Genomic DNA, 72,089 nt, shown 5'->3' with positions numbered 1-72,089 from the left:
TTCCTCTAAAGCAACCCTCTTATATTCACAAAATTCTTCTCATTTGAAAGGGATCCCATAGCATTAAAGAGACAATGGTAGTTGGAGTCCAAAACTGGCTAAGGGGTAGAAATCAGAAACAAAATACCTGAAAAAACTCAGCAGGTCTGACAACATCTGTGGAGAGGAATACAGTTGATGTTTTGAGTCCGTATGACTCTTCATCAGAACTAAGTAGATAGAGAAATGAGGTGAAATATAAGCTGGTAGAGGGGGGTGGGACAGGTAGAGCTGAGTAGGGGGCTAGTGATAGTTAGAGGCAAAGAAGAGATTGCCAAAGATGTCATAGACAAAAGGACAAAGGGGTGTTGACGGTGGTGATATTATCTAAGGGATGTGCTAATGGGGACATTAAGGGTAACAAGCAGGCCAAGCTAGTGGCAGATGGCCCTAGTGGTGGTGGGGTGGAGTGGGGGGAAGGGATCAAAATGGGCTAAAAGGTGGAGATAAAACAATAGATCGAAATAAATTTAAAAATAGGTGGGAAAAGAAAAATATATATTTTTAAAAATTATTGGAAAACTGGGGGATCGGAAAGGGGGTGGGGATGGAGGAGAGTTCATGATCTGAAATTGTTGAACTCTATTAAGTCCAGAAGGCTGTAAAGTGCATAGTCGGAAGATGAGGTGCTGTTCCATCTTCTGACTAGGCACTTTACAGCCTTCCGGACTGAATATTGAGTTCAACAATTTCAGATCATGAACTCTCTCCTCCATCCCCACCCTTTTTCTGATCCCCCTTTTTCCAATAATTTATAATTTTAAAAAAAAATATTTTTCTTTTCCCACCTATTTTTAAATTTATTTCGATCTATTGTTTTATCTCCACCTTTTAGCCCATTTTGATCCCTTCCCCCCACCCCACCCCCACTAGGGCCATGTGCCACTAGCTTGTCCTGCTTGCTACCCTTAATGTCCCCATTAGCACATCCCTAAGATAATATCACCACTGTCAACACCCGTTTGTCCTTTTGTCTATGACATCTTTGGCAATCTCTTCTTTGCCTCTACCTATCACTGGCCCCCTACTCAGCTCTACCTGTCCCATCCCCCTCTACCAGCTTATATTTCACCTCATTTCTCTTTCTTCTTAGTTCTGATGAAGAGTCATATGGGCTCGAAATGTCAACTGTATTCCACTCCGCAGATGTTGTCAGACCTGCTGAATTTTTCCAGGTATTTTTGTTTTTGTTTCAGATTTCCAGCATCTGCAGTATTTTGCTTTTATCTTAGTATTTGCAACAGTACTGCCATAGACTAATTTTCCTCATTCAAAAGCTAATGCAATCACAAAGCAAAAGCCAGGACATTTTTTTTGCTGTCATTCAAAGTAATCAGGATGCAGACTGGGCTATAGCCCAAAAGGTGGAGACTTCACTATTGTTATGATCCTATAATGTATGGCAAAAGGAGAAATGTTTGATAAAGCTTTCATTGTTAAAGGTTAAATAACCTGTGACTCGAGGCAGACTGCTGGTCCAGGAGACAGGTGACCCTTGGTTTTCTTTTAATTTAACTCAATATTTATGTATAAAGTTGGGATTATTAGAGGAAAGCAGAACAACTTCTTATTGAGCTCGGCTGCACAAAAAGCACTGTTGAAAACTAATTGAAGAAATTGGAAAATGCAGTTTATTCTGTACTGTGAATGTATTGTAAAGATCTTACAAATGGAAATGGAATACCATACCAGTCTCAGTGTGATACCATGTACCATACAAAGAACAAAAGTATGAACAGATTTCCTGTAGTTGAGTTGACTAAATGTTAAATAATCCTGTAACTCATGTTGTTTTCTGACTATAAAATGGTAGACTAAATTTGGCCATAAAATCTTCAAAAAATGCTGGTAAAAAACCCAAAGAGGTTTATTTTATATTTATTTGGTCTTTCACTAAAGGAATATCGCAGCCATACACAGTGAATTGGTCTATGTAGCCAACTCATGGTTCACAAGATGTGTGGATGTGGCAGTGGTTGTGGAGTAGAACAAGTCTGGTTTCCAAAGTACTTCTTTGTTTTGGGTGGTTCCTTTGGTGTGATGAGGTTTCTTTAGTTGATCAGAGGAAAGTGACATTAACAGCATGGACCTAGTCATAGTGTTTAGCTCATGGTACTCAAGAAGTCCAGGTCATTATTAAACAAACTGATACTTTGCTTCCATTATTACACAGACAATTAAACTAATAAGGGCCAATAGTAATGGATGGAAGATAATGGGAAACATGCCTGTGATCTCTCCATATGCGGTCCATTGGGAAAGCTGAAATTAGAATTGAACTTGGAACTTTTCAAGCCTGGATTAGTTCAGTACCACACCACATAATTCATTCATTCACCAAACCACCCAGGTGGCTACTTTCTCATTTCTATAATTGGCAGAAGAATTGTCCTTGGTGCTGATAATATTTTGATTGAATAGTTCCAGTGAGCAGTAAAAAATTGTGCAAATGCACTCTTATTCATGATGGAGTCCTTCAAAGAGTCTTTCTAATTATTTTACATAAAATACATTTTAATAACTCATTTCACATTCGAGCAAATGAAGGTTTGAAGCACTGATAATAGCAGAACCACAATTGTTTTTTTAAATAAAGACTGTTGGAAAATTGGGATGGAAGATATGAGTCTCTAGTAGAGAGCACATGATCCAAATGTCTCCACTTCAGGTCAACAATATCAGAAATAGTAAGTCAAGAGAAGTGTGATTATTTATAACCTGCACCAGATTTAAGACAGGCAGACCGCTATATCTAGAGAAGAGCAAAATGTTTTCTGGCAATATAATGGGGAGAATAAATTTACATGCACATGTATAATAAGCCTCATGCAAAGTATTACTTCTATCTGTGCTGTAGAATTCAAATACACGGTAGACAACAGCGGAATATTACAAAACAATCATAACTCATGAAGAAGTCCAACAAGTGTAATCAATACTTTTTCCCCTCACTGTTGGAATATTCTACTATTCTCTACTCCTTGACCTATGTTAATGAATTGTTAATGCCAATAGTCGCTTGGTAGTACTGAACTTAAGTAGTGATGAAAAAAAAGAGACATGTTGACAAAGCTTCCTTCTTACATTCATCAGGACAGATGCAAAAATGCCAAATTTCAAAGGGAGCAACAATTTATACCGCATGAGCAAAATTGATTTGGCAAGTTGACTCTGGTTCATACATTGCCGTGAAGAATGCACCAAGGAACTGTTGTCCGCCATGCTTCTGTTTAATTAAAAAAAGATGCATTGCCTGGACATGTTCTTTCTGCTTGCAGAGGACAGATCCCTGCATATAAATATATGTAGCTTCTAGCATGCGTAAGTGAGCCACATTGTGAGCCCAACTGATTCTTAAATTGGTTGTTCGTGTAATTCTTAGCATACTCTGGGTTATTCAGCAAGTGCTGTCCAATTGTGGAATCACATCTAATGTTAGATATGTCTCGAGTTTTTCGAGCACAGGCTGGTCAAGTACAGTCAGTACTCTGCCTATTGCAAACAGCTGAAGGGACATGCTGTCTGATATGATCTGCTTATCATTAAGATGTACCTGGTATTGCATCAACAACAAAATTTATCTACCACATTACTCATTTGTGTGGTAGGCAGAAAATCCTTTTGGCATGATGCAGATTCCTGTTAATGAAAAAGTCCACTCGCGTTGCTAGTGCATAGTTGCAGAGTGAAATGGCTAGCTTCACCTGTTACTCAAAATTGTTACCTCACCCTTCTGGGGTGATTTGAGGTAGATTGGGCACTTTTCAGGTTGGGAAATGGCGGCCTTAGGCCCATTCTTGAGTTTGTGTGAAACATAGAGATAACAGGATAGCTTTAATGCCCCATTTCAGCAATTAGACTGTTATTTGTAAAGGAAGGATGTGCAGGATCACAGGGAGAAGTGGCACCAAATGAATTGCTCATTTGGAAAACTGGCGCATATATGGTGGGCCAAATGGCCTCCTTCTGCACTGTTAACAATTTTGTTATGTTGTCGATATAATCATGCTTGTTGAGGATGACTATTCCAGTCCCTTTGTCAGGCTTGCAAATATGTATGTCTGAGTTGGCCTTGAGGCTTCACAATGCCATCAGGCATTGGTGCTGCATACAAAAGTCAGACAAGTCATTGGATATCCTGCAATATGCATGCACTAGATCAGTTAACAACATTTTGTTGTTAACGCATTTATTCAGAAGCACTATTGATTAACCTAATAAAATAAAAACATGGAATGAAAAAAACAAATTTCTTTCCAACAGGTAGAGCCAATTTGTTTAATTTCCTGGAAGAGGTGACTAACAACAAGTAAAATATCAAAGAAACCTCTGGCATTTCCACTTTAGATAACAAAGTGAAATTCCAAGCTGTAATCTACCATTGTAACCGGTATTATTTAATCCTGGTGAGTTACGTTCAATAAGTGGCATTGCCAACGATACAGGAAGCTTTGGAAGTCATATTTAATAAGTAGAGAGATTCCTAAAATTTATATGCTCAAACAGAAGCCACTTGTTTCCATGCCAATGCCCATTGGATTTCAGTACAAGAAAATACCATTAAAAAAACTTCAATTTGCTACTTGTATTTTTTTAATCCCCTTCTTGTAATTGTTTTAATTAAACATAAAATTGTGATTAGCTTTGAAAAGTATTCCAATAGTAGCTGTGGGAAAATAATTGTAAAGTGAAGAGGCAAAATCATAAATTAAGCTTGGAATTCAGCTGGAGCTTTCTGGGAAGAATCAAATGAGGAATGGGGTGTTGAGGAGGAAACGAGGGAGGGAAAAGTCAGTACAGTATATAGAGACAAATTTATGGCCATCTTAGTGCATTGAAACAATAATGTTTTTCATAATATTATTGTAGGCTTATGGGTATGAGTGTGGATGGTTCTGTCTGTGTGACTGATTTAATTGAATAAGAGTCAGAAAGACTGCAAGATTGAAATTACCAAAAGAAAAGTGAATGTTTTTCACATGATATTCGTCTTTAAGATAAGGGGAGCTATCATTTTCTGGAATTTTAGTTAAATGAGCTGCTGAAGTCAATAGTACTTCCTAATGCACTCATCTCTTCTAAATGAGTGTATCTAGCATCTTCATCAGAAAATGCTCTGTCCTATGAAACCCAATTTTCCCATTGAACTGAAAAGGAGATGAATGGCAGTCTACGTGATGAGGCCTAATTTATCACTTGTGCTACTATTCTTTTGTATGGTCTTGGTCTCCACACATTTTGGGCTATCATTTCAGGCAGAGAAGGGGTTTCTATGTGAGGATGCTGAACTGGGTTACCTCTTTGGCTTCAGATTGTTGGAATTTCAAAAAAGAAAGCACTTCAAAAGTAAGATTTCTACAATCCACTTGCACTGCTGCATTTTCTCTAAATTCTTGCAATCACTATCAATCCACAGGGCGAGACCTTGAGAAAATAAAAGAAAAATGCTTGAATCCAAAACAAAATTCAAATATTCCAATATTAAATTAAATATGCACAGGAAAGCACGATTTTGCTTTACTTCTGTAAAATTGTTTATAGCCAAAGTCAAATCAGAAAGATATTGTCTTAAGTGCTCACAGAAAACAATTTTTCTTGGCGATGGGGGCAGAGAAGTTTTGCATCACTTATGTTATACACATCCCAGTTACTGCAAGTTAATTCATGCATCAGATGGCTCTGCAATGATAAAAAGTTTGTTGAAATGACAATTACAATTAGAAATGGTAATGACCTAGAATTTGTATGAGGGTGGTGGAAGCAAAGACAATAATTTCAAAAGGAAATTGGATGGAATTGGATTGAAGGAAATAAACTTGCAGGGCTGTAGGGACAGAGCAGGGGAATGGGACAGATTGGGTTGTTCTACAGAGAGCTGACATGGTTTGATGGACTGAATGGCCGCCTCCTGTGCTTTAATGACTCCATGAAATGTTTCCTAAATTGAAACAGTGCCTCTTTTAAATGCACTCTTTTGATGCCAGTTTAGATACAATTGCCAATGTCCTGATGCAATTCGAGTTCTCTAAATCATGGTATTGTTAACAAGTCTAATATAATGGACTACAACATCCTGAAATAATTGTTCTTTGACAACACTGAAAACCAAATCTTGGAATCATGGACTAATGTAAAGAAAATCCTTTTATGCTAATATGAGCAACTTATGGAACTAGAGAACAAAATCCTAATTGGCAGTATTATCTGAATAAATTACATTTGTCTGATTTTTTTCTTGGGTAATATTACTCAGTCCTCAAATAGTTACAACTCTTCTATTTTACTTCCTAATTTCAACTATATTTTTAGATTGATTTATCTATGGTCACGTGATCATTTTCTAAAGCAACCACATCAACACATTAGAATGTGCACGTGAACCATCGCAGCACAAAAGGGACAGTCTATAGATTTACTGCTTAGTTTTAAATCCCATTATTTTCAGTGGAAAATACTATTGCTGTGTGTATAAGCAATCTCATCACCTGGACTGCAGTCGACTGCAGATAAATGCACACTTGATCCAAACGTAACCCTGATTCAAGCACTGAATTCCAATGTTCGACTTACATTCAATATTATAATGAAACCCAGAAGCACTGGCTTTAATGAAGCATAATGTTTTATTGGCAAATTAAGTATGCATTTTATTAAGCTTCAATTGTACTTGGCTCAGCATTGCGAAGGAGCTTGATTCTTAAATATACACATCACCTTTCAATCTTCGAAATGCTCATATATGTTTAATACATCTCTTGTAAAGAAAGGATTTTGTGACGGTATTCTTTCAACATTTTTAACAGCTCACACCATGTCAGTTTGCTTTATTTCTCTCAGTGAAACGTTCTAATCTCATTAATAGGAAAAGTGAAATGAATGACAGCAGTTGAATGAACCTTATCCCTTGGTCCATATTTCGGATATTATGGCAGCCTTATTAATCTACAGTCATTCAGAATGCTCTGCTTTCCTGGAACTCTGAGTGAACTGTATAAATCATTGTCGATTACCACTAGGTTTTCTAATGCTCCAAAGCTCCAATAACTTTCAAAGTAATAAGGATTGACTCCAGAGCCTGGCAGGAACATTATAAAAAGTTTTTAAAAATGTCTACAGGATGGTTTGTGTCCTTGCAAGTTAAAAAAAAAAATGTATTGTAAAGAGGACCGGATTCCTAAAGTTGGACCACTGGCTGGGATTTTCCATGCCTTATTAGGATGGGCGTGTTCAGTGACGGGATCAGAAAATCTCATGAGAAGGCCCTAGGCATGCTTCCCGGCAAAGTAAATCCAGGGAGCGATTGTCCCTTTCCTCGTCAATGACAGGCCGTGTTTCCCACTGTCAGACATTGGGAACTTAATTTGAACACATTTACATATAATTATTGTGGCTACTCGCTGGAATCAACCCCCCACCGCCCATGTCAAAGTTAAATCCCACGTCGGCATCATTTTAGAATGGTGTAATTTACAACTGCCTTTAAAAAAACATGCACCTCGTGACCTGAACTTCGATGGAAACTCAGAATTGAGTGCACACAGTTTAGCACAGCACTCGCAACGATCTCAATGCAAGGAAGCAGCTCCGCAGTTTCGGGGGCGGGGGGTCACAGGCAAGACTCCACAGCAGCTTCTTCATGGCTGTCTTGTGGTGCCGGGGCTAGGGCAACAATGCTGGAGTGAAGGGCACCTTGGGGCAGGGGCTAGAGTGCAAGTGCTCGGGGGGGTGGGTGTGGTCATGGCAGCGCAGACTGAAGGGTGTGCACAAACACATGCCCGGGGGTGGGGGTGGGGTGGGGGGAAGAAAACGGCTACACAAATGGAAAAACACATCAAAGATGAGCACTCATCCACAGCCAAGACCGTTTAGCTTGAGTTCAATTGACATGCTTGGAGTCAGGCTAATCAAGCAATTGTGACCATTCAAGCAGTGCTAATTCCTGAGAGAGTACCAATGATTGCTCCTCTACTTTTTAACCCCTCATGCGTAGACTTCAAAATTGAAGGAGTGCTATGGTGCTTCAGAACCATTAGGCGACTGGGCAAGCTGGAGGATCTCATTGGGAAAGGTGGACATGAAACACGGATGGAGGGGTGCACTCCTAGTCCCTTACATTTTGTTTAAGTAAACATTGAAAATTCACCCTCGTGGTCCAAGATAACTGCAAAGCCTTGGAGTACAGGTTAGGACAATGCCTGCACCTGAGGTGAGAGTTCAGGATGCAGTCAAATGGCCAAAGCTGTTGCCACTCAGTCATGTGGTGTGAGGTGGTGGTGGGTGGGGTTTTGGTCAACCACCATGCACACTAAACACTGGGCATCCATGTGGTGGCCAGGACTCTCCGGCTTGTGTGAAGGGGCCTGGAGAGGCAGCCACAGGCAATGACTTGACCAAGAGTGATCCTTAGGAGACAATTGCTTTGCTTCGCATCTCTTTTTGATACTGCAGTGAGGACACCATCAGGAAGGTGGAGCCTGGTGATGTCGCTGTCTGCCTCATTGCTTATAGGCAGGAGAGAAGATGGAGAAGAATGCGACAGAGATGCCTGGCTCACCAAAGGGAGGAGTGGAACCATCAAGACCAAGGGGTTGCAAGGCCTCTTCCACATGCAGAGGATAAAGCCCAGAGAGCCATCATTCGTAGGCCCCTCACTAGACCAAGGGTCTCTAGAAGGCGCATGTGCTACCTGCAGGTGAGCAAAAACCAGAGTCACCGACAATTGTGCATTTCAAGGGAACTGGTGGCTCACATATGCCACCTTCTGCAGTATTTGGCATCACAGTGACTTGGAGGGCATCCACTGCCAGTGGCCGTGAAGGTGACCACCACGCTCAATTTCTATGACAATGGCTCCTTCCAGGGCTCCACTGGGGACTTTTGTGGGATCTTACAAGCCTCCACCCACAAATGTATCCAGGAGGTCACAGACACCACTTTTGCCAAGGCACACACCTTTATCAACTTCCACAGAGATCAGGTGAGGCAGGAAGCAAGAGTGCTGGGATTTGCTGTGATTTCTGGATTGTCACAGGTGCAGGGTGCCATCGACTGCACTCACATTTTTTTTCATTTGTTCATGGGATGTGGGTGTCGCTGGCTAGCCAGCATTTATTGCCCATCCCTAATTGCCCTTGAAAACTGAGTGGCTTGCTAGGACATTTAAGAGTCAACCACATTGCTGTGGGTCTGGAGCCACATGTAGGTCAGACCAAGTAAAGACAGCAGATTTCCTTCCCTAAAGGAACCAGATGGGTTTTTACGACAACCGACAATGGTTTCATGATCAATCCAGATTTCTTTTTTTTTGAATTCAAATTTCACCATCTGCTGTGATGGGATTCGGGGTGGGTCCCCAAAGCAGTACCCTGGGTCTCTGGGATACTAGTCCAGTGACAATACCACTACGTCATCACCTCCCCTCTGGTTCTTAAATCTCCCTGGCAACAAGCAGACCAGTATGTGATCCACAAAGGCTTCAGTGACCATAACAAATGGATCATGCAGGTTTGTGTAAGGTACCCCAGAAGCATCCACGACTCATCATCAGCAGGTCTCAGATCCCAGGCATCTTCAATGGACAACACAGCCTGCAGGGTTGGCGCCTCAGGAAAAAGGGCTATCTGCAAAGGACATGGCTGATGATGCCCGTGCGGCGGCCTTAGACTATTGTTGAGAGAAGTTACAAAGAGGCTTGTGCTGCAACCCAGAGTTTGGTGGAGCACACCATAGGAATCCTGAAAATGAGATTCTGGTACCTTGGCAGATCTGGCGGAGCACTGCAGTACTCTCCCCACAGGGTGTCACGCATCATCATGGCTTGCTGCTCTACACAGCCTGGCGATGCAAAGAGGGGAGGACCAGGATGATGAGGAGATGCAAGAGCTGCACATCTCCTCCAATGAGGAGGGAATCGAAGGGGATGAGGGTGATGAGGAAGGGAAGGGGAGGACACAGGCGATGAGATCATTACACTGGCCAGACGAGGCAGGCAAGCTCGTGAGACCCTCATTGCCACAAGATTCCAGGAGGATGATGACGAGAGGCAGTGAGGACACTCCTGAGATATTCACATTACAATTGGGAACGTCTGACACCCGTCTGGCTTAGGGCAGCACATATACGCTCTGTGAATAGGGTCATATCATGGAGATGGTGCTGAGGTACAGCGGGCACATGCCCTTTATTATCACTTGATCTTTTGGCAGGCGTCATCACCTGTTCCTTTCAGCAGCACACCTTCATCTGTCAGGAATGCTGATGAGATTGGGGGCCAGCCCTGCCTCTAAAGTACTGAGAGCAAACAGAGTACAGAACTTGGGCATTGCTGAGATAAAAAAGAGATATATCGAAGCTTTTCATCTTGCACTCATCAGGACACTTCGCAAGAATACTAATATGAAGGGAAAACAACAACTTATACTGTATGAGCTTGGTGCATTCTCCATTGATACACCTCTACCAATCGGATTCAACTTGCCAACCAACTAGCGCTCTCGCACAGTCTAAATTGTTATTTTCCCCTTATGTTGGTATTTTTGCAAAGTGTCCTGCTGAGTACAAGATGAAAAGCTTCGACATGTCTCTTTTTTCAGCAAAACACAGAGAACATCACAGAACCCTGTGACACATGGGTACAAGATTCTTGTCACAAACACAAGCCACAGAGGTGCAGGCATCACTGATCTGGAGTGACTTTGAAGCCAGACAATCACTGTGCTCAGAAGGTTACACTGCACTGAGGAGATGCCCTGCACTGAGACACTTGCCTTAATTTTGCACAGGAACCAAGGTTTCATATCTGATGGACAAACACTGCTCATCATAACAAGGAGACACAGACAAGGAGACATTCTTGGGAGTGTATTTACACTGGTCAACATTATGTATGAGTGATTAACACCCATGCTTATGTTGATCAACTATATATTCTTGACCTTTCTAACCCTGCCGCTGTGTTGATGCATCCCTGACATCCACAGAGGAGGTGGAGGCTGTCTGCTGACTGCTACGCCCTGTCTGTGATGATCTTGGTGGGCGTCCTCTGGAGGGCCAAGGCCTACAGGTTTCCAGCAAGCTTTTGTTATGCCACTGTTATGTGGCAGTGGTACCCTCTTCGGCCTGCAGAGCTGGAGCTGCTGAGGTAATAGGAAGTGGGGATTTGGATGGGCCGGACACTCCCGGAGTCACCTGAGTGGATGGCCCCAGGGTGTGCGCCTGCTGATCTCCCTATGGGTGTTCGAGGACTCCTGACTGATTCCTTGAGACGAAGGGAAGCTGGAGTGAGCTCCAGATGCCTCCACGCCCCCCACCCTTGCGTTGACACTGATATATGCCAGCAAATACCGAAGGGATGGATTTCAGCTCTTGCAGCAGTGCAGGACCAATGCCCTGGACCAAGGTCTCCATGGCGGCTGCCATCCTACCAGTGTTGACCTCGGTGCATTGGCATCCAGGTGCTATCACCTCGGACTGAGAGTGAACGGAATTTTCCATTGTGCCTTGTAATCTGAGGAGTGCAGTAGACATCCTTTCCCGATTTTCCTGAGCTTGTCTTTGCAACTCCAGCAACTGATACATGACAAAGGCCAGAGGTTCCTCATCTGATTTGGATTCAGCAGATTCCAGGCCTCCAGCAGTCCTCCAAGTGCCGGCACTGTGGGATGTCCCTGTTGCTGCCTGCTGTGGAACAGATGGTGCAATGTGTTCACCGGATTGTGACCTTGAGGCTACTCTAGAACCAGGTCCCACCGAGGTGCGTGGCTCTGCGTTGGTGGAGGGCATGGGTGAGTGCTGTGATGGGTCTTTAATGTCGTCGTCTGTGGATTCCTCTTCTGAGGCATTCTTGGGGCTGGAGTTGAGGACCTGGCTCATGGGAAGCAGCTGAGCGAGTCCACATGTGCCTGCGAAAGCAAGGAGAGATAATTAGTTCATGACAGGGGCCTGTGAAACAAGAGACATCACTCAAGGCATGGTTGTCTGATGGATGTTGTAGTGCTGGATCCTCACTTGGTAGAGCGCCGCCAACCTCACCATCGGAAAACAAACGGTCCACTTCCTTGATGGCCAGCTGAATTGCTCTATTTGCAAAGTCTGTAGGACCTTGAGGTCATGCATTCCTCCACCAGTCTGTAACTTCTCCCTTTTGTTGTGTGCCAGCTTGTCTGGCATGAAAACAGGTGGAGAGAATGTAAGCAGAACGCCTATCAGGACAGATGTGAAGGATGCCTGGCATTTGTGCGTGGTGACTGGAGCCATGGACGAGATGAGGACGTGATCCACAGGGCAGATTCAGGTGTGTGTGGAAGAGTGAATGGTGATATCCCTTGAACTGGCAGTGAGTGAGATCCCTGTGGATGTGTGATGGGTTTCTGAGTATGTGAATTCAGAGTGATGAAAAGAGTGACTTACCCTGGCAGAACGGAGGAGATAATTCATCCTCTTTCGGCACTGGGTGGCTGCCCTCTTTTGCAGGGCGTAGGCAATGACCACCGCTGCCACCACCTCCCATGCTGGATTGGTGACCTGTTTGCTGGCCTTCACCCAGGGTGGGGGTAGAGGATATTGCAGCGGGCCTCCACTGTGTCCAGTAGGTGCTCGAAGGAGGTGTTGCTAAATTTAGGACAACATGTTTCCTAGCTTTGGCAGCCATCAGTTCCCAGCAGCCCCTTCTGCCTTGGAGAGTGCTAGCTCTATGCAGGGGCAGCCTTTAAATATGGCGCCTGGATTACTGAAGCTGAGGTCACATCGGGGTGGGCGCATCTGAGGCCACTCTGCCAGTGATCCAATGTAAAACCCGTGCCTCTGATTTGTTTTAAACAATGCTCCATACAATACGGGGTGAAATTCCGTCAGTGGGTGAAACACTGATTTCCCTACCCTCTATCGGACTTTGCCGATTTCAGGGAAAATCCCAGTCATTGTTTTGAAAGGATGATGAACAGTTTACTTTTGATGATGTCTTGCTCTCCCTCTCCAATAAGTAACCTTACTTTAACCTGTGTGGTCAATAAAATAATGAAATAAACTCATAATATTTCTTGTAACCAGACATAAAATAATGAAATAATCTAGTAATATTTCTTGTAACCAGATATAAAATAATAAAATAAACTAGTAATATTCCTTGTAACTAGATATAAAATAATGAAATAAACTAATAATATTTCTCATAATCAAATATTTATTGTAACCAGATATAAAATACTATGTGCAGCTCCGAAAAATTGTCAGTGAACTATTTATAAACATTGCCAATTAGTAACACTGGAACTTTTCAGTGCAACTCAGCTGCCATCTTAAAAACTTTGCAACAACGAAGGTATTTCACAGTGCATCATCATCACTGCAGGAGTGGGTAGTGTCTTAGGCCCAACCATCTTCAACTGCTTCATCAATGACCTCCTCCCCAACATAGTCAGAAGTGGGGATGTTTGCAGTGTTTAGTACTATTCACCACTCCTCAAATGCTGAAGCAGCCTGTGCCCACATGCAGCAAGACCTGGACAATGTTCATGCTTGGGCTATTAAGTTACAAGTGACTCGCACCACACAAGTGCCAGGCAATGATCATCTCCAGCAGGAGAGAATCTAATCATTGCCTCTTGTCATTCAAAGCCATTACCGACACTGAATCCTCCACCATCAACATCCTGGGGGTTACCATTGACCAGAAACTGAACCGTGGCTACAAGAGCAGGTCAGACGCTGGGAATACTGCAGTGAGAAACTCACATCCGGACTCCCCAAAGCCTGTCCACCATCTACAAGGCACAAGTCAGGATTGTGATGGTATACTCTCCACTTGCCTGGATGAGTGCAGCTCTAGCAAAACTAAAAGAAGCTTGACATCATCCAGGACCATTTGATTGGCACCCTATCCATCACATTAAACATTCATTCCCTCCACCACCAGTACATAGTAGCAGCAGTGTGTACCATCTACAAGATGCACTGCAACAACTTATGTAGTCGAAGGAGTCTTGACCTTTCAAACCTGCAACCTCTACCACTTAGAAGGGGCAACAGATGCATGGGAACACTGCCAGGGAGGCAGTGGCATAGTGGTATTGTTGCTGGACTAATATTCCAGAGACCCAGGGTAATGCTCTGAGGACCCAGGTTCGAATCCCACCATGGTGGATGGTGAAATTTGAATTCCAGCAGTTGAAGTCAACCATGATGACCAATAAACCATTGCTGATTGTTGTAAAAACCCATTTGGTTCACTAATGCCCCTTTAGGGAAGGAAATCTGCTCTCCTTACAGGAATGTGGGTGACTCTTAAAAATGCCCTCTGAACAAGGGATGGGCAATAAATGCTGGTCTAGCCAGCCCACATTCCATGAATGAATAAAAAAAACCTGCAAGTTCCCCTGATTTGGGACTATATTGCTGTTCCTTCACCACTGCTGGGTCAAAATCCTGGAACTCCCTCCCTCCCTAACACCAACCCCACATAGCAGCAGTTCAAGAATGTGGCTCACCACCACCTTCTCAAGGGCAATTAGGGATAGACAATAAAATGCTGACCTTGCCAATGATGGTCAAATCACATAAATAAATATAGTAAGGACGAAAAGAAAGGTGAAGATCGAACCAGAGAAAGAAATAATGGAGGGGCCTGGTTGTAACATTCTGTGCCATAGGAATGAAAAGTGCCCAGTATAATATTCATTCTCAAAAAGGTAGCAGAGCCAACCCAGGCAATTACAATTGTTAATTGGTAGGAAGAATTTGGAATTTAACAAATTAAGTTATTAAATATTCAACTGAAGACAAAATAATTAGTAGTCAACATGGATTTCAGAAAAGATTACGCTGCTTGACAAAAACTGATAAATGTTTTGTGTTATAGATGTGGTGGAATGGGAAATGCAGTGGATGCAGTATACAGGGACTTTCAGAAAGCTTTTGATAAGATATCAGAAGGAAGAGCTTTGGAGAATATTAATAGGTATAGGATTCGCGAAGGGTAGGAGATATGACTAAAACCCAATTAGAAATGAGGAAACAGATTGTATTAGGTACATGTTAACACTACCCACCTAGCAGGTCAGCAGTTAAAATCTATTGGACGACTTACCAGCCAATGTCCTTCATGATTCTAGCTGCTTCTATTTTCCCAACACTTCTCAACAGGCAGCTAACTCACTTACCCTAAACGAGAGGGGTGTTTCTTTAATGTGTCCTATTCACCTGCTCTTTTATATTTTATTTTTCCTTTCATTTTTCAAATATTTATCATGTCCATTGTAAAAATTATCATGGATTCTCTTTCCACTGCTATTCTGAATGAAGAAAATCTCCTCAACCAGAATTTTTCCATCGGCGTGCAGGGGGCAGGACCCACACACCGACACGTAAAATGATGCGCGGTGACATCAGGCGCATGTCCCGACATCACCGCACGCCATCGCGATATTTCACTGGATAGGCGTGCGACGATGTCCATTGCGCGTGCGCCAGTAATTACCCGGCCAATTAAGGTAGTTGAGGCTCCAATTGTCGTGGATTTTAAGGCGCCCGTGTGATATTCGACTCGTCACATGGGCGCAACGGGCAGGCAACTATCTGAAACTTTAATGAAGCTCATCCATGGGCGGGAAAGAGGGATCAGTAGTTTTGCAAATCCAAACATTTAATAGTTAGTGCTCAGAAGTTATTGAAACTTGTGAGGTGAAGAAGTGTCAAATGCATAGCAGCTGCTTGGACTTCACTCATAACCTTCAGGTCAACACTTTTCGGTGAGGATTTGTTTTGGGGCCTGTAAGTTTCAGCAAGCCTCCCTGAGCCTGGGAATGGGAGGTGATCCCTCCACTGAGGAGGAAGGGAGGGCTAGAAAGGGGAGGAGGCCAGGAGTGCACATTCAGCCTCCAGGGGAGCCACCTTTGGGAGGGCAGGCGCAGGTACAAGGGATGCAGGGCCAAGAGGTTGTCCAAGGCGCAAGGGGGTGCAGAAGACGCCACTATCCTGCTGTCAGGTATACAGGCAGTGAAGCAGCTACCTCAATATGTCTGAGGTGCAGTGCCGAAAGAGGCTCCGTCTGTCAAGGGAGACAGTCAACACTATCTGTCAGATGATTGGTCCAGAGATCTCAGCTAACTGTGTGGGTGGACACCCCATGCCCGTGTCTCTAAAGGTCACAGCTGCCCTCAACTTCTATGCCTCCGGCTCTTTCCAGGGCTCGGTGGGTGATCTTTGCAGTGTCTCCCAATCAGCTGTACATACTTGTGTCAAGCAGGTTACAGACGCTCTGTTCAGGCGTGCATTGACTTTCATCCACTTCTGCTGGGACAGAGCGAGCCAGAGGCTTTACAGCCATCGCTGGCTTCCCCCGCGTCCAGGGTGCTATTGACTGCACACATGTAGCCATCAAGGCGCCAGCAGGTGAGCCCGGTGCCTTCGTCAACAGGAAGGGCTTCCACTCCATGAATGTGCAGATAGTGTGTGACCACAGGATGCTGATTCTACAAGTCTGTGCAAGGTACCCAGGCAGCTCCCACGACGCCTACATCCTCAGACACTCCCAGGTGCCGGGGCTTTTCAGTGCTTCAGCCCAGCTTGATGGGTGGCTTCTGGGTGACAAGGGCTATACCCTCAGAAGGTGGCTCATGACCCCTCTCCACCATCCAAGAACAGAAGCTGAGCAGCGGTATAATAGAAGTCACACCCCCACAAGGCTTGTGGTGGAGAGAGCCATCAGTCTTCTCAAAATGCGCTTCGGATGCCTGGACTGTTCCGGGGATGCACTCCAGATCCCCCAGATCGTGTGTCGCTTGTAGTGGTTTCATGCTGCGCTCTGCACAATCCAACTCTGCGAAGGGGGGACGCTGTGGACAAAGAAGATGTAGACGGAGTGGCTGGGGCTGAGCACGATGAGTCTGGCAGTGAGTCCGAGGATGAGCATGCACAGGGAAATGCTGAGGGGACACAGGCTGACCCGGGCATACTGCAGGGAGACATGGATACCTGGGAACGCTCTAATCCAAGGAACCTTTAGCTAACACAGCACATATAGATCTCCAACACAAGCCTGGCATGTATTCTCCATCCTGGAGTCCTCACCTGTCTGGATGGGAGGATTGGCGATAAATCTAAAAGACACACAAATCACTCATCAAACCTCAGGAATCCATGCACCTTCCCAAAAAAAGAGGCACCCACAGCCATTTGAGACGACATAAATTTAACACTGTAACCAAAGTGACTTTACATAACAGAAATAAAATGGTGTTGCAGTTCACACAAAGCTCGATACAACTCATGGCTGGAGGGGGGAGGCTGGGGGATAACAGAAAAGCACCAGTGATGAAACCGGGGTGTGCCTAAGGTGCCTTCATTTTCACTTGTGGGTGCTACGTCTTTGTGGTGCCCCATCGCTGGCACTGGCATTTGAGACAGCCTGCTCTCTTTGCTGTCCTGTTGACCTCGATGACCTTCGCAGACGTCCTCTGGCCCATCGAGCCTGTGATGGACCCGCCTGGGAGGGAGCTGCCAGCTCCACAGCTGGCATCTCCCCAGTCGTCGCAGCCTCATTGGGTACTGCAGTCACTGGCAGAGGGGCGGAGGAGCTGCCGGCCTCATCCGCAGCTCCCTGAGAGGTACCAGCAGAGATGACAGGCAGCTGCTCCGCCGACATGAGGTCCATTTGGCCCTCCCTGCTTACCGTAGATGGATGGGCACCGAGGTGGGATACCTGGTGGCCAAACCACCGCCCACACGGGCACTGACCCGATGAGGTCAATGCCCCTGTGAGGTGTGTAGGTCTGAGTGCAACCCCAGGGAACCCTGATCCTGCCCCTGGAGCTGCATCTCCATGAGAGTCACCAATCTCACCATGTAGGGAGCTTGGCACTCAGCCATGATGCTCAATATGTCGACCATGGCCCGCGTAGACTCCTCCACCACTGACACCAAGCCAAACAGAGCCTCATGTATCTCCACCAGATGTTCCTGAACACCCGGCCGCATGTCAGCACTTGGCTGCATGGCCCACGACTCCAGAGGCTCATCATCTGCCACGGACTGAGCATGTGCCTGGGCCTCTTCAGTCCTCCAACTGCTGGCACCATCAGCACTCTCTGTCTCAGCCAGCTGTTCCAGCAACAGTGAAGTGCCCTCACCGCTGTGACCTGGGGCACTAGCCGAAGATATAATGCCCACCGAGGTGCCAGTATCTGTGCTGGTGCCTGCCTGGCAGAGATGGTGTTACACTTCTAATGGTGAAACTTCATACCCCTCAGGTGTCAGAGGGGCCTCTGCTGCTCAGGCTCCCGGCCGTGCGCCGCTGGTGCTGAAAGGAAGAGTAAGGAAATTCACTCAGTTAGCCTGCGGGCAATGTCAATGTACATGCCTGTCCCCCGGATTATCACGCACTCATCATTCCACACGCACTGGGCAAGCCATGTTGGTAATGCCACTCACTGAACAATCAGCAATAGCATGGATGTTGGGAGACTACTGGTGACGTGAGTGCTGGCCATACATACCTGCCCGTGGCCCAACCTCAGCGGCTCCAATGGACCTGGGCGCATGCTGCCTTTCCAGGTCAAGGGCATCCTGCTCAAAGCGGCTCAGCATCAAAATCTGGCCTGGCCCATCGCCAGTCCTCAGCCGCTCGGCGTTGTTATGAGAATTCTTCTCCAATGAAAAAATTGCATTGATAAATGATACTTGTACCATCAATCTCCCGGCAGCCGGCCCACCCCAAGCCCAGTTGCCCATTGCAAGGCTGCAGTGCACCCTTCCCAGCTGGTGGCTGGCACTCACACTAATATGCCAGTGTGTCCTTTCCCCCACCCCCTCCTGCCCACATGCTGCCTTCATCACAGTTGGGAGCACACAACTGTACCAGCTGTTGCAAGGAGGCACAATGACATGGAACACAGAGGGCAGCACATCCATATGTGCCACAGGACCTTGAAGATCCCCTCACACCATGTCATCACCCTGACTTCCACATATCTTGGAGTTCGACCAGTGCGCCTGGGTGTAACTCCTCCAGGTTGACCCCACCACAGTCATGTGGGTGTCAGTCCACCACATGCTGCGGGTGCAGAACCCATCTCATCACCACCCTCTCAGGCTGACGAATGCATAGGCAATATCTGCTGGGCCACCCAGCTAAGGACACATGCCGTCAATGACTCATTGCACTCAGACATAGGTGGTCCACCAGCGGGGGAGAAGGTTACATGATGGGTGCAATGAACGATGCCAACATGCTACTCACCCTTCCCGTGTGCAGCAGATCTGAAGCGCTTGCGGTACTGGATCCGTGTGCACCGCATCACGTCGTGGGATGTCATGACCTCAGCAACCTCCTCCCACGCACACTTGGTCAAATGGGGTGGCCTCCTCCTCCTGTCCTCAGGGACAAGCACATCCCACCGTGCTGCAACGGAGGAGGGCAGCAAGGCACTCATCAGAAAACCTGGGTGAACACTGGCCTCCTGCATGGCTGTTTCAGGTTTGCATTGCCCCCACCTCTGGCCATGGACAGCAGTCTTGGTGCGGCTGCAGCTTGGCCTTTAAACAGGCCGCCGGGTCGGTATTGGACCCGGCAGCGATTGCCGTTCCGCCTGCGCCCGCCCACTCCCACCATCCCCGGGAGTCGCCAAACATGCTGAGTGGGCCTTAATTAGCCCGACTGCGCAAAATGGTGTCGCAGTCTCAATCGCCAGTGGCGATTGTGTCCGTAACCACCAGCACCCGCTCCCGCACGCCCCGCCCGATATGGGGAAAATTCTCCCCCTCAGCTTCATTTGGTGATAACTTTAAATTGATATCCTCCAGTTATAGACTCAATGCAAATAATTTATCTTGATTTATTAAATCATAATCAGTCATCAGTTTGGTGTACGAAGGACTGACAGAGCTTCACATTTTAAGGGGAACACCACAAATGGTTATAGCAACTTTAAATGGATAAAGCAGGGAAATCCATACCGAGTAGAATAGCAAAATGTAACAAGTTTAAAATATAGCTACTCACACGTGTGGTAAATGCAAATTAGATGTAGTTATTTCAGGAAACAACATTATGGGATGTCTCATATGAGTACTTTGAAACATGACATGTTGTATGTGCAGCATGTTTAGGAGGAGAAGGTTGACTTTAGACCTCCCAAAACTCTCATCGCTTTGGTATACCGTGTGTCATTTCTGAGTCTGTTGTAGACTAATTGATCGAGATCAAATGCTATGATCAGTCAGCGACTCCATTATTGTTTCATGCAACACCAGGATGTTAGAATGTGAACGAGATGGACCTTGGTCTTTTTGAGACTAGCAATTTCTAAGTTTCTATGAATCAATGCTCCAGTTTTAACATTAAACTCTACACAATTGTAATTCAATCTTCAAAGTCTGAAGTGTTTTTCCATATGTGCTGTATGAATCACAAAAGGTTAGTATGCAAGTACAGCAGGTAATTAGGAAAGCTAATAGAATGTTATCGTTTATTGTGAGGTGAATTGAATCCAAAAGTAGGGAGGTTATGCTTCAGTTGTACAGGACACTCGTGAGACCACATTTGGAATACTGTGTACAGTATTGGTCACCTTATTTAAGGAAGGATGTAAATGCGTTGGAAGCAGTTCAGAGAAGGCTTACCAGACTAATACCTGGAATGGGTGGGTTGTCTTATGAGGAAAGGTTGGACAGACTAGACTTGTACTGCTGGAGTTTAGAAGATTAAGAGGTGACTTGATTGAAACATATAAGATCCTGAGGGGTCTTGACAGGGTGAATGTGGAGAGGATTTTTCCTCGTGTGAAAGAATCTAGAGCTAGGGGTCACTGTTTAAAAATAAGGGGTCGCCCATTTAAAACAGAGATGAGGTGAAATTTTTCCACTCAGAGGGTTGTGAGTCTTTGGAACTCTCTTCCTGAAAAGATGGTGGAAGCCGAGTATTTGAGTATTTTTAAGGCAGAGGTGGATAGATTCTTGGTAAGCAAAGGGGTGATAGGTCATTGACAGTAGGAGGGATGCAGATTTCAGGTCACTATTGGATCAGCCATGATCTTATTAAATGGCAGAGCAGGCTTGAGGGGCTGAATGGCCTACTCCTGCCCCTTGTTCATATGCCAGAATGTTAACCATTTGAATGCTTTGCGACAGCTTCAGCAGTAGACTTCCAGGAATGAGCAGTTGACTTTCTGATAACCACGAGCATGAAGCATCTTGGCCATCACATGATTGCAATAGTATTCCAAGTCAGGGTGTACCTTCAACTGCAAAACAGGGTCTCGTGGGTAATCAGGCAACACTGATTCCCGATGGTGAAACTATCCTGTTTGTACTGAATTGGCAGAAGGTGGCAGCAGAAGAAATTAGAAAAAATCATAGAAAGTGAATAAAGATCTTGTTTCTATGAGGCCCATGTGCCAGAGCAGTAAAAAAAGAGCAGAGCTATTGTAATCGGTGCACTGCTGTGCCTATAAGCAGCTTACTCATATAAAAAGAGCAAAGTCAGGAATATTACAGAGGAAAACTAACAAAACATATTATAAAATCCTCTTTTAAAACACTATAAACATTTTGTTATAATCTGAAAGTCATGTGCCACACGCACTTGAATGTCTGATATGCACAGCTGACATGCAAGGTCCCTCACCGCCTGTTGGTTTCCCTTTGTTACAGAAGATTGGCGTTTCTTGCATGTATACTTTAACATGACTGTGGAGCTCGATTGCAGACCTGCATGGCTTTCCACAGTGCAGGCTGGGATGAATTGTCCGATTTGGCTGGGACCGCCCGGTCTTCCCAGCTTGTCTTTAGTCCTTAACTGCCTGTATTCTTCGCTGTTTGAAAGAAACAGCACCACTACTTGAGATTGCTCCCCAAGTAGTTCTTTACTGTGCATTTTTCTCCCAGTTTGTGGTGGACATGACACATTTCCTGAAGTTTTCCTTCAAGGAATCCTTGAACCTTAATCTCAGTCTACCCCTGCAGGCAATGGCCAAGTTTAAGTTGCAAATACAAAACCACCTTAGTGATCTTATAGTCAGTCATATATACTACATAGCCACTCCATCTGTGCTGGGCTCTGAATATAAGTGCTTCAATTCCAGACATTGCTGCTCTAAGTACCTCAGTGTTGGGCATTTTGTCCTTCCATTTGATGTCCATGATGTTCCAAATGCATCTCATGTGGAACTTTTCCACTGTTTAATATGTTTGGAGTAGGTGGTCCATGTCACGCAGGCATTTAGGATGGTAGCTTTATACAAAGCAAGTTTTGTTGGAAGTTTGATACTTTGTTTTCTCCACAGCTTCTTGTGTAAAAAATGAAAATGCTGAGCTTGCTCTGGAATTCTAGTGGCCACCTCACTGTCAATGCAGACATTTCTGGAGATTGTGCTTCCGAAACAGGTGAAGTTATTTGCAGCTTTCAGGTTTGTGTCATTGATAGTTACAGTAGATGGGGTATAGTCAGAGTTTGGTAGTGGTTGGTGGAGTATCTCTGTTTTCCTTAAGCTGATGGTTAGCCCATCGTCATCAGCCACTTTTGAAAAACAGTCCATGATCCTTTGAAGGCCATGCTCACAGTGTGACATGAGGGCACAGTCATCAGCAAACAGCAATTCCTGTATCATCATCTCTGATACCTTAGTCGAGGATGTCAATCATCTCAGGTTGAAGAGATTGCCATCTGTTCTGAATTGGATGCATATTCCACCAGCATTTCCATCAAATGCCCAGAAAACATAGCAGAAAAGAATATACTGAAGAGCAGGGCTAGGGGCTATGAAACACTCCTACTTCACACCACTCGTTATGTCAAAGAGGTCAGTGTATTCACCATAGTCAGCAACCCTGGCCGTCATTCCATCGTGAAACTGCTGTATCAGATTTACAGCTCTATCAGTACATGCAAGTTTGGCTAAGATTTTCCAGAAGGCATTTCTATTTAATATGCCAATGGCCTTCATCAGGTCAAAGGTATAGTTGTGTCCCATTTATTGTTCGCAGCATTTCGCTTATATTTTCAGAAGGATGAAGATCATGTCGCAAGTGCCTCTGCCTTTGCTGAACCCACTTTGACTCTCTGGCAGTACACATTCTGCTATGAAGCTTAGCAGTCCATTGAGTAGAATGGTTGCTTGAATATTACCAGTTATCAAAAGCCGCAAGATTCCTTTGTGGTTACCCCACAGATTTTTGTCCTTTTCCATTGTACAAGTGAATAATCCTTGAACCCCCGAGGAATGGTTTGTTGACTCCACATTCTGTGATATAACTGTGCGAGTTTGATGGCTAGCTGGAATTCCCCAGATTTTCAAATTTCTCCTGGGACCCTGTCTGAGCGTGGAGCTTTCCTTGAGGGTAGAGATCTGATAGCTTTGTCACCCTCCACAACGTGGGCTGCAGAGGTTTATACATTTGTGCCAGTCTGCAAACTTGTCTACAGCTGTGCCATTTACGGTAGATGGGCGGTTAAACATGCCCCTAAAGTTCTCAGTCTAGCACTCTTTGACAGCTATAAGATAAAAGCAAAAAACTGTGGAGGCTGGAAATCTGAAATAAAAACAGAAAATGCTGGTAACAGTCAGCAGATCTGGCAGCATCTGTGGAAACAGAAACAGGGTTAGAGTTCAGAGAGCTCTGAAGAAGTCATACGGACTCGAAACGTTAACTCTGTTTCTCTCTCCACAGGTGCTGCCAGACCTGCTGAGTTTTTTCAGCATTTTCTGTTTATATTTACTCTTTGATAATTGCCCTGTTGTCAGAACAGATTCCCCATCAACGTATCTTCTGTTGCAGGTACCTTTTGCACGACTGGAGTGTTTTTTTTTAAAGCAGTGGATGCATCTTTGGTGTCCCAGCCATTCTGCATATGCTGCATTTTATTCCTGTAGCTCTTCCTTAATTTGCTCATCATTTTCATCAAACCAGTCTCGTTGGTTTCTTTCCTGTGTTCCCAGGACATCATTGGCAGCTTCCAGCGCTGTTATTTGGAGGGTGACCATGCCACTTCATCATCATCACTTGGGTTTTCTTTGGACAATAGCCGTTGCTCAAGTCTGTGCCTGAATTGTCGCAGCATTCTGCGGATGCCAGTTTCTGCACACCTAGCTTTCTTGGGGGTCGAGTGCATGTTGGCCTTCTTTTCAGTGAGAGTGTAAATTTCATCTTGGAACAAAGCATCCTGTGGTCTATAGAGTACTCTGCTCCTCATTACCCTGGTGATCATCTTTTACTTTGCTCTGCTGGGTAGTGATAAAGTAAATCTGATGCCAGTGTTTAGATCTTTGGTGCATCCAAATTTTTTTGTACTTTGCCTTCTGCCTAAAGATGGTGCTGGTGACTGACATATTCTGGGAGCTGCAAAGACTCATTTGCCCATAGCTCGATTCCCCAGGACACCATCTCAAGTCTGATATGGCTAGTTCCTACCCTTGCATTAAAGTCCCCATTACAATGAGCTTGTCCTCCTGTGGAGTATATGTAATAGCTCAGTCCAAGTCCTCATAGAATTTGTCCTTGATAATCTTAGAACTAGTAATTGTTGGAGTGTATGCACAGATGATTGCCGTTTACTTGTTGTTCACAAGTATAAAGTCAGGAGGCAATCATTTTTCCCCTAGGTAGAGTATTCAGGCCTTTTGCGATGTCAGACTTGATAGCAAAGCCAACACCTGTCTCACATCTCTCATTCTTTGGCTTGTCTATCCAGAAGAATGTGTAGCCAGCTGATAGCCCTGTTAGCTGGCCCTCCTATGCTAGGCAGGTTTTGTTTAAAGCAATATTATATCGATATTGTATCGCGATAGCTCCCTGCCAACCAGAGCAATTCTGCAGTGGGGTTGGGAGCTGCTGTCTTTATTAAGTACAGTCCATATGTTCCTAGAGGTTAAATAGAGTTCCTGTTTTTTCTTTTCGCCTCACCAACAATATATTGTAGTGTGGGGGATGAATAATAAAGGAGTGCATTTTGGGAAATAACGGCATGTGTATGAAAGGGTCAATAAGTTGAAGTAACACAATCACATGAGTAGATTACAGTGGAGATGGATTGCGCTTGGCCAGCCCTGCTCTCTGGATTTTGCACATCTGTTCCTGATGACTTGACAAGTCAAGATGACTGGAGATGTGGTTGACTGCAATGATGATCTGCAGCACCTCCTGTACCCGTGGTAATGAACTTCACAGCTGTCCACACAGCTGTGCTGCAATGCATTCAGTACCAGTAAGGGAACATCATTTCCTCTGCTACATCCATCAAGGCAACATTTTTTTGTGCACTTGAAAAACAATGGTTGGAGATAAGAATACTCCCTCACACATAGACACCAGCCCACATGCTACCCTCACCTGGTTTGGCTTGCGAACCAATGCAGCTTACAGGGTGTGGCAGCTGCTGTGCATAAGCATAGGTAAGAGCTGTGCATTTGCGAAGGACCAGATGCAGTTATCCATCTAGCTATGAAGTAGGATGCAGCTTGCTCCTGCAGAATGGACTACCTCTGATTCACACTGCACATGCCCCACCTCCTCACTGCCTGTAAGAACTTGAAAAAATATTTGTCCAAAGTCAATTCAAGGCTAAAAGTGTGGCAGATACCCTCAATTTTCTACCATTTGCTCTCAACCCCCAGTATAACTTCTCTGACAGGATTTTAAAAGTAGAGAGAAGCCTGTTCCATTCTTACACATTGCTCAGTGGCTGGTAATAGATTACCATTAATACAGGAATGGTGTCAAGTAATCAATCCCCTCAGCTAAGTGATAGTTCATGACACATTAAGAACTTAAACTCAGTGGTGGGTGGAGGGCAGGGGTGGTGGATAAATCAGGGATTCAAGGTGGCCAGCATTAGAGTTAAATTACTTGTATTTCTCCATAAGATCCCTTTGGTATAGAAAAGGAGAAAAGGTATGAGATAAAAAAATGAATTAGGTTTAGAAGGATATGCTGATAGGATGAGATGAAGTTATCTGGGAGGAGGCTCATGTGGAGAATAAAGACTATCAAGCCTATTGGGCTAAATGCCATCTGTGTGCTGTAAACACTATGTAAGCTGCTCGTCCTTAAGTCATATAGAAGGATGTCAGATCAGAGTCAAAGAGGACCAAAGATGGACAACAATCATCTAACAAATGGTCATGGACTTGATCTTCTTTGACTGGGATTTTATTCACAATGTCACTGACTAACAGAATTCTGTTCTTAGTATATAATAAGCAGGAAGGAGACCAGAGGCATTGGATCGATACATTTTAAAATAGTTTACAATGCTCTCCTGGCCTGTCTCCCACCTTTTTTCCCCATAAAATTGAGGTAATCCAAAACTCTGCTGCCCATATCCCAATTCACACCAAATTTTGTTCACCCGTAACCCCTGTGCTCACTGACCTATATTGGCTCTCAGTTTGACAGTGCCTTGGTCTCACCTTGGTTTTCAGATCCCTACATGGCTTTGCCCTTTCCCATCTCTGTAACCCTCTCAAGTCCTGAAACTTTCCTAGATTACAATACACCTCAATTCTGGCTTGGCCTTCAGGTGCCTAGGCCTCATTTCCTCTATAAATCATTCGCCTCACTTCTCTCCCTCTTCCCTTTAAGACACTACTTAAAACCTAGCTTTTAGTCTTACACTAATTTATGAATGAATAAAATTCCTTATTCCTTGAATGCAATGTTGTTATAATAATAAAGACAGATTCAGATGCCAGTCTTACCAACATATGCTATGCACATGGTCTTAAGATCACATGAATTATAAGCAAATCAAAATTGGTTAAACAGTGAAGTATAAAGTTATTGCCAAGCACTCAAATCAAGACTTAGGGTAAAGGTATGTACAAAACATTAATCTCTGATCAATCTCCATTTCACGAGCAAGATTAAAACCGTTTCGGAAAAACTGAAAACCAGACAATTAGCATCAGTAAACCAATAAACCCCAGAGAGAAATATGGGGGCATTAAATATTGGGGCACCAACTTTGGAGACAGCAATTAGTATGGCAGTACCCTGGTATATGAATGAGATAACTCTGATGTGTTATAAGTCAAAGTAAGTCTTTACAATAACAAAGATATAGCTATATGATTAGTTACCCACAAAGTTATTGGAGCACCAGAACAAGAGTTACTAACGTGTAAACCACAACTCTGTATCCTCAAGGACAGCTCAACATTCTACGTCAATCAAGAACATTAGCACAGAAAAAAATTGAGAGAGAGAGAGAGAGTTTGAGCAGCTGGAGGCTGAAAGAGCCTATGGCTCACCATGCCGGAGTACAGGTAGAAGCTCGCATTTGGATTGAAAAGACTAAATTCATGAGGAGTTAAAATGAGGCTGGAAGATTTGTCTAGCTTGCACTAGAGAGAAGATCTCCAGTAATACTCTCACCATGAAGGACAGTTCTGGAGTTAGAAGTTCCCAGGCTGAGAAAGGACAAAAACAGAAATAAATTCTCGGGAGCTAAGAAACATTTTGGATCGATTCAGGAGAATTGAATGTCTACTTTAGCGGAGGAAAGCTTTCATCCTTACCTGGTCTGACGTACATGTGAATGCAGACCCACAACAACGTAGCTCACTTTTAACCGCCTTCCGAAATGGCCTGGCAAGCCATTCCATTCAAGGGCAATTAGGGATGGGCAACAAATGCTTGCGTTGCTAGCGACACTCACATCCCATGAAAGAATAAAAACTTAAAGGACTATGTAAAGTATACTTGCAAAGTGTGTTTTTTCAGTTGTGCTGAAAATAAAAAAAGGGTATTCTGATCTGTGATTTAAAGTAGTGCCTACAAAGATAATATTTAGTTATTGGAACATTTAAGGGCAGAATATTATTGAGGCGTCGGAGGTCTGGACTGCCAGCTGGAGAGCCAGCGTGAGATCTGTGCTGCCCCTTTTCAGGTAGGCCTGCCAAACCACACACCAATCAGGCAGTGGTGAGGCCAGTGGCAGACCTTCCCCTTGAATCAAGACCCTGGAGGCAGGGTAAGAGATGCCTTACCTACCAAGAGCTGCCAGCTACTCAGAGCCTGGCAACTCTTGGGCTCAGTAGCGCCACTGGAGAGACCATGGCTGTCCAGAAGGACAGCTTTAGAGATTGCAGAGCAACCCAAGCCTCAGGTAGGTAAGGTGGGGGGTGGTGCAGGGGCTTCACAGTGGGGTGGGGGGGAGGTGTCATTGGGAGAGAGGTGTAGAGAGGTCAGCAAGCACAGGGTAATGTATGAATAAGACTCATTGTGAGTTAGGATATGAGCAGCAAAGTTTTGGATGAGCTCACTTTTAAGGAGCGTGTAAGTTGGAAGGCCAGTCAGAAGAGCACTGGAATGGTTGAGTCTGTAGGTACCAAAAGTGTGGATGAGGGTTTTGGTAGCACATAGGCTGAGGAGGGGATAGAGACATGCAATATTATGAAAGGAGAAGTTGTCTTATTAATGGAGTGTGTGTGGGGTTGGAACACCAGCCCAGAGTCAAACAGCTAGATGCTGCCTGATTAGATTTACAATTCAGACTGCTTATAGATAGATGGCTGGCTTCTACTGCAGATCCCCTGTTTCTAAAAAGTTATTCCAAGTCTAAGGTGAATATTTATTTGAGTTGTTCATCATGAGTTTACCATGAATTTATGAATAAGTAGTTCCATATTAAATAGAATCTCATGGCCCTCATTACAATAGGTAATCTAACCTGAACTCTATCAAGTCGCCAAATTCACAAAATAATAAAAGTAGCCAGCTGAGCTAGCTGGTCATGATTTTGATCATTTGCTATCACCCATCTAAGCCTTACCTTAAGTGGCTAGTCCTTTCATGTAATATAAAATAAGCAAATCCAATATTAGATAAACAAGACACTGCAACTGTACAAGATGAATATTTGTTAGCCAAGATAGAGGGGGAAAAAGCGGGCTCTATAGAACTAGAACTTTTATAGAGTGTGTTGGGTGTTGTAAGATGTTGTGTGTAGTTCACTAGGTCTCATGAAGAGATGCTGAGTCTTGTATAGTTTAGTAAGGGCGGAATCATCCCAGATTTGGACTAAGTGCAATAGGGAGCATGAAAAAAGACGTTTCACCCATCAGCCGCAATGGCAGGTTTTCGCACCATACTGTCCCTTTCCAGCCTCATTAGATTGTGCAGCCACAGGAAACACACTATCTTGCTAGCGGGCGGCATCCGAAATGCCCGCTATAGGATCGAAATCCCCTCCAACTGGGAAATTTATGGAACATAGTTTCAAACCCACGGATATATTTTGACCTCATGACTGGAATCGTAAATTTCAAAAAGATAAGCTGCAGCCAGCAGTACAGGGCTGGGCAGCAAGAGGTTATTTTAGACATTTAGTGAAAACACAGTGACTCATCAAAAGAGTTTGGACATTGACTGCTATCACGGAACAATGGTACCAGGGAAATGCCATTACCTGCCATCAACTAATGCAATCAAGAAATCTGGTTACCCAATACAGTGGCACAAAGGACATATCATCAATACAATACACTCAAGGAATTATTCACAGACAATAGTACTTCAAACCCTCATTAACTTTGGAACCAGGAGTGTTTACTGTGCTGTTACTGTGCTACCTCAAACAGCAGGAGAGTTGTTCATACAATAAGAACTGATCATATTCGGCTGGATACATCTTCCATGGAAACCCTGTATCATTTCAACCAGCAGGAGCTGATGACATTTGTCTGGACTTTACATGGAATCAACTAAATAGATATTGGAACAACAGGAAATATGTTTTGACATGACTGAGTTAAATTATTATAAATTCAAAGCAGATCTGAGCAACTCGGCTGCAGTTGGAAGAAAGACCGAGTCTGGTCACCTCGACTCAGGCCTACAGTCATCACCGGACAGACCAGCTGTGTTGGGGATTGCAAGTGTTTTCAGCCATATCATGGTGATACTGACCTGAAGGTTTTGGGCTGCAGTCAAAAAGGAGGGTCAGGAAGGGTCAACCTGGCTCATGGACCTACAGTTCTCACTGGAAGGACCAACTGTGTGGAGGATTGTAACGTTCAGCCAAATTGTAGTAATATTGGTCTGAGGGTTTTGCGAAGGTTTGGGGCAAAAACTTGACTTTTTTTTCAGTATCTTGTAACTTGTTTCAGTCATATCTTGGTGATATTGGTCTGAGGGGTTTTTCTATCTTAAGGTTTAGGACAGGACATGGTGTTTTGCCTGTGTTTTTGTAAGTTTAACCAAGTCGTGGTGACTTTGTGTCAGGTACTGGGAATAGCCTGTTTTAAATTTTGGGTTTTGTACTATGGGGTTGTGGGTGATTCAATAAAGCAATTGTGAATTATCAGAAGAAACTTGTCTTGCTGGTCATTCTGTTCAAGTCCTACACTTGTGAATCTAACATCACAAACTTGAGTGTGGGTAGGGTCTCTGAGGGAAAAGAGGAACCCCTACACCGCCATGCATTAACTCACCTATTCCTCCCACTGGGTGCCATATGTAAACTGCAGCCACGCACACATTTCTCAATGCTTGCAGCCCAGTACTGCTCCGGTGAAGACATGGCCCCAAAAGCCAGGAAGAGTGCAGCCCCGCCACCACCCTCCCCCAACCCCGATTAAGTGACACATCCCTGGGACATCTTCTGAATACTGTTGAGGCCTGCCATGATGTCCTCTACCCCTGCTCTGGCCACCGGAGGCCCATCAGTCTCACCAATCCAGTTTGGGAGGCAGTGGCAGAGGTGGTCAGGCCAACGCTGCACACAAGAGGTCAGCCATTCAGTGCAAAAAGAGGATGAATGATCATTTCCGCCAGGGTAAGGCAATCATCTCATCAGTCTAAACTCACATACTCACAAGCCCATCAAATTCACACATTCACTGACATCTCACACACTGCCAGCACAAGGGACATCACCACTCACTCTCTCACACATACCCCCACATCTCCACCTGGGCTCATCTTCTCTGGTGGCTGCCTCCTCAGCCCTCACCATCTTGAGGCCACTGGCACAGGTCAATGTGCCCCCACACACACCCTGGGATGCCCCCTTCCTCAGTAGAGCCCAGTCTGTAGCCTCTTCCCTTGCCTGAGGCCACTTTTTCCCCTTCCCCGAGCAAGCCCCGCCCCTGCCTTATGGCCAGCCTGGTTGGTAGAGACCTGTCTCTGAGCCCTCCTTAAAGTGATGTGGTGCCACCTGCGAAGCCTGGCGCTGATGAGCAGGAGTGCTGCCCAAAGCAAAGTAGGCAAACAAACCTTGAAACCCTGAGCGAAGTGTAGCTTGCCAGGCCTACGTCCCTTATGTACAGTTGTGAAACATGTCAGCATGCAATCATGCCAACGTACCCAGATGATCCAGCATGGTGGGATGATTCTGGTGAGCAGGGCTAAAGTATTGAAATTCGGTTCCCGACATGCTGCGGCGGGAAACACGGCCTGCTATTGACCAGTGGAGCGGACGATTGCAAACTGGTTCCACAATGGCGTAAATACGCTTTTTGGCCTTCACCATATTATCAGCTCATGCCCACCATGATGTCCACCATCAAGGGGGCCAGACAATTCTGCCTTAAGTGTTTATTAACTACTTGTAACCATATACACACATATAGTATAAGGTCTAAGCTTGGAGCGGTCCTCATGCTTGTCTCTACTCATTCCTCTGTCTAGTGCAAGACTGTCCTCTAGACTTGGGTCATGTGTTCCTTTAAATCATACTGTGGGTGGACATTACTGCACCCTATCTCACGTTAACACTCTGTATGCAAGACCCTTATACTACATGTTATTTAAAAAAAAACATTTTATTCTAAAATTCACTGTAAACTCAATGATGAATGACTTAAACAGAATTTTAAATGTAAAGTGACCTTTAGCATAAAAGGAACTGCAGTAGAAGCAGCCATCTGACAGCTGTCCGAATAGTAGGCCAAACTGGGCAGAGTTGGCTACTTCAGTAAACAGAGGTCCCCTGAGTGTGGCCAAAATTAAAAGTCTCGATAGCTACACCTGTTGAAGTTGCCTTAATCTTGTCCTAATTGTGTTTAACATAAATAATTGCATAGCTCAAACAGCATAAATAAGCAGCACCTTCTGTCGTGCAATGTAAAAACAAAAAAGTACATCCAAAAATCTGGACGCAATTGAATGCAAAATCTTAGTTCTGAAGGCTTTAGGCAGTCAGATAGAGGTAACTGAAATTCTAATCTCAGTGATGCCTGTTAAAATAAATCCATGCTCTGATGGAACAATTCTAAACCTAGCATAGATTTTGATTGCTTTGGTGTCCAAACACCAATTATTAAACGTGACAAAAGTCCTTCCGTTGTCCAATCAGTTGACATATGCACTGACTTGAGATGGGACTGGGAAGAAGCCACCACAAGGGACCTGAAAGAATGGATTCCAGCACAAGACAACTATACTGAAGAGCGCTGGGGAGAAAAATTCCCATCAAGGAAGAGGGAGAGGATGCCCAGAGAAAGCTTAGCTCAGCGTTTTCTTGTGGGCCTAAGGAATAATTATTATGGTGTCTGCCAGGCAGGGGAGGAGTGTTAAAATTAAGGTCAATGATTCTTGAGTTCTATAGAGTAAGGGTTTGAAAGCTATCCTTATTCTTCAATATTGTTTATTGCAGCTGTCTCACTTTGGGAAAGCAATTTAAGTCAGCTGGTTTCACTTTCAAATTTGATTTCTCTCACTTTTTTGGGCAATAGGAATTAGATAATCCAACGCACTCAAACTTACAAAAACAAATTCAGGAAAGTGTCACATTCAGAAGCCATAGATTAGTCTGCTCTATAAAACAAACATGCCGAGCAGGCTAACGCTAATTAAGCAAAGAAGGCTTCACTGGTTTGAGCATGAGCACAGGATGGGAGATGGCCGCATCCCCAAAGATATGCTATATGGGGATGTAGCCCATGCCAAGAGACCAGCAATTAAAAAGAATAAGTGATAATTAGAATGGCCATGAATTTGTCAGAAACAACAAATTATAATTCTATAGTGCCTTTAATGGAATGAAACATCCCAAGGTTCTTCACAGGAGCATTGTAAAGCAAAGTATTACACCATGCCACATGAGGTGATATCAGGTCAGATGACTGAAATCTTGGTCAAAGAGGTAGGTTTTAAGGAGAGTTTTTGGAGTGTGATGGGTTCATTGAATAATTATGGTGGTGATGAGTGATGCAGACCATGATGTAACAGTGGCATCAGCAGTCATGTGCTAGAGACTCTGTACAGCAGATAGAACAGGCAGTACTCAGGAGAGATGTGCCTACTTATTAGCTGAACATTTATATAGTGTAAATAAACCAGTTTGAAGTAACTACCTGAGTCAAGCTACAGTCTCTCTAGGTAAGAAACACCTCACCGCAAGTATATGAAATATGCATTAAAGGATGAAAGAGAGGAAGAGAGTTGGAGAGGTATAGCGAAGAAATTCCAGAGCTTGGGGCCTAAGCAACTAAAAGCATGGCCACCAATGGTGAAGCAATAATAATTAGGGATGCATAAGGGGCCAGAGTTAGAGAAGCCCATATTTCAGCGAGCTGTGGGGCTGGAGAAGACTACTGAGATAGCAAAGGGAAAGGTCATGGAGGGATTTGAAAACAAGGGCCAGAAGTTTAAAGTCAAGATGTTACTTGGCCAGAAACCAAATGTAAGACAGCAAGCTCAGAGGTGATAGGGGAATAGAACTTTATGCGAGTTAAGACATGATAAGCAAAGTTTTGGATAACCTGAAATTGACAGAGTAAAACGAGGAGTGCATTGGAATAGTTGAGTCTAGAGATATCAACAGCATGAATGAGGGTTTCAGTAGATGAGCTGAGATAGGGGTGAAGTCACACAACGTCATGGAGGTGGAAATAGAGGGTCTTAATGATGGCATGAATGTGAGATTGGAAGCTCATCTCAAGGTCAAACATGACACCAATGTTGCAAATAGACTGGCTTAATCACAGATTGTTGCCAAGGAGAGGGATGGAGTCAGTAGCTAGGGAATTAAGTTTAGAATGGGGACCAAAAACAATGGCTTCAGCCTTTTCAATATTTAATTGAAAGAAATTTATGCTCATCTAGTACTGGATGTTGGATAAACAGTCTGAGAATTTAGCAACAGTAGAGGAGTCAAGAGCAATGATGGTGAGGTATAGCTGGATGTCGTCAGTGTACATGTGAAAATTAATGCTGTGCAACAGATTGTGTCACCGAGTGGCAACACATAGATCGGGGGGGGGGGGGCAAGAATAGATTCTTGGGGGGCACCAGAGGTAAAGGTGTGGAAGCTGGATGAGAAGCCATTGCATGTGAGCTTCTCTGGCTATGAGTAGATAGATGGAATGGAACAGTGGGAGCATCCACCAAACTGGATGATAGTGGAGAGGTTTTGGGGGAGGATGATGTGGTCAACTGTGTCAACGGCTGCAGACAGGTCAAGGACGAGGAAGGAATGTTGACCTTTGACTCAGTCACATAGGATGTCGTTTGTGACTTTGATAAGAGCTGCTTCAGTACCGTAGCAGGGGTGGAAATCTGATTGGAGGGTTTCAAATATGCAGTTCTGGGAAAGGTAGGCATGAATTTGGGAGCCAACAACATGTTCAAGGAGTTTGGAGAGGAAAGGGAGGTTGAAGGTGAAACTGTAGTTTGCAATGACAGTGGGGTCAAGAGTTGCTTTTTTGAGGAGGGGAGTGATGACAGTATATTTAAAGTTCAGAGGGACAACAGCTGAAGATAGACAGCTATTTACAATACTGGCAATATCAAGATTGTTGTCAAGACCCGAGAGATTTACTAATGCTCTTTAGGAAAGGAGGTCTATTTTCTTTACCTCTTGTGACTCCAGGCCAAGACCAACATGATTGACTCTTCAACTGCCACTCTGAAGTGGATTGGCAAAAAACTCCAATTGATCTCCATACCTCAGGAAGACAGCCACTGCTACTTTCTCACAGCAGTTTGGGATGGGCAATAAATGCTAACCCTGCCAGTGAAGCTCAAAAAATATTGCACTACCATCTATATTTGCCAGGTTTTTGCAACAAAGAACATTTGCAGCACAAATCAAAACAAAATAGGGGGATGAGTATGGGGATTAGTTGCTGCCTGAACTTTTGCTTTCACAACTCATGCGCTGAGCTCAAAATGCAGTAAATCTGGTATCACAATTAAATCATGTGTTCAATGAATCACAACATTTCATTCCATAGATCAATTCTACTTCTTGTGGCAAATAGTCTAAATGGCCCAAGTTGAAATCAGCTAGCTATTTTTCAAGCTTGAAAATTTCAACACAGGAATGCTGAACAGTACTTCTTTTCACAAATGAATACAGGTTCATGATTTGAATTTAACAAACATTTTGGGGTAAAGAAGGTTACTTCCTCTTGAAGCTGAAGGTATAATTCTTATACTGTGGCTCACTCTTAACCCTTACCCTACAATGTGTACTCTGTGAAAACCTCATGTGAATAGATACGACTGTAAGATTTCCATAATTTCCAAGATGTGTGGGCTCATGAAAATGGCCCAATGAATTTAAAAAGGTTCCTGCAGTCTTAAATCAGAAAGGCTAATGGGTCATAATGCCCGATTTGTATAATAATGAAACTACACCAGGTTGTAGCGTTTATTCAACTACTTAAGATTATTTGCAATTCTAAAAGATTTATGTGCTGTAGTTCATATGCATATAAATGAGCTGTTTTTAAAGGAGCAGAGCATTTTTATGATTATGCTCCAAAGCCCTGTAAACTAGAAGTTTCCACTCTTAATTCTTCTTAAAAGTATTATACAAAATCTGTACATGCCCAATGCAAATTAGCAGCAATGTTAAACACTGTTAAATGGGAATTAGGACAAAATTTATTTAGAAATAAAAATGCAGACAACGCAAATACAATTTTATAAGCCTAATTTCTCTGAAGAGTTAAAATTTCATTTTTCTTTTTTTTTTAAAAGGTGAATGCCTACTCTGTAATTTTTATACAAAATTGTATTTGTGCTGTGTATGCTGTTGGAAATGTAATTTATGCACTTAAACATACAAACACATGATGCATTGGCATAAAAACAGAAATGCAGAAACATACAGTACATTTTTCAGAAAAGTAGGTTAACTTTTTAAATCTCTACTTAAAATGCTTTACAACTGAACCCTACAGAGGATGCTATACAATTATTGATCTGATCTCAATTCACAAAGCAATGCTCCAACTTGGAAAGCTCATTTTGTGGTACTGAATGTAACTGCCTTAATCAAAATCAGAGGATGGCCAAGGATGTAACAGTCCACACAAGGATTTCAATATTTCATCATAATGAATAGAGCAAGGTAACTACAAACTAGTTTAATAAAGGCAGTTAATTCAATTTTAGTTTTCTGTTTTTATGTCCCATTTTGTCATGTCCTTTACTGATATATTTCTTATTGACAAGGTGACCCATATATAGTTGGATTAAGAAAGTGCCTTCTCTGAAAAGCCTCAGAATTGAATTTGTTAGTTTATTTAGAATTTATCAATCTGTCAAATTTGTCAAGTCGATCTATTGTAAGATATATAAAAAGACATGTGTCTTGCAACCTCAAGCTGACAAAATATCCAATTAAAAGGCTTCGCAATGGTAGAGTGCTATCAACAACAAAGGCAGTGTCACTCTGAAAGTTCAGCCTGTCATTTTTAGCAGGCAACCACTGTGTATTGTGGATCACAAATTTCACAATGTATGCATCAACAGAGCAATGACTGAGTCAAATAAATTATTTGCGTTGTCCTGATTTTAGCAGTCATGTCACAATTACATAAATGGAGCCTTGGGGCCCCAAGGAAACACAACAGATGGGACTAATCAAACCAAAAAAAAGCAAATGTACTGAACCTGTTCACAATCTCACTTTTTAACAGCAATTTGTTGCATCTTTTTTCCAATCTATTCCTCACACCCTTTTCGATGAATAGCTATTAAATAAACGGTTTCATTATGCAAGGAAATTGCCTGTGGGAGAGTAATTAAAGGCAGAATACCAAGATTATTGCATCTCAGTCTTACACATTGATGAAAACTCTTTCATGTAGTGTTAAGGTGTCAACTTTAATAACAGGATAATTACAACATTTTACAACATCCTGTAGATATGGATGGAAGCGATCTTTTCTCTGGCCTTCAATTCTAGGAACCAATTTTACATCACTTGAGGTCAGGCTGCAAGATTCTCTCATTGCTTCCCTGCACGCTGTGACAGGAAGTCTTTTATTGTCCTGAGGATTATATCAAAGCAAATTTGTGTTTCATATGGCAGAACGTGACTTAAAATTGCAGCTGCTTACATCGTGTGCAGACTCTCATTATATAATGCAATATAACAAAGTATGGAATTTACAATTGGTAATGTGGCATTTTATTGGGTTTATTCCACAGCATATAACAGCCATTAAAACAGCCCAAATTTCCACAAAATCTTCAAATTTAATGCTTAAGCGGATATTTTGTAGTGGTGTTTACATGATCAGTTATTAGTAACAGTCATAAATGTTTTAATATTCGTTTCCACAATGTGAAGTGTTACTGTTTCCATTCAGCAAGACCTTAAACAAAATGGGTTTCCAGAGAATCAAATTTCAGTAATGTTTTCACACCATGTTTAATTAGAAAAATATTATTTTCTTAAAAGTTATCAAGTTTTTATCCTTCTTAAATATTTGTATCCTCTAAGTTTAATAACCTCGATGAAGGTAGCTTAGCCATTGGTGACTAAATCATATGATGATCTGAATGGAATAGTTTCCTGTATTTAACTCAATACTAAACCAGACACAGACTGAAAAATTTTTACTCAAGAATCTTAAAGGATGAACCCAAGACATGATGAACGCTTCTGACTTACTACTGAAATAAATACTACATTCAGAAAATTGAACACAAGTTTAAGTGCTGTTACACATTTTATTTTAGATGGTTTTAAGGATTATACCTCATCACTTATATCTAATTCACAAAGGCTGATTATATTAATTAGAATGGGTGGACTCTAGCTGACAATTGCAAATGTTTCAACATTCGTACTTCAGGTGGTTTAATAAGATGACCAAATGTTGGATGAGAAAGTAAAATTAAATTTTACATCAATTTAAAAACAGAGGGGTCGAGTTACTGCTTTAGGTGTGATCTGTGAAACAGGTACAAACTGTGCCTGTTCTGGAAAGTGCTTTTTCTTGAGTGCCCGCTCAAATTCATTTGCATATCACTGAACATAAAATGTGCCATGAACAAATAGATCAAAACACATTTTATTCCTTGATATATTTAAGCGCAGCAACGAGGTGTAGTTTGATTAATACAGCTGAGTTTATCAAAAATATAAGCATTTTTCAGTCACACGGTCAATCCATCATCTGTGAGTAACCTAAATTGTAATGATTGAAAATGACTTTCAAAAAATAAAGAACCATATCCTAGTTACATTAGGGGTACAGTAATAAATTTTTAAAATGCTCAAAAACTTTTAAAATTTGTCTTTGAGCCCAGAATAACTTTTCTTTAGACTCTCCTCAAAGGTCCACAAACAAGTGTGATTAGCAGAAACTCCCAATGGTGATTCATCCTGTGGGTTTGTCTGCTTCTGTGGGCATGGGCAGCTTCTGGCACAATGCCTATTTAAACTGGTACAAAAGAGTGTGAAAAGTTGATTAGCACTGAAAGTGATTTAGGCTTTATGATTCATAAGGCCAGAAAGGCTGTTCAGTAGTAATCACAACTTAGAACGCCATTAAAAATCTAGTTATACCTCATTAACAAGGCGGAACATTTTCAGGGACTTTTAAACAGCAAAATTACAGTGTAAAAAGGGGAAGTTATCATCAGTTCAGTGATTTCTAAAGATGGCCATCTATGCAGGCTTCAACAGTGTGCCTTATGTAGGAGCTGGGAATCACTGACTGTGACTTCAGGGTTTCCCTTTTGACCCATGCATGTGCAGATGCCAGAAGTCACTGTCAGTTATTTTCACAGGCTAATGAGAGCAAATGCTGACTTTTTCTTCATCATCATTATAACTGCAAAACCTGGGCCGATAAGGTTCATATTTTAAAGAAAACCTGTGATATTTTATTTCTGGGATGACAAATAAGAGATTATGGAACAAAACCTAATTATATGTAAGGTTAAATACTTGTGCACATTGGTTCTAATATGTCTAGGTGATCACATCCAGTCCAGAACTGCACTCTCAATGTCATGGTGCACAGTCACAGGAAGAGCCTGCATTATGTCAATCAGTTCTGTCTGGCACTGGCATAGTCTGATCAAGGACCCTAGGCTACAGCCAGAAGGAAAGGAAATACCCATCCAAGCATTAGAGATCTGAGGTCAGAGGTGGAGGAGACAAGCTAAGTTGGGGCAGTCACGAGCAATATCTGATTGTTTCTGAATTAGATGTGCCTTAAACTGTTATTTACTACAAGGCCAGACAGAGACTGAGAAAGAGGGAAATGAGAAAGAAACTGTGGGAGATAAAACCAGGGCAGGGCAGTATTTCACCCTGTGTAGCAGCTAATTGTGGTGTAATCATAGCTGAGACCTGGGAGCAAATCACTCCTTCTTCTCCTGGAATTATTGAACAGTTGGCAGGCCATCAAAGTGGAAAGGGGAGAAAATAATAATAACAAATAAGTGGTATTCAACTCCTACACAAACAGCAACTTCCAAAGTATGGAATTTCTCTTGCATTGAGATAAAGTAAATAGCATTCCCAGTAATTAAAATGAATTTTGCATTGTTATTATAATGAGCTGTTGGATCTCCATGGCACTGCTTTTTTAAAAAATTCTTTCATGGGATGAGAGCGTCACTGGCACAGCGTTGCCTGTCTAATTGACCATGAGAAGGTAGTAATGAGCTGCCTTCTTCAGCTGCTGCAGTCCATACATTCTATGTACTGTCATGCCTAGTAAAGGCATGTCAAATTTATAATTTTAAACATGGGCTGTATTCAGTATGAAAATTTCTGGAATTGTCTCCTTTTAAAAATGGACGTATAAAGGTAGCTAAGGTGGCTGCCGAAAGTCAGGTGGCTTTTGCAATTTCTGCCCAGACTATCTCAAGTCTCTGGAAAGTTCCTAATTAAATACCTATAGGTTGAGTGCCTTCCCTTTGGATGGAGGCACCAAGATGAAAACCATCCGCAGAACTTATACCTGTTATTGTTTCTGGATTTAACCAAAACTCAAAATCTATTGGCCCCAAGACTTCCTGTCTATGAGCTTGATATTTAACAAAAGAAAGTTGAAGAAGCCAGTTCAGCATAAGTAGTTGTGAACAGACCCCCATCCATTCTCTATTGTATAGCAATGGCTTCTAGGTAAACCTATTCTAGGTAGACAATAGAAGCATTCATCATGTGACTGAAATGGGCTTCAGGTAATGAATCTTACTTATCACAAGCACTAGGCAGAAGCCAGGCCATCTATTCAGAAAACTGGCTGCAGAACCAGCATAGCAGAAAAAGGCTATGACATCTACACAACTTACAAAATCTGGAGACTACATTATCTTAGTCTCCAAGCAGTTTCTTTTTTAAGTCCACCAGAACAGAACCTTGTCCTCCTGGTAAGAAAACTACAAATAATTAACTTCAACACCTGCTGAATGATTCATCTCTTCAAGGGAACCCTTCAATAAGCCTGATATATTGAATCCATTTAGACTACTCTTCAAGAGTGAAAATGTCTTCTTCAATGGGCCTGCAACATTTGCTTCTTTCCTAAGATGAACCAAACACACGAAATACAAACCATTTGTAATTTGGTAAAAATGCACTATCCTTTGTAACTGTATTTTTTCTCAAGTGTGTGTTTGAGAGTGAATAACATAGCATTGGACTTTTGGTATGAATGCGTGAATAAATAATCCTCTTTATTTAAATCCACAAAGGCTTGCTGCTGGTTTTCCAATTGACCCACACGTCAGGGCTAAGAAACATAGATACCTTCCTTTTCAAAAAACACTGATTTATGGACAGTCAGGAAAGAAAACAAGGATTTCAGCAGCTTTCTCATCCCTGTCCATAACAGTACACCTAGTACAGTTAGGGAAAGAGTTCCAGGATTTTGCCCCAGCCACAGTGAACAAACAACAATGTTGTTCCAATCCAGGATCGTGTGTGGTGTGGAGAAGAACTTGCAGGTGATAGTGTTCCCAAGCACCTGTTGCCCTTGTCCTTCCAAGTAGTAGAGGTTGCAAGTTTGGAAGGTGCTTTTGGAGGAGCCTTGGTGAGTTGCTGCCATGTGTCTTGTATATGGTACACACTGCTGCCAATATGTGCTAGTCGTGGAGAGAGTGAATGTATAAGGTGGTGGAAGGGGTGCCGATCAAACAGGTTGATTGCTGCTAGAAAGATGCTTATAAACATATTTAGTGGTCAGCATGAGATAGATAAAGGAATAGGTTAGTGCTGTAAGTTTCACTTTCCTGGCAACTGCTTAAGGTTTTGTTCCTCAGTGGAATGATTTTACTTTGGTGGTGACAGGGGCCATGCTCAGACGATGCCTCTGCAATAGTGGGAGAGCAACCAGGAAGACACTTTAAAAAAACAACCATACCACAAAGCTGTGTTAGGATTTTCAGTTAACCTTGTTGCTTGCTAAAATGCAAGAGCTAACTAGTTTGTTGAAGTAGAACAGGAGTTACTTCGGTGAACAACACTATGGTGAACAACACTATGGTGTCTGATAAGAAATAAGAACAGATTGTTAACCGGCCATATGAACAGCTTTAGGCATAAATAAATGGTGATAGGGCAGATACAAATTAATGATACTTCTTGGACAAAAACAGAATTACCTGGAAAAACTCAGCAGGTCTGGCAGCATCGGCGGAGAAGAAAAGAGTTGACGTTTCGAGTCCTCATGACCCTTCGGCAGAACTAACAAGGCAGAAGAGACAGGTGGAAATCCTGTCGGAGAACAGAGCAATACTTCTTCAAGATAGGCATTTCTTGAAGAGGAGTGGCAGTCAATTAAACACAGGGATAAAAACAAAAAACTACTGCGGATGTTGGAAATCCAAAACAAAAACAGAATTATCTGGAAAAACTCAGCAGGTCTGGCAGCATCGGTGGAGAAGAAAAGTTTCGAGTCCTCATGACCCTTCGGCAGAACTCTTGGAGTTAGTTTGGCATTGGAGATAGAATGTTTCTGGGGAAGATGCAACTGATTAGGGAGAACAGCATGATGTGTGATAAGGGAAAGATGATGTAAAAGCCTGTTGATCAAGGACAGAACATACTTGTGAAGGCACAAAAAGGTAATTGTATGTGGATAACATTAAAGGCTGGTTTTCAAACCACGGTTTAGACAAGCACAATGTTTTATAGGGTATTTCAAAATAAAGTAAATCTTTATAGGATCATACAAAGCCCCGTCAATAATTCAAATAGATCCATCCCTGAAACATAAAGCACAAAGTAAAAGACTTTGAGACGTCTCAGTACAGAAGGCAGTCAGAGAAACTCCCAAGGATATATCCATGCCAGCACTCTTGGGTAGTTTGAAAAATCAAGATGACAAAGAGAGAGAGAGAGAAACAGAGAGAGAGAGAAAGAAAGAGAGAGAATGAAAAAGAGAAAGAAAGAGAGAGAGAGAGAAAGAAAGAGAGAGAGAGAGAGAAAGAGAGAAAAGAAAAAGTCAGGTATCCTGTCCGACCTGGACCAGTACTCAGTACTTGTCACGGTCGTATGTTTTTGCTGTATAACTGGTGTCAAGCTCTGATTTAACACAACATCCCACCATATTGGTTGCAGCTAATCCTAATTGATTAGATAATTAATAAAATCAGCAACTTAGTAAGATTACAAATATTTCATTTGTCGTGGATGGTATGGAGATTTGAATGTTGTTGGAGCTGCATCTTAGACAAGTGGAGACCATTCCATCACACTCCTGACTTGTGCCTTGCAGATGTTGGATAGACTTTGGCAAGGTGGTGAGGAGGTGAGTTACTCACTGCAGAATTACTCACAGTATTTATATGGCCAGTCCAGTTCAACTTCTGATCAATGGTAACCTCTAGGATATTGATGGTGGGGGAATTCAGCAATGGTAATGCCTTTGACTGACAAGGGGAGATGATCATTGTCTGGCATTTGTGTGGCATGAATATTGCTTGCCAGTTGTCAGCTCAAGCCTGAATGTTGTCTAGGTTGTGTTGCACATGGACTGCTTCAGCATGTGAGGGGCTGTGATAGCATCGAACACTGTGCAATGATCAGTGAAAATCCCCACTTCTGATCTTATGTTGGAAGGAAGATCATTGAAACAATTGAAGATTTGTTGGGCCTGGGGCACTATCCTGAGGAATTCCTGCTGCGCTGTCCTGGGGCTGAGATGATTGGTTCCAAACAACCATATCCATCTTCCTTAAGTTTAAGTTAGAGTGAAGGATGTTCTGCTGCTTTATAAGGAGAAAAGCATGATACTATGTAATGCAGAAAGTATTTATCATCTGCTTAGGTGCAGTTATGTGAATTTATCCCCACAAGGTGTAATTGCTGTGCCTTTCTTGCTGGGTTCAATTTTTTTTTATGGTGAATGTCACACAAGTTGACTCCTACCATTGCATTTCTAATAGGGGGTCACTGAGGCAAGAAGCCTGGCTAGCTTTAGCCTCCCTAACCAACGAGAGACAAAAGCTAATTAAATGTAATGAGATCAGCTAACTCAGTAACAGTTCAATGACCAAATGCAAAACATTCCTGATCTGCAGAGCTCAAATGTTGAAACTTTGGGTTGGAGTTTTCCTAATGTCGTTCCAAAAACTTCACCTTCAGTCCCAAACCTGCCCAGTTTCCAGAGTCAGGGCTATTCGGTATTCATGGTGGGATTAGAATGCGCACCCTGCATTCCCTTCTCCACCCCAATAATAAGGCAATGGGGCCATCGTTTCAACCTGAAGAGGTAGCAGCAACATTAAATGGATCCACAGGGCTTTGAAGAACAGGGTAGTGCAGTGACAGAAGACCTTAGTCCAGACTGGGAGTAAATAAGCAATTGGAGGGGGAAGGAAGCCATGATGTAGTAGGGAGAAAGGGTGGAAGGAACTGGAGTGATTGAGTGAAAATTACAAATAAACTATGGAGCCTTTCCTCATGAGTGAAATATTTTACATTACCTTAACTATTTGTGAATGATAAAACTACATGGTCAGAGTTGACCCTGGAATAGTGGCGCCTTCTTGCTGCATTTGTGATTTGTATTCAATAACCTAGACACTGAAATGTACAGGGTCAGTAATTATAGCAATATATGATATGAAGTATCATTTGCATGTCAAAAAGTTCTATGTAAATTGAGTTCACCAGTTATTAAGTTTTCACCTTGTTGAATACTTTCTCTCGTTTACTCGGGTGGTATTGTATAATTTGCAGTTATACTGCTGCAAACTGTCTGTGGAATTACCCAACAAGGACAAAAAGGCTTGGTGTCTTTCTGTTCGAATCTGTGCATCGAGCTTCACTCGCTGGACCACTATTATTTTAATGTATGGGTAAGAGGGTAACATTAAAAATATTGAAAAGAATTTTGGAAAGTGGCCAGCAGGAGACCACTGGGGCATTTTAAAGCAATGTGGCTTTGACCCCACTATAAATTGATATGGCAGCCGCCTTTATGGCACATAGTCACCAGGTGAGCTCCCGAGTTATACTGTCACTTTTATGTCAATGCACACATGAAACCACTTTCTCTAACTCACCAGAGCTTGCTGCAAATGTGCAAATCTTTTGGTGGCTTGTAATGTAGCCGTATTAGTACTTTCCAAAACTAATTCTCAGATCTTAACACATACCACACCCCTTTTGCCCAACACACTAGTGCTTGCTGACCTACAATGGCTCCCGATCAAACACCACCTCAATTTTCAAGATGTCATCCTTGTTTTCAAATCTCTCCTTAGCCTCACCCCTCTCAATTGCTAAAACCTCCTCCAGCCCTACAACCCTCAGGGACCTCAGAGCTCCTTCAGTTCTGACCTCTTGCGCGTTGAGTTTTTAATCACTCTACCATCAACAGCCATTCCTTCAGCTGCTAATGCCCCAAGCTTTGTAATTCACTTCCTAAAAGCTCTGCACCGCTCTTTCCTCCTTTACATTACATTTTAAAACCTACCTTTGAGCAAGCAATTGGTCATCTGTCCTAATATCTCCTTATGTGGCACAGTATCAGTATTTGTTCTATAATGCTCCTGTCAAGCACCTTAGGATGTTTTATTAGATTAAATGTAAATTGCCATTGTTTATGTCGTTTGCTGTTAAGTTTGATCTGATAATGCTCCAGTGAAGCAACCTTGAGGCGCTTTTACTGAACATTAAAAGGTGATATATAAATTCAAGTTGTTCTTGTTGTTGAAAATCACATTTTCTCAACACGATTTCTCAACATGACAGATAACTGCATTCTGTTGTGATTGTGTAAGTGTTTTAGTACCATATAAGGTAGCACCAATAAGTGTTTTCTTTTGTACCTTTGATTCTCCAGGGTACTAAATGTTAGCCAAAGTGAACAGTATTGCCAGATATAGACATGAATATGCAATATATTTTACATATAAGGAAAAAAAGAACATTTAGAGCATGCTATTTTGGACCATATTAACCTTTTAACCAGGACTCTTATTTTACAGACAGTCCTGGCTACTATAATAAAAGGTGACCAATGCACTGATGAAACAAGGAAAGATTTGAATATCAACATCAGAAACTGGTGCTGGAAAAGTCAGAGTCATATACATTAATCATTTAAGTAAATTAAATAATGAAGAGTAATTAAACAATTCATACTGCATATCTGATATACACTTGACTGATTAGTTTATAAACTAATTTATGATTCTTTATACAAAATAGAAAGGAGGCTTGCTGCATAGGTAATCTTATTGATTACAGCAAATACTGCTTTTGACAAGCCAAGGGATGTGATCTGAATTCATTTCCAATGACCTTGAAATCAAAGCCATAGAAGCAGAGGAAAGATGGGACTGAAATGATGAATTAAGGAATAAAATAAGCAAGATGGAAAATGATTATCTCATGTTCATCTAGTTTAGGACCTTGCCCTTCACCCGTGATTGTAGAATCTAGATGCAGCTCAGGCACCTTTGATAAAAGCTGTGTCTTATTTTTAGGCACCAATCTTGAAGATGAATGTAATGGTTTCAAACTTTGGTTGCTGTGTGCAATATTTGTGTTATTTAAATTTATATAATTAAATTGCTTCACATTTTTGCAAAACTTATTAGTAAATATCATAAAACATATCGTCTGACTTTTATAATCCACTGAATTACACAAAAGGTATTGAAGTGTATTATTCATTTACAGTATATCACCGTTCCTTCACACAGCCACTTGTATTATAATCCTAGAACTCCCTATGTATCACCTTTGTCACATGGACTGCAAAGCTTCAAGATACAGAAAAGCTCTACACCACCTTCTGAAGGGCAACTCAGGACGGCCAGAGTAATGACACTTGTTACAATCCCAGCTGATGTTAATACTGGATAAATCAGATTCCAGGGTGAAACCTGGCTTGATAGATCCTAACTGTTCTTTTGGAATCTGTGGAGGAAAGTTAGTGAACAAATTCACAGGAGTCTGCTGATGAACTTTTAACACAAAGAATAAAATACTTATTAAACAAGAAAAATGAACTATATTACACCAGATTAAAAAAAGACTGGAAAGATTTCAATATAAACACAAGAAAATTATTCAAACACATACTATACCTTTCACCCCAGCAATATCTTTACAGACACATACAAATTCAGAAAGATAGGGCAGAATTTTCTGTTTGACATGCGGGGGGGCGGGCCCCACACGTCAGCGCGTAAAATGATGCGCGGTGACATCGGGCAAGCGTCCCGACATCACCGCGTGCCATTGTGATATTTTGATGGGCGGGCGCGCGTTGAACTTCATCGCGCACATGTGGCCATCAAGGCGCCAGTAGGTGAGCCCGGTGCCTTTGTCAACAGGAAGGGCTTCCACTGCATGAACGTGCAGATAGTGTGTGATCACAGGATGCAGATTCTGCAAGTTTGTGTAAGGTACCCAGGCAGCTCCCACGACGCCTACATCCTCAGACACTCCCAGGTGCTCCGGCCCAACTTGATGGCTACTGGGTGACAAGGGTTATCCCCTCAGAAGGTGGCTCATGACTGCTCTCCGCCATCCAATATCAGAAGCTGAGCAGCGGTACAGTAGGAGCCACGGCACCACAAGGATTGTGGTGGAGAGAACCATCGGTCTTCTCAAGATGTGCTTCCGATGCCTGGACCGCTCAGGGGTCGCACTCCAGTACCCCCCAGATCGTGTCTCGGTGATAGTGGTTGCATGCTGCACTCTCCACAATCTTGTGCTGGAAAGGGGGGATGCACTGGACGATGAAGACATTGACGCAGTGGATGCGGCTGCACATGATGAGTCCCGCACTGATTCGGAGGATGAACAAGCACAGGGGAATGGTGAGGGACTGAACGCTGACCCGGGACTACACCAAAGAGGCAGGGACACCCGGGAGACTTTAATCCAACGGACCTTCAGCTAGCTCCACACAAATGGATCAGCAGGACCAGCCTTGCCTGGCGCTTCCATACTCGGCACTTAATCTGTCAGGTCATTAGCTGCAACGAAGGGCTTTGGACATAAACCTCAATGTCCAAACAAACACTCATGTCATTTATCTTAAACATACACATGCAGAACAAAGAAGCTACCCTCAGCCATGGTAACACATCGGATTTTTATTTTAAACATCAGATGTTCTCACAAATCCAAAACAAAACATTAATCGAGCAGAAAAAAATTATAAGTAACTAATCTCGGGCCAACACAAAAGCACCAGTGAGAAACCCATGGTGTGCCTAAGGTGCCTTATGCTTTTGTTTATGAGTGCTATGTCTTGGTGCTGCCCCATCGCTCGGAGTGGCATCTGAGCCAGCTGCTGACTCTGCTTTCCTGTTGGTCTCGATTACCTTGGCAGTCGTCCTCTGGCCCGTGGAGCCTGTGCTGGGCCCACCTTGGAGGGATCTGCCAGGTCCACAGCTGGCATCTCCCCAGTCGTCGCAGCCTTACCAGATGAAGAGGGGCGGAGCAGCTGGTGCCCTCACCCAGAGCGCCATGAGAGGAGCCCGCAGATATGACGGGCAGCTGCTGCACTGACGTGAGGTCGTCCCGGACCTCCCTGCTCACCGTGGATGGATGGGGCAATGAGCTGGGAAGCTTGAAGCCCACACCATCTCCCACATTGGCAATGACCAGCTGTGGCCATTGGCGCTGTGAGGGCTTGCAGGTCCGATCGTAACCGCAGGAGGACCTGATTGTTCTCCTGGAGGCGCCTCTACATGAGAGTCGCCACTCTCTCCATGGGGGAAGCGTGACATTTAGCCATGAGGTTCATTGCATCAGTGATGTTCCGCGTGGACTCCTCCACCACGAACACCAAGTGAAGCATAGCCTCACGTATTACTCCCAGATGCTCCCACACACCCGGCCGCATTTCCTGCAGCTGTTGTGTTGTGGACAACTCCAGAGGCACATCATCAGGCACCAACTCAGCATGTGCCTGGTCCCCTGCAGTCCTCTGACTGCTGGCGTCATCTGCACTTTCTGTCTCTGCCAGCTCCTCCAGCGATTGTGAAGTGCCCTCTCCACTGTGTCCTGGGACACTAGCCGATGTTGCAATGCCCACCGAGGTGCTAATATCTGAACTGGTGCCTACCTCACAGAAATGGTGTGACGCAGGTGACAGTTGAGGGCCCTCAGGTGTGAGAGGGGGCATCTGGAATTGCTCCTGGCGGCCAAGCTCTGATGATGCTGAAATTAACAACAAGGGCAGTGGATCAGTTAGCGTCCACACAGCACCCCTTGAGCTCATTACGCACTCAACCTTCCAGAACTAATGGGCACGAACATTGGTGGGGTGGCAAATAATGAGGAGGATACCCCTACATTACAGGAGGATACAGACGGGCTGGTCAGATGGGCTGATGAATGCCAAATGGAATGTTATGTGGATAAGGGTGAGCTGATGCATTTGGGCAGAACAAACAAGGCACGGGATTATGCGACGAATGGTAGGACCGTGGAAAGTGAAGAGGATCAAAGGGACCTTGCTGTGCGCGTTGACAGGTCCCTTAAGGTAGTGAGACAGATACATAAGGTGTTTAAGAAGGTAAATTCCATATTTGCCTTTATTAGCCAAGGAATAGAATATAGGAACAGGGAGGTAATGTTCCAAATGCAGAAAATGCTGCCTAGGCCACAGCGATAGTTCTGTGTGCAGTTGTGAAATGCACTTCACGGGAGGGATGTGATTGGAGTGGAGAGAGTGCAGAGGTCACTGACCAGGATGCTGGCTGTGTTGACTTATGAGGAGACATAGCATAGACTGGGGTTATTTCCCCTGGAGCAGAGGAGATTGAGGGGTGACATTATTGAGGTGTATAAACTTGAGGGGTATTGATAGGGCGGACCAAAGGAACTTTTCCACTTGGCGGAGGGATCAGTAACCAGGCGGCATAGATTTAAGGTAAGGGGCATGAGATTGACAGTGGATGTGATGAGCAACTTTTGCACACAGAGTGTGTTGGGAATGTGGAACGCACTGCCTGAAAGGGTGGTGTACACAGAAACCCTCCGAACATGCAATAAGTATTTGGATGTGCAGTTGCGATGCCATGGCATACAAGGCCATGGGCATTGTGCTGGGAAATGGGATAAGGAGACTTAGGAAAATGTTTGACACCTGCATCCTCGAAGGGCCGAAGGACCTTTTTCTACAATCCACACCTCTGACTTTATCACCCTATAACCGAGCAATGTTGCAGCAATAACAAATTAAACTATCATCAGTACTATGGATGTTGGGAGGACATTGCAGATCTCACTGTTGGCCTCAAATACCTGGCCATTCCACCCCAGCCTCACTGACGCCAGTTGACCTGGGCACCTGGTACCTCTCAAGCTCCAACGCCTCCTGTTTGAAGTGACTTAACATCATTAGGTGAGCCTGGCTGCCTCCAGCCCTCACATGCTCCGACGCATTATGAGCATTCTTCTCCTGAAAAATAGAGAAAACCATTCATTGCAGCAATTTGCACATGGACTCTGCATGCGCACGCTGCGCCCCAACCACACTGGCCCATATCAGGCCTCCAGTGCCTCCTCTCCCTGCTACTGCTGATCAGTCACACAAAGGTAGTACGCCTGCTCCCAAACATCCCCAACGGCCACCTTGGACACATTCTGCGTACATCACTTTAGGAAACACACGGTCTTTGCTCCCATAGCAAGGAGGCGCAACTAAGTGAGCATTGAGGGCAACAGATGGTTCTTGGGCACAACACCTTGAGGCTTCCCTTCCACCATCTCATCACCGTGAATAGGACATGTGTTGGAGTTCTGAGTATGCGACTAGCTGCATGTCCTGCAGGTTGCCCCCAGACTAGTCATGTGCGACTAAGAGCAACACATGGTGCGGGGGAGAACTCATCTCCCCATGAACCATTCAGACTGATCTAAGCTTGGGCACTACCTGCTTGCCCACCCAGCATAGGAAAAGTGCCCAACATGATTCAATGCAGTCACAGTAAGACTTTTGGCGGGGGGGGCCTCAAAGGCTAAAGCTACCTGCTGGGTTAAATGCCAACATGGTACTCACCCTTCCAGAGCGCAACAAATCGTTGAAGTGCTTACAGCACTGGATCCAGGTGTGCCGCACCATGTCACGGGAGCTCACCACCTCCGCCACCTCCTCCCAGGCACATTTGGTCACATTGGGGGGGCCTCCCCCTCCCACCCTGGGGGACCAACACCTCCCACTGTGCTGCCACCTCCTATATGAGGGCAGCAAGCTATTCATCTGAAGAGCGAGGGGCGCATTGGCCCCCCCGCTGGCCTACCCTGCAGCCTGCCCTGCTCCTGTGACAGACCCTGCAGCCTGCCCTGCTCCTGTGACAGACCCTGCAGCCTGCCCTGCTCCTGTGGCAGACCCTGCAGCCTGCCCTGCTCCTGTGGCAGACCCTGCAGCCTGCCCTGCTCCTGGGGCAGACCCTGCAGCCTGCCCTGCTCCTGGGGCAGACCCTGCAGCCTGCCCTGCTCCTGGGGCAGACCCTGCAGCCTGCCCTGCTCCTGTGGCAGACCCTGCAGCCTGCCCTGCTCCTGGGGCAGACCCTGCAGCCTGCCCTGCTCCTCTGCCCTTCCCTCCAACATGCCCTGCTCAGCCGGCCCCCTGCGGTGTGACCTGGAAGTGGCCATTGTGAGCAGCCTACAGGAGGCTGCCAGGCCTTCCTTTAAACAGACTGTGCACGCTCACTGCAGCCCACACACTCCCGCTTTCCACAGAAGTTGGCAAATATGCTGGGTGGGCCTTAATTGGCCCGCCAGCGTAAAATGGTGATGCGGACCCGATTGCGGGCACCAATCGGGTCCGCGCAAGCCTGCGCCCACTCCAGCTCCGCCCGCCTGATAGGCAGAAAATTCAGCCCGTAGAACAATTTACAATATCTATCTTATACTTTAATATTCAGGATGAACATGTGGTGCATGTGAATTAACAGGCAAACTGTGTTCAGACACACCACACTCCAAAGTAAATGACAGATGCAGCTGAAGCAGATTGCATAGATTTTTCAACAACCCACCTAAACATTTGTCACATCATGATCCAATCAGTCTCACTGAAACTGTCTGTCTTTCCCACGAAGGATTCCAATCTTCACATTTGAAGATCTCACCTTGGAATTCTCTCTAAACTTTGTTCCCACTCAGATGGCTTCAACAAGGATCCAACTCTAAGGATTCAATTTCACCTTCTGAAATTCCTTTCCCCTGGATCTCTGAGTACACTCGAGCTCCTAGCACAATCTCAGACCTTCAGCCAAGCCAAGCAGAACACAACTGCTCCAAAGGGCCCACCGTAAGGAGTCACAATCTTCGGCTGCCTCCTTGGATCTTCAGGGCTTCACTCAAGTCCACTTTGTTTCAAGTCTGCTCCTCACAGCTCTCTCCAACTTACAGCTTATTGCTCTGCTCCTTTCTTACAACTTGACTTCTGAGACCTCTTTCAGACCCCTGTCTATGTCCCTGCCTGGGACTTTATTCTGGGAGCTCTCCCTGCCCCCTCCCTCGGTCCTGCTTCTTGGGACACCTTCCTCAGTGATGGCACTCTGGTTCAGGTCACTTGACCTACATTTCACACCTCTTTAACCTCTTTTTTTTTCCTTTGCAGGCCAGTCTCCGGCCTGAAGATGTGAAAACCCTGAACTGCGGCTGGCACACAGCTCGTCGGAGTTCCCGACCTCTGGCTTCGGATTCCGGTAAGTATTTTGGTTTCATCACATACTGGTGTCCTAGGAATGAATTAAAAATAAGAGATCAGGAGCTAGAAGAACAATTTTCATTTATCTGGAGCTGAGGTAGATGAAAACACAGCAACCGATAGTGGTTCAAAAACAGAGCTGGGTGGGCATGCACAAGAGACTAGAGCTTAGATAAGGAGAAGGTCATGAAGTTGGAGGAGGAAAGAGATAAGGATGGATGAAGCCATGCAAGGTTTCTGTAGCTATATCATCATTAATGAGAGTATGTACTTGATACTTGCATATATTGGACCTGCACGATTTCTGGCACCAAAAACTTGCCTTATATTGGCTCGTAGGCTTTCTTGAAGATAAAATGTCAATTTTCCACTTGAGTGGATACCCCATTTATAGATCTAGATAAGACCAGAGGAAAACTAAGCATGCATTTTTTTCTACAATAATGGTAAATAGAACGTTGCTATTTACCTTTGAATAAAAACACACAATTTTATGGATTTGTAGTAAAAACATGCAAAAACAAGCTAAAAAAAAAAATACAATGCTGGAAACAAGCAAACAAACAAGCAAACAAACAAACAAACAATCAGCATATCTGAAGAGAAAGAACAAGCTAATGGGGCCAATTTTCTGGAAGGCAGAGGAGTGGTTGAAATGGAGCCAGTTCATATGCCATGAACATGATTGTGCTCGACGGCGTTGCCCCAGTAGTTGTGTATCCGGCCAACTACTTAATTCACTATCTCGGCTTACAACAGCCTGTACACTTGAAGAATAGTCATTTGGATGCAGTATCATGAGTCACTGCCTTTTGTCATGAGCAAATTATGCTTGATGTTCTTTGGCAACAGTTCAGCAGCTAAAAGGCTGAAAAATGACTCCTGTGTCAGTGGTTTTGGCATGTGTCATTGGCAGTGTGAGCTGGATAGGGGTCTGTGCCCAAATTGAACCTGGCCATGTGTTTTCTTATGGGCATATGCTGCTGCATGGCACAAGCATCATTATAGCATTCATTTGAAACATAATGGGAGCATTTTCTTGTTGTTGCTGGTATGCTAATACATTATGCCCTTGATGACTGTATAGCTTACAAATGTTGAAGCAAAACAAATTTGCTCAGCAATTTAAGAAAGTTTTCAATAGTCTGAACTAACTTTTTGATAAGATTAGTCCCTTTTCTCACTCTGCTGATTTTTTTACTTTGGGAGTGCGTCTTTTTTTAAATTACTTTTCATAGGATGATTACTTGATTTCCAATTTACTGCTGGGATTAAATGTCAGATTGATTCACAAGTAACCTCCATCCGACATCCTTTTGGATCATCTAAATTTGGGGATAATCCATATAACTGTCTCTACTGGTATATATTGGGAATCCACCATAATCATGTGGGACAGATAATGTTGGGTATGACAGTGCGAAATGCACAATGAAAATTGTTCTGGCTACTTCTGACGAACGTCCAGATTGCCTACTAAGATGCCACATTTTCTTTGAGGACCAAGACCAGTCCCAGCCCCACATTAGCTGAACAGTTGGTTGGTATACTTTTTTTTTCCTCCCAGCATACAGACTGCTCAGCAAATCCTAAACTGAGGAGAAGGAAATTCCTGCCCTGCGAGTTCCCTCCTTCACACTCTGCAGTGATATATATTCTGATGTAGCAAACCATGTTTGGGATAGACAAAGCCTGGTACCGAAACAGATTCTAGTAATAAGAGGGTACAGGAAGACTTACTAAGTTTGAGGCCCAGCATGTCCTCCTCCCTGAACCCCAGACATTCACACAGTCTCCTGCTTAACCTTAGCAGGAAATACAGCAATCAGGAATGGTGGTGTACAAGGTGGCGACTCCATGAACATCCCATCTTCAAACATGGTGGAACAATACATGAGGGTGGAAGAGACAACTCTCAAGTGTTTGCAAATGCCTTTAGCTACAAGTGTTGAATGTCAATCCCACTCAGCCTTCTCCAAGAGCAGGGGCACTCTGTGATAAGTTCCTCACAGAATTGTTATGGTGAGGAGACAGCTATTCAGCCCATCGTGCCTGCACTGGCTCTCCAAATGAACAATTCACTTAGTGCCACTCTCTGTAACCCAGACGTTCTTCCTTTTCAGGCAACAGTCTCATTCCCTTTTGAATGCTTCAATTGAACTTGCCTGCACTACACACTCAGGAAGTGCATTCCAGACCTTAACAACTTGCTGCATGAAAACGTTTTTCCTCATGTTGCTTTTGCTTCTTTTACTTATTACTTTAGACTTGTGCCTTCTCATTCTCAATCCTTTCATGAGTGGGAAAAGTTTCTCCCTATCTACTCTGTTCAGGCCCCTCATGATTTTGAATATGCCTGTCTATTTAATCTCCCATTTGCTTTCATTTCTCCAAGGAAAACAATCCCAACTTCTCCAATCTATCTTCATATCTGAAGTTCCTCACTCCTGAACCCATTCTCATGAATCATTTCTGCAATCAAGGCTGAAGCATTTGCAACCATCTTAACCCAGAAGTGTCGGGTGGATTATCCATCTTGGCCTCCTCCTGAGGTCCCAGCATCACAAATGCCAGTTTTCAGCCAATTCGATTCACTCCATGTGATATCAAGAAATGGCTGAAAGCACTGGCTATGGATCCTCACAACATTCGGCAATAGTACTGAAGACTTGTGCTCCAGAACTAGCCCTACCTCTAGCCAAGCTGTTCCAGTACAGCTAAAACACTGGCATCTACCTGGTAATGTGAAAAATTGCCCAGGTTTGCCTTATTTGCACAAAGCAGGAAAAATCCAACCCCACCAGTGTACTCTCAATCATCAACAAAATGATGGAAGGTGTCATTGAGAGTGCTATCGAGCAGCACTTACTCAGCAATAACCTGCTCACCGATGCTCAGTTTGGGTTCCATCAAAAAGTTACAGCACAGAAAGAGGCCATTCAGCCCATTGTGTCTGCACCAGCCAAAAAACAAAAAATAAACTAGCTGGCCATTTTAATCCCACCTTCCAGCACCTGATCCGTAGCCTCGCAGGTTACAGCCCTTTAGGTGTAGATTCAGATGCCTTTTAAATGAGTTGAGGGTTTCTGCCTCCACCACCAAACCGGGCAATGAATTCCAAACACCCACCACCATCTGGGTGAAGAAGTTTTTCCTCATGTCCCCTCTAATCCTTCTACCAACTGCCAGGGCCATTCAAACCCTGACCTCATTATAGCCTTGGCAAAAACATGGTCAAAAGAGCTGAATTCCAGAGGTGAGGTGAGAGTGACTGCCTTGACATGAAGGCAGCATTTGACTGAGTGTAGCATCAAGGAGCCCTAGCAAAACTGAAATCAGTGGGAATCAGGTGGAAATCTCTCCACTGGTTGAAGTCATACCTAGCACAAAGGAAGGTGGTTGTGGTTGTTGGAGGTCAATCATCTCAGTTTAAGGAGATCACTGCAGGAATTCCTCAGGATAGTGTCCTCAGCCCAACTATCTTCAGCTACTTCATCAATGACCTTCCATCATAAGATCAGAAATGGTAGTGTTCACTGATGATTGCATGATGTTCAGTACCATAGGCCCCTCCTCAGATACTGAAGCAGTCCATGTCCAAATGCAGTAAAACCTAGACAATATCCAGGCTTAGGCTGACGAGTGGCAAGTAGCATGTGCACCACAAGTGCCAGGCAATGACCATCTCCAACAAGAGAATCTAACCATCTCTCCTCAACATTCAGTGGCATTACTATCATTGAATACCCGACTATCAGAAACCTGGAGGTTACCATTGACTAGAAACTGAACTGGACCAGCCATATAAATACTATGGTTACAAGAGCAGGTCAGGGCATAGGGATCCTGTGGCGGATAACTTACCTCCTGACTCCCCAAACTCTGTCCACCATCTACAAAGCAGAAGTCAGGAGTGTGATGGAATACTCTCCACCTGCCTGGAAAAGTGCAATTCCAACAACGCTCAAGAAGCTCAGCAAAAATCAATCCGTTTGATTGGCAATCCATCCACCACATTAAACATTCACCCCCCCTCCACTACCGACACATAGTGGCAGCAGGTTCCAGCAGTTTGAACCATCTACAAATTACACTGCAGGAACTCGCCAAAGGTCCTTTGAGAGCACTTTTCAAACCCACAACTAGAAGGACAAGGGCAACAGATGTATGGGGAGACCACAATCTGCAAGTTCCCCTCCAAGCCACACATCATCTCGACTTAGGACTATAAATTGCCATTCCTTCACTGTCACAGGGTCAAAATTCTGGAACTCTCTTCCTAACAGCACTTTGGGTCTATTATATCACATGGACTACAGAGGTTCAAGAAGGCAGTCTACCACCACCTTCTCAAGGGCTATTTGTGTTGGGCAATAAATACTGGCCCAGCCAGTGATGCCCACATCATATGAAAGAATAAATTACTCTCTTCAATGCCCTCAGATCCTTCCTAAAATGCAGCGCCCAGAACTGGACACAATGCTCCAGCTGAGGCTGAACTAGTGTCTTAAACAAGTTCAACAAAATCTCCTTGTTCTTGTAGCCTATGTTCCTATTAATAAAGCCAAGGATAGTGTATGCTTTATTAGCTGCTCTCTCAACCCATCCTGCAACCTGCAATGCACATCTATACCCAAGTCCTAGCTTAATATATATCAGGAAAAGCAAGCATCCCAAGACTAACCACCGGGGAACTTCACTACAAACCCCCTTACAGCCTAAAAAATATCCACTAACCACTATTTGCTGTTCCCTGGCACTCAGCCAGTTCTGTCTCCATGTTGCTATTGTCCCTTTTATTCCATGAGCTATAACTTCTCTCACAAGCCTGTTGTGTGGCACTGTATCAATGCCTTTTTGAAGACCATGTATACCACATCAACTACATTGCCCTCATCAACCCTCTCTGTTACCAGTTCAAAAATCTCCAGCAAGTTTGTTAAACATGATTTTCCCTTAATAAATCCATGCTCGCTTTCCTTAATTAGCCTGCATTTGTTCATGTGACTATTAATTTTGTCCCAAATTATTGTTTCGAGAAGTTTCCCCACCAACTAAGTTAAATTGACTGGCCTGTAGTTGCTGAGCTCATCTTTACACTCCTTTGAATAAGGGTGTAACATTTGCAACTCTCCATTCCTCTGGCATTATGACAGAGTCCAAGGAGGACTGAAAAACTATGGCCAGTGCCTCTGCAATTTCCACTCCCACTTCCCTCTGTATCCTTGGGTGCATATCATCTGGTCCTGGAGCTTTAGCAACTTTTAAGTATAGACAGCCTATCTAATAACTCCTCATCAATTTTAAACCCTTCTAGTGTCCAAATTACCTCCCCTTGCACCATGGCCTGCATAACATCTTCCTCCTTGGTAAAGACAGATGCAAAGTATTTATTTAATATCTCAGCTAGACCCTCTACCTCTATGCGTAAAACACCTTTTTGGCCCCTAATCAGCCCTACTCCTCCTTTTACCATCCTTTTATTATTTATATGCTTATAGAAGACTTTGGGATTCCATTTTATGTTAGCTATCAGTCTCTTTTCATATTCCCTCTTTGCTTCTCTTATTTGCATTTTTATCTCCCCTCTTAACCTTCTATATTCAGCCTGGTTCTCAATTTATTTTCTACCTAACAACTGTCATAGGCACACTTTTTCTTCTTTATCTTAATTTCCAACTCTGATCACCCAGGGAGCTCTGGATTTGTTTGCCCTATCTTTCCCTTTCAAAGGAATATACATTGACTGTGCCCAAACTCTCTCCTCTTTGAAGTTAGCCCATTGTTCAGCTACCCTTTCACCTGCCAACCTTTGACTCCAATTTATTTAGTCCAGAACAATTCGTACTCATTGAAGCTGGCTTTCCCCAAGTTAATTATTCTTACTCTGGATTGTACTTTGTCCTTTTCCTTATTCAGTCTAAACCTTATGATACAATGATCACTGTCCCCTAAGTGTTCTCCTACTGACACAAGATCCACCTCATTACCAAGAACCAGGTCTAGCAGTGCCACCTTTTCGTGGGACTGGAAACATGCTGCTGCAGAAAACTTTCTGAATGCATGCTAGGAACCATTGCCCTCACTGCCCTTTACACTACTACTATCCCAGTGTATATTCAGATAATTAATGACCCCCATTGTAACTATAAACCTATAATTTTTGAACCTCTCTGAAATTTTCTTGCAAATTTGTTCCTCTACATTGGTTTCTTATAGACAACGCCAAGCAATGTAATTGCACCTTTGTTGTTCCTTAGCATTAGCCATCCTTGACCCCTCTGGGATATCCTCTCTTTCTCCAGCACTGCAATGTTCTCCTTATAGCACCACCATTCCCCCTTTTCTTCCTTTCCTATCTTTCCGGAACACCTTGTACCCTGGAATGTTTAACACCCAATCCTGCCCCCTTCTTTGAGCCAGGTCTCTGTTATAGACACATCATATTTCCACAGTCAAATCTGTGTGTGTAACTCACCAATCGTATTAACCACACTCTGTGCATTCACAAATGTTCCCAATAACCCTGATTTAAACTTTATTACTTTCTCCCTTACCCAGACCCCATCCATTAACTCACTATTCTTTTCCCAGTATTCTGCGCACCTTGGTATTTCTCTCTGATATCTCTCTCGGTTCCCACACCCTGCCAAGTTAATTCAAACTTTCCCCAATAGCACTAGCAAAATGGCCTGCAAGGAGCTCAGTTGTGACTCTATTTAGGTACAACCCATCCAGTCTGTACAGGTCCCATTTCCCTCGGAGCCAGTCCCAACGTTCCAAGAGTCTAAAGCCCTCCCTCCTGTACCAACTCTTCAGCCATGCTGCACCCTCCGAATCCACAAAGCTTATCCATCTGCAGTGCTCAAGGTTTGTTAGAATACCCACCATTCATCTAGTTGGGTACAGCCACAACACAAGTCAAGACAGAGCAGCTAAACTTAAGCAGTGCCCCTGCCATTGAACTCATTTCCATCCCTCTATTATTGCCATAGCGTGGTTGCAGAAATTTCTAAGGTTTCTTTAATAAACAGCTGATGCTGTATAATTGCTAAATACTAATTACAAAGGCACAAACATCAGGCCAAGGGCAGCAGATACATGGGAACACCACCACCTGGAAGATCCCCTCCAAGCCACTCACCATCATGACTTGGAAATATATCGCTATTCCTTCACTGTCGCTGGGTCAAAATTCTGGAACTCTCTTCCTAACAGCACTGTGAGAGTACCTACACCATGCGGACTGCAACGGTTCAAGAAGGCAGCTCAACACCACCTTCTCAAGTGCAACTAGGGATGGACAATAAATGCTGGCCCAGCCAACAAAGCCCACAGCCCGTGAATTAATCAAAAAAAAGAGAACACTTACTTCCAAGTTCCTCTCAGATTCAGACATCACCCTGATCTGGATATATATCACTTTTCCTGTAACACCAGAATAAATATATCCCAGCAATTCAAGAGTGCAAATGTGAATAAGAGTGCGTGGAGTGGAGGAGGTTAACATAGCAAGATTATTATTTTTCCCTAGAATTGCCTAATTTGACTAGAAGATCAATCCACTATCCAGATTATTCAATCCTATCCATATTTCTATTTCTCTCCTCCCTGCAGCCCTGCAGTTCCCACTGCTCCTCTCTTAAAAGTGCCACCTGTGAAATGGTTATTCCGTGTCTCGAGTGCCACAGAACTCTGTTGCCTGACCCAAGTGGTTACTCTTCACAAGTGCTGTGCTAACCTTCTCGGGTTCAGTGGTGTCAGTTGATGCCTTAAGCGGTTTTTGTCTCTTATTTTTCTAGGGGCTGACTCACACCATGTTACATCTGCTGGCACATTGGTGAGACTTGGAGGAATAATAAACTGGATAAGAGCTGTCTACAGCTCCTGCCTTTCTTCAATTTCTCTGAAGTTGGAATGAGTTGAACTGGGCGAAGCTTAGCTGTGTTTACTTTTGGAGCGGCACATATACAGGATTCACGATAGTGTTGAAGTGAAAATGTCAAACTTTAATGCAGCCACCAAAACAACAGTACCAAGCAATGAGACAAGATGGCCACCCCCATGAGGGAACTTGGGCTCCCAGACACCAGAGGGTGATAACCTACAGTGGTGTGACCTTTTTCTTCCCTCTATCTCACACCTGTACATCATATACCCAGCTTGTGCTGACATACATTCATCCTGGTTGCTTTTTGGGCATGTAAATAATGTGAGTGCATTTTGATATGAGGACAAGTGAACAATATGTGGTCAAAAAGGCAACATCATAAGTGTAAGAAACAAAAATATCTTTGAGAAGGGCAGTTCAAATACATGGATAGGAATCACAACAAATGGTGCGCATACTGGCACACAAGCACATTTCACAGGGGTGAACTACCCTGTAGCTAGGGCTTATTCAGCACCCAAATACCAGCATCAATTCAGAAGTATGATATCTGCCAGATGATCTGTGGGACGTCTCTGAGGAGTGGAGCATCTTAAAACAGCTATCGAGGGAACAAGGCCATTGGCACACAGATGGCTGGCTAGGCATGCTGCAATCTGATGCTGTAGGATCAGGAGCCTGAGTGGAGGCTGCAAGATTGAATAAAAGGAAATAAAGTCCATGGCCCTGGATCAGAAATCATTGTCCCCACATTGGGGTGGGGGGGTGTGTGTGCGGCGAAACTGTCCTGAAGGCAGCGATGGAGACAGAAGCATAGCTGACACTTCTGATACCATTGGAGTGGTGAACAGCATTGATAGCTCAGCCAGTATGTCAGCATTTGCAGGGCTAGGCCAGACAGGTGGGAAGTATTCACCTTGGGCGGTAGGACCATAGCCAGAAGTGGAGCAGATCACAGAGTCATTGTAGAAGGAAGGGACCTTGTAGCATTCAGATCTCTTGACTTGATAAGTTGCACTATGGACCTGGGATTTCCAAATATCACACTAACTGTCATTGGAGGTAGCCAAGTAGTGTTGGCAGGCCTGTGAACTGTTGTGGTCATTGTGAATGTAGACTAGAGCACCAATATCAACTGAAGTGAGTGCTGGCTGCAGCCTTGGACTTCCGACTGTGTCGATGATTGACCTGATTGGGCAGACGTTAAATCTCAATAACCCTTTTGTCAGACAGGAGAATCTGAACATTGATGAACTGGTCTCTCTGTGTCAATAATTCTCAAGCAGAAAGGGCTCAAGAATGAAGATGCGAGTTGAGTCATATGGTGGCAACGGACAGAGTCAAAGTTGTGATTGGGCCTCCATGTGATTCGTGGTATAGGAGCTCATCCTCTAATTCCCATACTGCCTCCTCTGCTACTGGCTTCTTGTTGGGTTTCTTCGATCTTCTGAACTAAATGGCAATGAAGTATTCCTGAAGAAGCTAGTATCTTAACAGGGTGGAAAACCCAGGGGCTGGATCAATCCATATGACAGCTCAGGGGCCATCCAGTGGACAAAACCCAATTCACAACTGGAAGGGAGCATCCTTCAAGGTGTCATGTCATTCAGTAACAGTGATGCAAGCGGCAGTGTAAGTGACACACTCTCATACAACCAAAATGAGTTGTAGCTCATGCTTGATAATGTCAGCAGCAAATGAGATGCCAGTCACCTCTGGAGGGTCACTCAAACACTGGGGATGACAGTATGCGGGCTGGTCCGCAGGGCAGTGCGAGTATGGCAGTTAGCCGTGACTCATTATATGGAGGCTTCTATGTTGAGCACATAGAGGTATTGGTGAGTGACCAATTTGAGCTTATGACATGACGGATGAGCAAGACATAGGTGGGGAGTGGTGTTAAGGCAATGGTAGTAACCTGGAGGTAGAGTTTGACATTGCAAATTTTGGTAAGCTTCTTTGAAGGGCAGATGCCTTGCAGTAGTTGAGCATGTATGCGTGCAGAGGAGACATACAGTTTGGACAGCTAGCTATGCTGGTCTGCTGGTGAAAGGGAGTCTAATGAAGCCTGATACAATGTTTTCAATGGATATCCAGTGAACAGTGGAGTCTGAGGTCTGGTGTATGAAGGAACAGACTTGACACGCGAGGTCCTCACAGTTAGGTGCATTGTGGCTTGCAAAATCTGAAGGGATGTTCGCAGATCCAGCTAGGCGTCTGACTGAGGCCTGGTAACGACTGACTGTGGAAAGGAAGATAGTGACATGGGGAGCAGCAGAGAATTCTCTCCTTCAGAGGCCTGCACACAAGGTTTGCTGTCTATGAGGATACAAGGACAATGCTACACAACATATGGGCTAAAGCGCTTGATAGAAGCTGCGATAGACACAGCTTCAATTTCACAATGCAACAAGGTGATTTAATGACCAAGCAGTTTGGCATCGAAACAAAAAACAAGTTTGAGTTTGACGAAATGGGGCACATGCAGGTGAATGTGATGCCATGCTTCTTAAAGGTACCGTCTGTGACAACCCAGAGTTGATTGTCCGAACGGGGAAGGGTAATGGCTTTAGTGGATGAAAGAGCAGATTGTGCCAATTGAAAGCTTGTGCAGAAATCGTCTGTCCACACAATCCTTTCATTGGATTGATGACTGGCAGTAATACCATCCAAGGGGGCTGTGTAAGAGGCACACTGAGGGAGGATGCTTGAAAGCATTTTGCAGGCTCTGATGAAAGATCTCATGCTAGAAACCTTCTCCACTGGAGAGCAGGTGGAGGGCAGCCACACAGCGTGGGCTAGCTTGCAAGATGCCCTGGGACCAAATCCATCCTGAATAGTCATAGTCTTAGGGCAGATGTCAACTTTTGGGGCAGATAGATGAAGGACACATTGTGACAGAGCACATAGTACAAGTTGCCAGTTGTGAAGAAGTTCTTCAGGACTATCACCACCACAGTAACAGTCTTTTGAAAGTTTGTCAACTATGACCTACACTAGAAGATCACCTTGGACACAGCATGTCAATTCCTCAAGGGCAGTTTCAGATCCAGGCATGTTCATGGCAGATTGAGTGTATACACAAACAACAACTTTGTAGGGTGTGCCCATGTCATAGTACTTCATGGAAGATCATGCTAATGAAATCTGATAAAAGACATTGGTTAGATCCCTGCAATGCTATGTTTCCACTGGGCAATCTTGAGTAAGGTTGACTCAACATCTGAAACAAGTGAAGGTTGTAGCTATACTGTCGCGCCCAACATCAGCGAATGCTCTGACAAGTTCAAAATCCCATTTGACTTCCTCACAAGAAATGATGGGTTAAGGTACTCCACAATGATTTCGACATCTTCAGGCTGAGCAAGGTCATCAAATTTTCGTTGCAATTCAACAAGTTTGTCTCCGGCATACTAGGGGAGGTGACCCTCTCACTGTGGAGGTTGTACAGGTCTCATATTGACACTAGCCTTGAAGGATCCAGCCTTGTCATTGGTAAATGAGGAGGCGATAGCGTAGTGGTATTGTTGCTGGACAAGTAATCCAGAGACAAAAACAAAAATACCTGGAAAAACTCAGCAGGTCTGACAGCATCTGCGGAGAGGAATACAGTTAACATTTCGAGTCCGTATGACTCTTCAACAGAACTAAGGAAAAATAGAAAAGAGGTGAAATATAAGCTGGTTTAACGGGGGGTGGGGGGTGGGACAGGTAGAGCTGGATAGAGGGCCAGTGATAGGTGGAGATAGCCAAAAGATATCATAGACAAAAGGACAAAGCGGTGTTGAAGCTGGTGATATTATCTAAGGAATGTGATAATAAAGGTACAGATAGCCCTAGTGGGGGTGGGGTGGGGGGGAAGGGATCGAAATAGGCTAAAAGGCAGAGATAAAACAATGGATGGAAATACATTTAAAAATAATGGAAATAGGTGGAAAAAGAAAAATTTATATAAATTATTGGATAAAAGGGGTATTGGAAAGGGGGTGGGGGTGGAGGAGAGAGTTCATGATCTAAAATTGTTGAACTCAATATTCAGTCCGGAAGGCTGTAAAGTGCCTAGTCGGAAGATGAGGTGCTGTTCCTCCAGTTTGCGTTGAGCTTCACTGGAACAATGCAGCAGGCCAAGGATGGACTTGTGGGCAAGAGAGCAGGGTGGAGTGTTGATATGGCAAGTGACAAGGAGGTCTGGGTCATGCTTGCGGACAGACCGAAGGTGTTCCACAAAGCGGTCACCCAGTCTGCGTTTGGTCTCTCCAATGTAGAGGAAACCGCATTGGGAGCAGCGAATGCAGTAGACTAAATTGAGGGAAATGCAAGTGAAATGCTGCTTCACTTGAAAGTGTTTGGGCCCCTGGACGGTGAGGAGAGGGGAAGTAAAGGGGCAGGTGTTGCACCTTCTGCGGTTGCATGGGAAGGTGCCGTGGGAGGGGGTTGAGGTGTAGGGGGTGATGGAGGAGTAGACCAGGGTTTCCCGGAGGGAACGATCCCTGTGGAATGATGCCAGGGGGAGGTGAAGGGGAGATGGGTTTGGTGGTGGCATCATGTTGGAGTTGGCGGAAATGGCGGAGGATGATCCTTTGAATGCGGGGGCTGGTGGGGTGATAAGTAAGGACAAGGGGGACCCTATCATGGTTTTGGGAGGGAGAGGAAGGTGTGAGGGCGGATGCATGGGAGATGGGCCGGACACGGTTGAGGGCCCTGTCAATCACCGTGGGTGGAAACCTCGGTAATCCAGAGACCCAGGGTTCAAATCCCACCACAGCAGATGATGGAATTTAAACTTAATAAAAATCTGGAATTTAAAAGTCTAAAGATGACCATAAAACTATTGTCGATTGTCGTAAAAACCCATCTGGTTTACTAATGTCCTGTTGTCCTTACCTGGCCTGGCCTACATGTGACTCCAGACCCACAGCAATGTGGTTGACTCTTAAATGCAACAAGGGCAGCTTGGGATGGGCAATAAATGCTGGTCCAGACAGTAAAGCCCACATCCTGTGAATGAATTAAAAGAAACCTGGGAATGCTGGATCAAAGACTTCATCATAGTCCTGAAGGATGGGAGAAATTGAGAACATGATCTGGATCCACAAGAACAGATTATGAAAACAGCTTATGGCTTGCATTGCTTGGTAAGTGGCTGTTTCATTTCATCCTGAGAAGGCTGGGAATCTTGTTTGCTGGAGATGAAGACAAAACATTCCTTATGAAACAAGACTTGCTGTTCACGACGAGAATCTCATCAGAATGCTAGTCAACAAATGTGGTAGAGGCCAAGCGTTAGGTGGCTTGATATACTTAGAGAATGGTTCAAGTGCAAATGTTTTCAGGTCTGCAAGGTCATCAGGTAGTGTTATCTCGATGAAATCCCCTGGCTGGATTGTCGCTGGAAACGTGAAGTACATGGGCTTGTCTCATTCTGCATGGGCCAGAGGAAGGATGAGGTCCATAGCTGTAGATGGTGGAACCACCAACTAGCACTAGGCATTTGGCCGGTTGAATTGACACATCATTGGTTTCCATGAATCGAGTGCCTGCGAGTACCTCAACATTTAGTTTCTCCATGACGAAGCCTTCAAAGGCAAGGTTATAATGGTCTCTGGACAGAGAGAAATGTGTTTCAACAATCACGTGTAAAGGCGATGAATCATCAACCTGATAAGCAGATTGGAATAAATTCTTGACTTGAACACCAAGTTTCACAGCTGTGGAAGCATGGATTATGTTGTGTCATGAAACTAGCATATTTTTCATTACCTTATTGTGGTTTATTGTAAAGTAGGTTTATGGGTGTAAGTGTTGATGGTTCTTGTCTGTATGATTTAATTGAATTAGAGTCAGATAGACTGTAAGATTGAAATAATCAAAAGAAGTTAGGTATAAAAGGCATTTAAAATGCTAATAAGTAAACATGGACGAGGGCAACATGTAGGGTGTGAAGGAAATTTGCATTTTTAGTTAAGTGAAGGGGTTGTTTAGGTTTCAACGGGATGATAGGATGTTTGTAACTAACAAGATAACCGATGCCAAGCAGTACGTTTATTTTTCCCAAAGGTACTGACCATACTGGCAACATGAAAGATTTTTATGTTATGGGAAAAGTAAATTTCCAAAGACATATATAACAATGGAATTTACAGATTAAAGAGAGAAACATATATAAAGGAGGATGGAATGCTATTTTGGAAGACCATGTAAGATCTAAAAGGACCGTGTAAAACAGCCTTAGGGGAAAAAGCCTGCAGCCACTTTTGCAGAAGCCTGCTGTGTCCAGTAACCAAAGTTGGAGAAAAGGCTTTGGCATTCCACTGTCGAGTGGTTACTGTGGTTAACTTGCTGGATTGCCTTCTAAATATAAAATCTATTTTAGACTGTAGCCTTAAAAAAAGAGGGTGTACAGTTGGGAGTCAGGTAAATTAGGAATTTTGGGGTTTGTTATAGTTTTAAGTAACTGTAATCTTATTTATGTGCTTGAAATTTTTTGTTAATAAATATGTTTTAATTTTTAAAATCTTTAAATGTGTTAGTGGACTCATTACTTCTGAATTAAGTGCACAAATCTTCTTGTTATAAATACAAATTGCAAAACCATTGTGATAGCATGGCCAAGTTTCCCTTGTGGATCTGGTCCACCTGGCACACATAATCTGCCACTTCATAACAGTTGCCAGTGGCTCCACTGCCAACTGTCACTCGAATAGCATGGTGGTCAAAGAATGTGTCTAAGTATAGTGACTGATGGATCTGTACATGGAGTGCACCGGATTCCAACAAGATGTCAGCAGGTTCCTCATCCCCTTTATCTAAATGAGTATCCATTACGCTTTCATTATCAGCATCCAAGATAGCAGCTATGTTAGAGCCTGAGCCATGTGCTGACGATCTTGATCTGACAGAAAATTATACTTGCTGAGAAATTGCTTATCTGGTTGGTCCACGTGCTTACATAATGGGCAAGACACCTGTCATGTATGTGAAAGAAGGGAGTTAAAGAAAGAGTCTAATGTTTCTAGGCGAAGGAGAAAGGGTCTGGCACCAACACTCAAATAAATTGACCGTCTTGGTCTTTCCTAAGCACCGGTGCTTTAATACCTGATGCATGGCTGCCATAGTTTCCGCTGTTATATTACTGTAATATTGTAGACTAACTAGAGGTCAATATCTGAGTAAAATTGCCAAATAAACTCACCAATTTACTTTGGAGAGGGGCATGAAAATGTTCCGACGCTGCCACCATGCCATTAGGCTGTGTTTACTTTTGGATTGGCACATACACAGGATCACAATACAAATAATGTTGAGCTAAGTAAAAACATTGAACTTTAATGCAGCCACCAAAACAGCAGTACAAATCAATGAGACAAGATGGCTGGCCCCACAAGGGAACCCGGGCTCCCAGCCAACAGAGTGCAATAACCTATAGTGGCGTAGTTTCAACCACCGAGATGTCTGGTGAACTTTACAAACCAGTATGTGTCTGATCAGAGTAGCTTAGTTCAACCAGTACAATTATTTTCATGTGACAATACAGGATAAATGCATCTGACAAATGATCCGCAATTCCAGTGGATCCTTTATTTTAGTTAAATAGCATAATCTCTCTAAATGCTCCCTTACAGCCAAGGGCAGAACCTCTTTCCCGACAGCCTCCATTCTTTTCAAACTTTGACTATCCAAATGACTTTTTGGTCTTTGGATTCTTTAGTATAACTCTTACTCAAGGGTCAGCTTTCCATCAAAACTGTGCCCTCTTCCACCACCAGCTGGAAAGTCAACCACATTTCATTGTCTTCTGGATGTTTAGGTTTCAGACGAGCCATCTGAATCTAATACACCTGCTAGCCTGGTGTCTGGAGAATTCAGCACTTCTTCAAAAAAGCTTCAATTTAGGAGCACATTGTGAAATAACTGGAGAGATTCTTGCCATGGTAAAACAGTCAAAGAATCCAGAAATGTACCAACTTGGTGAGCCTGAATGGTGAGTCGCAGCAGATTATATTATTAGCGGATATCTTCCCCAACATTTACACACAACACTTTTACAGCATTAGTGTTCAGCAAATCATACCAGGTAATGCATATAACAACTGAACTATACAGACAATGGCCACAATTAGAATTCTTTTATGTCACAAATCAATTAGTTTCAACGTTCATTTTGGGACCTAAATAACAATGACAAGTTTGAGCTTTTGCTGCCATTGAACTGCTCATTACAATTCTATGTTTTTTTTAAATCCCTTTATTGAAATAGTTTCTGCACATCTGAATCCAGCAGAATCCTCTTATTATCATACCGAACCTGTCAGCTACATTTCTGCCTTTTAAGTGCTCCGTGACATAAAACAGCATTCTGAAAACAAATGAAGAGAGGTGGAAACAGAACTGAAAAATCAAGTAAAGAGAAAAGTAATCAAGGCAATGAGAAGCAGATGTACCTCAAGGAGTTCAAATGAGGGAATAATGAACCAGAAAGGGTACATTCATTGTATGTTTTAACATACCAAGAACCATTTTATCATGAGGTGACGCCAAGTGCAAAAAAACAGACTTTGTGACATTAAAACCTAATTAAATGCATAATTGAGATAATTATTGCTATCAGAACTGGTCTTCATTTATTTTTAGAAACAATTTATTTTGTTGTCTAGGATTGTCTACCTCCAGAGTAGCAGATCTGATGTGCACCAATTAAAGCTTATGAAACAGTTACATTTATATTTGTCACCAACGGAACATCTTATTAGCACTAAAGGTACAACATAATACATTGCTGTACTCAACTTTAGAGGTGACTAGCAAAGTGATGGTTTTCATTCATACCTCTGGGGATGTGTCAGTAACACAAATTTTTGGGTTTTGTGCAAGGCATTCAGCATCGATGGTCACTCCTGCAAGCAGGGCTCATGTCCTCTGCAATCCAGAGTGGGCCTTTTCTACTGTCCAATATCTGGTTAAACAGCATCCAGATGGTTAACTATGGGCAGCTTCTGAATCATAGTTTAAATGAAGGCAGACTGAAAGGCACTCTGAAGAAAAGTCATAGCTCCAAACCAAATACTGGTGTTGAGGACGGTCAAGTTTTTATACCCTTTTCTGTAAAAATAATAAAGATGCCACTTTCGTTATCTGTCCAGGCACAGATTTACTTTCTAGCTGAGCTATTCTAAAGCTATCTGGGTTAGACTTCCTAATTGCCGCCTGCTGGTAGAGTACAGTTTGAAGGCTGAGGGCGAGAGTGAGAGACCTTGAAGATCAGTGGGGGTTTGGTTCACCGGGTCAATCAAAGTCAGCATGATGATTGAAATAGTTCTCCTTCATTGCGGACCCGAGGCTCCCAAATGTCTACCCTTACCAAGCTCTTGGTCGTGGAAATGAAATCATGTCCAGCCTCAGTAAATGTTGAAAGAAATCATCAGAATAGTGTGAAATGATTGAGATTGTACATATCCCCGCCTTGTTTACTAGTAAACATTTTACTAGTAAACAAGATCAGCTGGCCGTATGTTAAGAAAAGGTGCTGCATACAGCCAAACTGACACCAACACTAACAGAATCATAAATTAGGCCATCCAGTCCAGACAACACAGGTGAAATGCTACTGGTGCCTTCACAGTCAGTTTAAATGCGATTGGCGTGCCGGGAGGAGAGAGAAAGCAAAGGAGTACAGCCATCACCAGGGTGAATCATCAATCCATAATTCTGTCTAGAGAGGGAGTGAAGCATTTAGTTTTAGCATTGCTTTCATGCACAAAGCATCCCTGGGCAGCTGGGAACTGCAAGAACAGAATGTGCAAAGATGTTTTGATATCTTTCTTAAAGAGAAAATCTATATACGCCAATCAATTTATCTGGTGCCTTTAGTATAAGCAAACATTCCAACATGCCTCACAGAAGAGGACAGACAATTGCTATTTTAAAAAGAGAAAAGGGGTTTTGTGTAGATTTTTTAAAAGGCAGAATGTGTCAGGGAGGAAGTTCTAAAAAGCATGGCTGAAAGCTGTGCCAATAACAGTGAAGCTGAGAGAGGGTAGGGAGAATGCACAGCAGACATAGCTCAGGGGCTCAGGAGGCTTGGGAGGGCATGAAAGGTTGAACAAAGTTGCAGGAGTAAAATGATCAGGTCATGGAGAGGTTTGTAGGTGAAGATCAGGATGAGGATTTTAAATTTGAAATAATAGGAACAAAATGCTAGTGAAAATTTTGCACGATTTGGAATTTATTACTTTAGAGATCAAGGGGGGAATCCTAACTCTCAAAAAAACCACGTGGGAAGTAAACATGTAAAAAAAAACCTGCCTTGGACCTCTCCTAACTTCTGGATTAATGGAGATGGGGTGGGGGCAGGTGACCTACCTGCTCTCAAGAGGCTGGTCCTTCATTTAAATATTATAGCGAGGCTGTCATGCCTCAGTTTACTATTTAAACAAGAGTCAGCGGGGTTTTCAAGACCCCAAGATTCCTGGCAGCTAAAGGGAGCTGAGGACTGTCATGTCCGTATTTTTTAATCAATGCTTGTGAGCCAGAAGCGCATTCCCATGCCCCTCCAAGCAAAACCGTTATCCTCCACCGCAAATGGACCTCCTTTCACCCGCAATCTATCCTACATGGCCCGCAACCACCTTCTGATGCCCACCCCCCCACCCCAATCCACCCCCAACCATATCCTCCACAGGTCCCCCACATCTTCCTTTCTACTCCAACCTCTCCAGTCCCTCCTGCAACCTTCTCCCTTCCACCCACAATCTGCTTGGCCCCCTCTGTGACCTTCTTCCCTCCTCCCCAATCTGTCCGCCATGGATGTCCTGACCCCCAGTACCTCTGGCTGCTCCCCAGCCATGTCAGCTGCAGCCCGTTTCTGAACGCCACCTCTCAATCTGGCCGACTGTGACTGGAAAATGGAGCCCAAAAATGGCAATCAGCTCCTACAGCTAAATTCAGCAGGACTCGAGGAAAATCCCAATCTTCCTGATCGCAAAACTGCCCTGTGCACCCCCACCCCCACTGCATACCTGGGCCCACTAATCTGGCAAGGAAGGTTTTGGAAAATTGAATCTATAGATGACAAAAATCTGGTTAGAAATTCACCAGCAATGGGAATATGGCAGGGCAAGGCTGGATAATATAGTCAAGGTGAAAGTAACTCCAACAACAACTTAATTTATATAGCACCTTTAATGTAATCAAACATGCCAAGATGCTTCACAGGAGCATTATAAAATAAAGTATGTCTCCAAGTCACACAAGGAGATATTAGTCAGATGATCAAAAGCTATGTCAAAGAATTTTTAAAAGGAGTGTATTAAGGGAGAAAAAGAGAGTTGGAGAGATATAGGGAGGGTATTCCAGAATTTAGGGCCTAGGCAGCTGAAGGCCGTCAATGTTGGAGTGGCACAAATTGGGAATTCTCAAGAGGCCAGAGTTAGGTGAGCACAGCTATTTCAGAGTGCTGCTGAGCTGGAGGAGATTACAGAAATAGGGAAAGGTGAGGCTGTGGTAGGATTTGAAAACAAGGATGAGAATTTTACTAATCTGATGACATTACTACTATGCCACCGTCTCCCCTTAATTTTAATATGCAGGCTTTACTTGACCAGGAGCTAATGCAGATCAGTAAGCACAGGGGTGATAGATGGATGGAACTTAGTACAAGCCAAGACGCAGGCAGAGTTTGTATTACCTCAAATTTACAGAGGGTAGAATGTGAGCCAAGAATGCCTTGGAATAGTCCATTCTAGAGGTAACAAAGACTCATGATGAGGGCTCAGCAGCAGTTGAGCTGAAGCAGGGGCAATGTTGGATGATGTTATAGAGGTGGAAATAGGTGG

Source organism: Cetorhinus maximus, chromosome 19 (genome assembly GCF_964194155.1).
Source record: "Cetorhinus maximus chromosome 19, sCetMax3.hap1.1, whole genome shotgun sequence".
Classification (NCBI taxonomy): Eukaryota; Metazoa; Chordata; class Chondrichthyes; order Lamniformes; family Cetorhinidae; genus Cetorhinus; species Cetorhinus maximus.
Note: the sequence above shows the minus strand (reverse complement) of the source record.